Consider the following 71,937-nt stretch of genomic DNA (forward strand, 5'->3'; position numbering starts at 1 on the left):
CATTGCCATAGACAGCACTACCATCCTCCCTGTCTCACAAGCCCATAACCTTGACATTATCCTTGACTTATCTCTCTCATTCAACCCACATATTCAATCTGCCACCAAATCCTGTCATTTCTACCTTTGCAACATTGCTAAAATAGGCCCTTTACTCTCCAGCCAAACTGCTACTATGCTGATCTAAGCACTTACCCTATCCCACATTAACTATTGCATCTGCCTCCTTGCTGATCTTGCCTCCTCTCTCCCCACTCCAGTCCACACTTAATTCTGATGTCTGGATCATTTTTCTAAAAAAAAAAAAAAACATTCCGGCCACATCTCCCCAATTCTCAAGAACTTCCAGTGGCTGCCCATCCATCTCCACATTAAACAGAAACTCCTTACCTTTGGCTTTAAACCACTCAGCTAACCCTCTCCTACCTTATCTCACTGATCTACTTCAGCCCAGCCTGCATAATTCACTCCTCTAGTGCCAGCTTGTTGATTGTGCCCAATCTCATCTACTTTGCCACTGACCCCTTTCCTATGTCCTCCCTCTGGGCCTGGAATTCCCTCCCCCTCCATATATGCCAGACCACTCTCCCCACCTTCATAGCCTTATTAAGATCACATCAATCAATCACTGGTATGTATTGAGTGCTTTCCATGTGCAGAACACTATACTATTCACTTGGGAGAGTACAATATTACAGAATTAGCAGACCCATCTCCTCCTTCAAGAGGCCTTTCCCAATTAAGCCCTCCTTTCCCTGACTCTCTCTCCCTTCTGCATTACCTGTGCATTGGAACGGTACTCTTTGGGCACTTGATATTCACCCTACCTTCAGCCCCACAGCACTTATATACACATCTGTAACATTCATTTACAATTAATGTCTGTCTTCCCCTCTGGACTGTAAGCTCATTGTGGGCAGAGAACATGTCTACCAACTCTGGTGCATTGTTCTCTCAGAAATGCTTAGTACTGTGCTCTGCATGCAGTAAACACTCAATAAAGACCATTGATTGATTCCTATTGAGTTCACTAGATTGTGTGTGTATATATATATATCATAAATATGCATATACATAGCTCATGAATATACTTACACACACACACACATGCATATATATATATATATATATACATACCCCAAGTCAAAGTTGTGACTCTCTTACCAGCCTCCAACCACCCTACCCCCAAATCCCAATACACTTGTGGTTTTCCAAAAAGCATTTAGGTTCCTTTTTGGATAAATTAATGGATCAGGTTTAGGCGATTTGTACCTCTTCTGTGTGTGGGCTTTAGAATTCTGTGAAGTCCCCAGTATGGGAAACAAAAAAATGGCCTGGTTCAGGTGCAGATAGCTATAAAGTACAACATTAGTCTTTCCTTTCTAGAGCATTTTGTTGATTCTTAATAGGCGCTACTATAAGAATTGGCCTGCAAAATTGTCATTAGTCCAACCTAAATTTATCAATACTAATCCTCACCACACCTGGCTTTGGCTCTCTCCTTTAGCATCCCAATTCACTGAGCTAACAGAATGAAAACATCAGCCGGCAGTAAATCCCCAAATTATCAGATTTAATTTCATTTAAGACCACTGACAGATTTTTATGCTACCTGGTCTGATTTCATTTGATGCTTGCTTTCTTGACTTATTTTCTGAAATCACATCTTCCAAGTTACTGCTTCAGCATTTCAGTCCCAACTATGCACTTTCATCATTCATTCAATCATATTTATTAAGCAGTTACTGTGTGCAGAGCACTGTAGTAAGTGCTTGGAAAGTAAAATACAGCAATAAAGAGAGGCAATCCCTGCCCACAACAGGCTTACAGTCTAGAGGGGGGAAGACAAACATCAAAACAAGCATCTACTTATATACTCACAACCATCCCTAGCACTTTTGTATATATCTTTTTGCCCTATTATTTAAGCTCTAGCCCATGTTCCTATCCCCTTTTCCAGCTTCCTCTTACCTGCAATTTAATTTAGTGTATGTCTCTGCTGCTATATTTTAAGCTCTTGGAGACAGAGGAGATGAACTAAAATCATTAAGAAATCTACTGTAGTGTAAAAATATGTTCAAAGAAAATTGGGAATGATAAAAGAGCAGAGAATGATTTTCTTTAAGAACTAGGACTTATGTTTAGCAAAATGGGTTTTTGTCATTGGAAAGTTTTCTAGACCATTTTCAGACAGCAAATTTATCAAATCACTGGAGTTGACATTTGAATTGGAAAATAAACTACTTCATGGTATGGCCCTTAGAAATAACACAGTCCACTGAAGAATTCAGGAACATGTTTGTTTCATATATAACAAAATTGTTTAGTATCTTGATGTAAGAAAAATTGGACAAATTCTGGATTTGTTTGATATTTTGCAAGCAGTCCGGGTGCAATTTTGTGCAAAATCAGTAAGTCTCACTTCTTTAAAATGAATGTTTGAATTTCAGAAATTTGCAGTAAAATCACTTTTTCAATGTTTCACTAAAGAATGTAGGTGCTAAAGATTCCATAATAAAGAGAAAGGAATAAGTGCAGAGAATATTTTTGACCATGGAGTCCAATGGAATACCTTATATTCTTTATTTTGCTCCCAAGGCATGCTTGTTTTATAAACTATGGACAATGTGTAATTAATAGAGGAAAGGAATCAATACAGTTAGTAGCAAAAAGTGTTTCATAAAATCTATATTTGGATCTTTAGGTGACACCCTCTATTGGAATCCAATGATTAAGTTTTGATTCAAGGGTTCAACATTTGCATGAACTTTATATTATAACTGCTGAGGTTCCAAACTATCATGATTTGGCAGAACAGTTATATACAAATTTCCCTCAGCATCGCATTCTATTTGTAAAAAGCCGTTTTACCGCGGTTTAGTTCAATGAATTGTCAGCTCCCAAACAGCACTTTGCCAGTTACTTTGCTAAACTATGTAATACACGTGGCAAGATTGCAGGAGTCAGATCTTTTTTAAAACATGGCATATTTTGTATAATTGCCTTTTCAAGAAATCAACCAAAAAAATCTGAGAGCAATGCGAGTTAGGCTATCATTGTTTCTGTTGATAGCAGGCACTGAAGTGGCATTCATCTGCTACAAGGGAATGCCTCAGAAACCACAAAAACAATGTTGTAATGAGAGAAATAAGTGAAGGGTTTTGGTATTGTTCATGCAAACTCAAAGCAATATGAAGCTGTTCTTCTTGCCATATCAATTCAATTAGTTTCTAACAACTATGTGTAAAGTGTCAGCTAGCACATTTCATTTTAAAAAGATTAAATACCACAGCCAACACACAGATAAGCATTTTGAGGCTCCAAATCGACTAACACTGGAAGAAAGGACTATAAAACAGACTCCTTTTAACAATTTATTGTAAATTCTAGATAAAATGTTATCAATCAATCAGCGATATTTGTTGAATACTTTGCTGTGTGCAAAGCACTAAAGTGTGCAGGAGAATACAATAGAATTAGTAAACAGGATCCCTGCCCTCATGGAGCTACAATATAGTAGGGGAGACAGATGTTAAAGGTAGAGGTGAGGGAAGCAACTGAGTATAAATATATGTATATATGAATTGTGTGGGTGGGGTGAGTACCTAAGTGCCTAAGGAACATGGACTCAAGTTCATAGGTGAAGCAGTAGAGAGGGAACAAATGAAGAGCAGCTGAGAGATTAGTCAGAGAAGCCTTCCCAGAGAAGACGTGATTTCAGAAGGTCTTCGAAGATGAGGAGAGCTGTGGCTTACTGGATATGAAGGGAGAGGGAGTTCCAGGCAATATCAATCAATCGCATTTATTGAGTGCTTACTGTGTGCAGAGCATTGTACTAAGTGCTTGGGAAGTACAAGCTGGCAACATATAGAGATGGTCCCTACCCAACAGTGGGCTCACAGTCTAGAAGATGGAGGCTGTGAGTCGATGATGAGAGAGGTGAGACTGAGACCTCGACTGTAAGCTTGTTGTGGGCAGGGATTCTCTCTCTTTATTGCTGTATTGTACTTTCGAAGCACTTAGTACAGTGCCCTGCACACAGTAAGTGCTCAATAAATACACTTGAATGAATGAATGAAGAACAAGGCAAAGTGGCCATTCCTCTCCTTGGCATCTGTCCTTCTTTTGACTTGTTCTTTCAACCTAACTTTAGCTCTCTCTCTCTCTCTCTCTCTCTCTCTCTCTCTCTCTCTCTCTCTCTCTCTCTCTCTCTCTCCCTCCCTCCCTCCCTCCCCCTGCCCTGACCTACCCTGCCACCCAGTATCATTTGTTAATAAAATTACCACTTTTCCCACCCTGTCCCAACAGTTCCAGTCCAACCCTCACATTCCAGCCACCCAAAGCTAGAGGGTGGTTGGGCCATCTATGTCCCTGCTCTGCTGTTCCAATCCCCACTGCCCTGCAACTTTGAGGGGCTGGGGAAAACTGGAGTGGGACCAGTTAATTCAAGGAGGGACAAGAAAAGAACCTGTTAAAAGAAGGTGGGTTTGGAATATAAGGTGGTAGTAGGATGGAAGAGCAGGTCTCCCCAAAGTCCTGGCGACACAAGTTTAAGCAGGGACTGGATTTTGAAAACAAATCAGTGGTTTTCTTGTTGGCAGCTGGCAGTGACAGGGAGATTTCCAGTGCCCATTGGCAGCGAAAGCTGTAGCAAGTACATCCTTCTGTCATAGTACTGAAAGAGGAAAAGATCAAACAGCAAGCTGGTGAAAAAAACTTGGGAGATGTTTTGTTTGGCTAATGACTGAGGGGCACGGTGAGATATTGTTAAGTTAGATTGCAGTTAGAGGAAAATCTTGTGTTACTGGACAGACTTATGAATGGAAATAAAATCTCATAGCTCATAAGGGATAGTTTCAGCAGGAGAAGAAGGATGACATTCATCAGGCCTGTTACAGGCCTGTTACTGGCCAGAGATTATCAGGTGATATCAAAGCAGATGAACTTTACCTTAAAAGAAACCAAGACCATGTTTTTTGATTTAAATCAGTTTTATCACACTGATAAAATGTGACTTTACAAGACCCTAGCTTCAGAATTTGATTTTTTTTTAAATCACTGAATTTGACAAGTAAACAGAGGCCCTCTAATAGCGATGCAATGGGCTCAAATTGTTGAACACTTGATAGTCATCCCACATTCAGTGCCACAGAACTTATGTAAATATCCTTAATTTATTTTAATATCTATCTCCTCCTCTAGACTGTGCACTCCTTTGGGGCAGGGAATGTGTCTATCCAGTGCTTAGTACAGTGCTCTGCACACAGTTAGCACGTAATAAATGCCACTGATTGATGTGGTAGTCCTCACACATAGTTTTTTCACATACTTTCAACAAGCTGCCAGCTGCCATTTGGAATAAACTTTACTCCTCCAGGAAGACTTTCCAGACTACGTTCTCCTCCCCCCACCTATTTTCCTTCAATACTGCCTCTCCCATGCACTTAGTCCCACCCGCTAAGCATTCAGGTACCTCCCTGCCCCCTGACCCATCCCCACACTCATAGCACTTAAGTACAGATGTTTAAACTTGGTTATTTTCCTTACCTGTAATTTTATTTAATGTTTGTCTCCTGCATTATATTGCAAACTCTTTGAGGTCAGGGATTGTGCCTTCCCACCGACCTCTGGGTGAAGATGTGACCTTAATAATGCTTTGAAGGTGGGGAGAGTGGTAGTCTGGTTTACGTGGAGGGGGAGGGAGTTCCAGGCTAGCGGAAAGATGTGGAAAAGGGGTTGGTGGTGAGATAGATGCGATCAAGGCCCAGTGAGCAAGCTAGCACTAGAGGAGCAACAACCTGACCTCCTTACTTCCTGTCTCTCCTCACTCCAATCCATACTTCACTCTGCTGCCCAAATCATTTTTTTTTTAAAGTTTGGTCCTGTCTCCCTCCTCATCAGAAACCTCCAGTGGCTGTCCATCCACCTCTGCATCAGATAGACACTCCTTACCATTGGCTTTAAAGCACTTAATCAGCTTTCTCCCTCCTAGTTTACATTCAGCCCGCACGCTTTGATCCTCCAATGCCAACCTAATCACTGTACCCTGATCTTATCTATTTCACCACTGACTCCTTGCCCACATTCTCCCTCTGGCCTGGAATTCCTTCCCTCTTCATATAAAACAGACCACTGTTCTCCCCACTTTCCAAGTGGTACTAAAATCTCATATCCAAGAGACCTTCCCTGAGTAAGCCCTCATTTCCCCTACTCTCTCTTTCACATCACCTATGCACTTGGATTTGCAGTTCATAACCACTTGATATTCACCCTACTTTAGTCCCACAGTACTTATGTACATCTCCTATACTCTATTTCCTCTATCTGTAATATACTTTAATGTCTGTCTCCCCATCTAGACTGTAAGTTTCTCATGGGCAAGAATTTTGTCTACCAACTCTCTTGTACTCTCTCAAACAGTTAGTGCAGTGATCTGCATGCTCAGGAAACATCATTGATTGATTGACTAAACCAGTGTTCTCTGAAGTGTGATTGGAGAAGACCAGAGGTGTAAGCATTTAAGAAGAGGTACACAGTGATAACTCAGCCTCAGAGGTGTTCAAATGACACTTGCCTCTCTGCTGTATCTCTCCACCAATCTCCCTGAACAACTGTGCAAAAAATCTCTAATCCCAGTACCCTTCTATCACTTTTCAACACAGTTTTGACTCCAAGAGGGGTCTCTGTCAATAACCCCTATGCAGGAAGTTTGCTTTCTCTTTAGCTGACAAGGGTGAGTTTGTTTGCTTGAGTGACATTTAGTGCCCTCCTTATATAATACTACAGTTTATAATATGATCATGTTTTTGAATCCCAAGTCACATCACTTAGTGGGGTTTCATGATCTATTTATTGCTTTTATAAATTGTGCAAGTTTTTTTTTTTATCCTCGTCTGCAAATGTTTTTTCTTTTGTTTGTTTTCATGGAAGAAAATGGTGCCAAAATTGATTTTGTTAGTGGAAAGACTGTTTTCCAAAGGTCTAGATTATGGGCTAGGAGAATGATTGACCAAGAGTGAGAAGAATAAAGACATTATTATTATTATTATTGTTATGGTATTTGTTAAGCACTTACTATGTGCCAAGCACTGTTCTAAGCGCTGGGGTAGATATAAAGTAATCAGATTGTCCCACGTGGTGCTCCCAGTCTTAATCCCCATTTTACAGATGAGGTAACTGAGGCACAGAGAAGTTAAATGACTTGCCAAAAGTCACACAGCTGACAAGTGGCAGAGCCAGGATTAGAACCCATGACCTCTGACTCCCAAGCCCGTGCTCTTTTCACTAAGCCATGCTGCTTCTCAATTTATCAGCACAAGAGGTGGGGGAAAGCCCAGGCAACCTGCTAACCACCCATCTAGATCAAGGTTTATACTGTTCCTCTTATCACATGCACTTCTGAACATAATTAAATTCCAAGTTTTCAAGGGGATTATCAATTGTATCGCTCTAAATTCTGAAGTACATTTAATGCTTTTTGTAAGCAAATTCTTTACCATGACAAAAAGAAACAGGAAAACTCAAATACTAACCAAATGGAGTACTTAATTCATTAATGTAGTAAAATCACATCAAGTGCCAGTATTGGTTTTACTTAATAAAATCTGATTGGGTAATAAAAACTGATTAGATAATTGGGAAAATTATGTTTAATAGAATTCAAGCTCTCTTGCTTAAGGTCAAATGAACAAATCAATATTCATCTAAGAAGGACAACTTTATTGCTTTAATAACGTTTTGTTATAATTGCAATTATGTCATTGCTGCATCCTAAAATCTTTTTTGAAATTTCTCAAGACTTATCCATCGAGTGGTAACTACATTTTAAGCTTTATTTGAACTTAAGTGGGACAAGTATTGGGAGCAAGTCATGTGCATCTTTCATATTCAGTCTAAATCAATCTAATTTCTTAAAAATGGTATTTGTTAAGCACTTACTATGAGCCAGGCACTGTACTAAGCACTGGGGAAAACACAAGCTAATCAGGTTGGACACAGTCCACATCCCACATGGGGCTCACAGTATTAATTTCCATTTTACAGATGAGATAACTGAGGCACAGAGAGTTGAAGTGACTTGCCCAAGGTCACACTACAGACAAATGGGCAGAGCAGGATTAGAACCCAGGTTCTTCTGACTCCCAGGCCCATGCTCTACCTATTAGACCACACTGCCTCTCTCCTATTGATGTATCATTAACTATACAGAAACATTTAACCAAATGGGAATGAAAGCTAATAACTTTGCTTCCAGAATGAACACACACCTGAAACTAAATGAACTAGTTGCAGACATAGCTGTAGATTTAGATATAGTTTTCTCATTATGTATTATTGTTTTCTTTTTTGCCTCCTTGTCTCTCTTTCTTTAACCAGCACTATAATCAATAATTCCTCAGCACAGGTTCTTGGTTCTGAAATCACTGAACCAAAGCTCTTCCTTCATTCCGGATAGGAGACTCCATCTGTCCCCACAGCAGGTGCTTTGTTACTTTGAAGGATGGGGCTATATAAGGCCTACACTGTTTTGGATGCAGAGGGGCTGAGGTAACAGGAGACCCAGTATTTCATTAGCCAGTTTCCCAAGGTTGTTCAGGGCAGACAGATCCTAGATGACTAAGTACAGCATTTCAGCAGTGCCCTGGAAGAATGATGGCATCGAGCAATAGGTCATTTTAACTAATATTTCCATTTCTTATTTTATGAATAGACTTGATTTTTCTCTTCTCGGAGTTCTATCTTTCTTCATAAGCGTTTTCAGCCACCTAAGAATCAGTAAAGCTGTGCAACCTTTGATCGCTCCAGGTGTTTTTAAGTGACCCCTTCTTTAACCCTCTCAAGCTGGCTCTCAACTATCTTAGAGAGCGGGAGTTCTGCTTTCATTAAGCTGGCTAGAAAATAAGTCAAGGGGCTCCACCCTTCACGAAACAGCAAATACTTAAAGTCTGGGGGGGGAAAGATGAAGTGTGTTTCTCCTTTTATTGATGGTTTGATAAGCTCGTTGTGGGCAGAGAACATGTCTGCCATCTCTGTTGTACTCTCCCAAACGCTTAGTACAGTGTTATGGACATAGTAAGGGCTCAATAAATGCCATTGATGATGATCTCACAGTGGGAAAGGGAGCAGAACTCCAGTGGGTCTCCCAGCGAATATTACAGCTCCAGGGGCATTATAGATTGAGATTACTTGTTTTTTTTAATTAATAAGATGGCTAGGAAAAGAAGGGTAGGGTGCTAATAAACCACACCATCACCTCTCTAGAAATATTTTATATTTTATACCAGGCAATCAGATTTTCAGCTAGTCTATCCCCTGTCTACTCCTGGTATGTCCCCACATTCCTTGATGCCCAATATCTCTATTTGTAAATGCCCAGCTAATAATAAGAACCCCAACGGAGCATGACACATCATCATCATGGCTTAATATATGACTCTCTGCTGTGGAGGGAAGTGTCGGCAGAGGAGGAGGTATATGGTGTGGCTGAACCACTTCCCTTCTCTGAATGCCCAAATCCACTTCTAATGAAGGCTGAGCTGGGCAAGTTGGCTGTCAATCCGCCTGCCATCTAGAATGAACAACTAGCCATTCCTGTGAGGCTGATGATTCAATTTTCACATCATCCAGGTCTTATATTTAGCTTCTTTTTTCCTCCTTCAATGAATAAATGATACACACCGGAATTGTTTCCCACAAAATCGGCACTTAATTGGCTTCCCTGTGTGTTTCGAAAGATATTGACTCAGTATCCTTTGGGTTGGATCTCCTCCCACAGGCCACGCACATGACTAGCCATTTAACTGTATGTTTCCAGGAGTGCCAATTCAAGTCTGATGGGTCGCTTGTCTTGTTTTATGCCTTCAAGTCGTCTCTGATCCTTAGCGACACCGTGGACATATCTCTCCCAGAACGCCCCACCTCCATCTGCAATCGTTCTGGTAGTGGATCCATAGAGTTTTCTTGGTAAAAATACGGAAGTGGTTTACCACTTCCTCCTTCCGCGCAGTAAACTTGAGTCTCCACCCTCGACTCTCTCCCATGCCACTGCTGCCCGGCATAGGTGAGTTTTGACTTGTAACAGATTGCCTTCTACTCGCTAGCCACTGGCCAAGCTACGAATGGAATGGGTGTGCCTCTGCTTGACTCTCCCTCCTGTAATCGAGACTGGTAGAGTACTGGAAACTCTCCAGGTGCGACCCTGAGGGGGGGATGGGTCGCTAAATGCCCTCAAAGTTTGCACATATTCAGTCTCACTCTGTGTGTTTCCTGGAAAAACCATACAGGTTTGATGGGTCGCTAAACGCCTTCCCACAAACTTTGAACACCAATGGCCTCTCCCCTATGTGTGTCCTCTTGTGCTGTTTCAAGTGAGATAACTGTTTGAACCTCTTCCCGATGACCTAAATTTAGGCCAGGCAGGCGCCAGTCTTAAGCATGGCTACCAATCAATCTGCGCATCAGGCAGAAACTCCTCACCCTGGGCTTCAAGGCTCTCCATCACCTCGCCCCCTCCTAGCTCACCTCCCTTCTCTCCTTCTACAGCCCAGTCCACACCCTCCGCTCCTCCACCGCTGATCTCCTCACCGTACCTCGCTCTCGCCTGTCCCGCCATCGACCCCCGGGCCACGTCATCCCCCGGGCCTGGAATGCCCTCCCTCTGCCCATCTGCCAAGCTAGCTCTCTTCCTCCCTTCAAGGCCCTGCTGAGAGCTCACCTCCTCCAGGAGGCCTTCCCAGACTGAGCCCCTTCCTTCCTCTCCCCCTCGTCCCCCTTTCCATCCCCCCATCTTACCTCCTTCCCTTCCCCACAGCACCTGTATATATGTATATATGTTTGTACATATTTTTTTTACTCTATTTATTTATTTATTTTATTTGTACATATCTATTCTATTTATTTTATTTTGTTAGTATGTTTGGTTTTGTTCTCTGTCTCCCCCTTTTAGACTGTGAGCCCACTGTTGGGTAGGGACTGTCTCTATATGTTGCCAATTTGTACTTCCCAAGCGCTTAGTACAGTACTCTGCACATAGTAAGCGCTCAATAAATACGATTGATGATGATGATATATCATATCAAACGAACTGAGAAAGAATGATCTAGTACTAGCAGTACTAGTGGTAATAATAGTAGTATTAGTAGTAGTAATAGAAATAACAGTAGTACTTACTACACAATGCACTGTACTAGGACAATGGGTGAAATGAACCGAGAAGTTACCCAGCTGGAAAACTAAGCAGAGTACCTGTTCATTAAAACACATAGGGCGATAATTGACCTTAGGGAAAGAGCAGGGAGTCAGGGATCCTGGGTTCTAATCCCAGTTCCACCATTTGCCTGCTCTGTGATCTTGGGCAAGTAAGTCACTTAAATTCTCCAGGCCTCCTATGAAATGGGAATCCAGTACTTGTTCTCCCTCCTACTTAGACCATGAGCTCCATGTGGAACTGGGACTCTGCCTGACCTGATTATCTTTTACCTCTCCCAGCATTTGGTACAGTGCTTGGCACACCATAAGCACCACATTTCTTCTTCTTCTTCTTAGGCCTTCATTTATTTTCAGTACATTCCATTGGACATCAGGTTATCTGAGCTGAGACAACTGAAAATCCATATTAAGGTCCCATTTGGTAGTCCTTATAGAAAAGTTTTACAAATGAGACAAATTCATTATGTTTCCTCCATCTTCTGCTCCCACAGTTTAGATCTAAAATATAACTATGAATACCTTGCAACATTTTTACACATCATTCTGCTTTGCAAAACAGTACCCTTTAGAAACTTACAATATATATTAATACTAACATTAAACGACTTTTTAAATTAATACTTCTGCTAAATGTTCTTGTTTTTCTCTCATGCATGAAATTATCGCCTCTCATAATGCTTCTTTTACTTAGTAAACGTTAAAGGTTATGCTTTGAAGAATATTTTTTCCCACTTAGATGTTTGAACCTGCTCATTCTGCAGCGCTTATTTTTCTTTCATTTTAGTCGTGTAGTTCCATCGTATCAGTTTTCTATTCTTTGCAGGTCGACCGTAAATGTATCTGTGGGTGAGTGTTATTTATGGTGGTTATTAATCTATGGAATAAACTGCATCTAAATTTCTTTGGTAGATTCTCTTTATTAACCTTTTTCTCTGGTTCCCATAAGGCAAGAATAATAGTCAGGGTTATTTAGCTTAGTTCTTAATGTAGATGGTCACTTCCTTGTGTATTTGGTAGTTTTTGGTTGATATGCACCAGAAGCTCTTTTCCATAATGGCGGCACTCAAATTGCCTGTTGCCTGTGTATTTGGAGTCTATTGTCTCCTGCGTGTTTCGCGCGATGTTCATTCAGATGATCCTTTCGGCAGAATTTCTTCCCACAGTCCGTGCACAAAAATGGCTTCTCCCCACTATGGGTAAAAGCGTGCCTCCTCAAGTTGGATGGGTCACCAAAAGCTTTCCCACACAGTGAGCAAACGTATGGCCTCACCCCTGTGTGTATCCGGAAGTGCCTATTCAGGTTGGATGGGTCGCTAAACGCTCTCTTACAAACTTTGCACACCAATGTCTTCTCCCCGGTGTGTATCCTCTTGTGTTGCCTCACGTGAGTTAAATGCTTGAAAGTCTTGTGGCAGACATCGCAGCAGTGCCTCCGCGGAGAGGCGCTCCTTTCTGCACACCCCTCCTGGGCCTCGCTCAGACCCGACGCCTGCCTGACTTGCTCTTGCTCACTCTCCTTTCTCTCTTTCTCTGTTTCATCCGAGAGTCCTCCCTGGCGTGCGGGGGGCAATCTCCCCAAAGCTTTCTCTCCTCCCAAAGCCTTGGCCCTCTCTATCCGTTCACTTTTTCTGAGTCCTCCCTGCTTCACCCGGCTACGATCTGGATCCTGCCGTTCATCTTGGCGAGCCGCAGTGTCCTCGTGTGTCGGCGGGAAGTCACGGGCGGAGCTTCGCCTTTTTCTGGTAGTCCGGAGGGCAGCCGAGGGACGCCTGCTCCGGACACGCGGCTTGACTACGCTACCTCTCGATGATGGTGCGAAAGAACTTCCAGAAAAATGAGGCCTTGGCCCTGAGGGGAGAAAAACCGTCACCTTATCTGCCGCTCTCTCCCACCCATCAGAGTCCCATGACGTGGTCAAAGCAGTCACCGGTTTCCTGCTTTCTATACAGCCCCCCTTCCCTGAGTCTTCCCTGACCCCTTTATCCCTGCTGGCCGGTCCTGCCGCGCCCCACCAGGACAGTAGAATGAGCCCTTCTCTGTAAGTCCAAGACCCGCAGAGAAGATGTTCAGCGCGAGTCCAAGACCCGGACGCTGAGCCATAGTGATGGGGTGCAGGGGTTCCTGCCCCCAAGAGACCACGTCTCTGGCCCACAGCACTCATGGAAATGGGGGGAGGAAAGGGTTGGGGACCCCACCCACACACCTTGCTGCCCTGTCAGTCTCACCCAGCCCCTCCTCTCGTTCCCTTGGCCAGGGTGGAGGGAGCGAGATTGGGGGGTGTCGGCGAGATGCTTCTGCCAAGGAGGGTGCGGGTTCAGTTTTGCAGGACGATCAGACTCAACACTAAGCGTTAGCCGAGGCGATCCCGGCTGACAGGGCTGACATCCCGTCCCTCCTCCCATCATCATCGGAGTTCCAACCTGGGCCCCACGAACGTTCATCTCTACTCCCAGGCCTCCGGTGGTTACCTGGCTCCGGGTTCTGATTGTATGGGAGGAGTCCCAGATTACGGCCATATTCTTCCCCGTACCACACCAGCAACTCTTGACCAGGTGGAATCACACGGCGGGTACGATAGTAGATCTCTCCGCGGAACTGAATCGCCATTAAATTCTGCTCTTCGTCATTCCGAGCACAATTCACATACCTATCAATCAATGATACTTATTGAGCGCTTACTTTTGCAGAAAACTATTGAATGCATGGGAGAGAACAATGGAGTTGGTAGATGCGATCCCTGCCCACAAGGAGTTTATAATCTAGTGGGGTAGACGACGATATTATAAATTACATTTAGGGGAAGCACCAGAGTACGAGTACATTGTACATAAGCGATCTGGGAGTGGAGATGAGTAGAATATCCAGTTTCTAGAGTGTATGGATGAAAGCGCATAGGCGACGCTGAAAGGAAGGAGAATAGGGTGGGGAGTTGAGAAATTAGTCAGGGAAGGCTTCCTAGGGGAAATATGATGTTAGGAAGGTTTTGAAGAAGGGGAAAATGATAGTCTAACAAGAAATGCTTACTGAGGTAACCAGGACCAGAGGGAGTTGGCAGGGTAGAGGTAAGAAAAGAATTGTGGTAGTCGTTAAGCACTTACTTTGTGCCAAGCGCTAGGATGGATACAGTACAATCAGAACAGACGCAGTCCCTATCCCACATGGGCTCACAGTGCATGCAAGTCCACAGAATTAAGCTCAATGATGTTCTTCAGAGCCGAACTGATTTAAATTTTTGAAATGGAGAGACTGGGGAATAATCAACTTCCAGAAACCATCAAACATGCTAGAAATGCTATGCTAAGAGCAGGAAGAAAAGCGTAAATTCACTGGGGTAAGTGAATAAGTGTGAGTTTAGAGAAGGAGGTATATAAGCAAGTTCAATACGGACCATCACCTTAAAGTCCAGCTGGTATGTCATTGGCATTTCGAATAAAACCACATCATTATTGACGTATTTCATTGCCAGGAAGACCTCGGCCTCCTGATATTATTGGTCCCGGTAAACGGAGTCTTCGATTGAAAAGTTCTGTCAGAACCGTTTTTCCCCAAGATATTGAAATCTCCCAAGTACTTAGTACAGTGCTCTGCAAGCACTGAGCGCTCAATAAATTACACTGATTTATAAATGAATGATAGTTCATAAATGGTGGGTTCGTTCTCAAATCAAAGCTAGATGCCCTATTTCACTCGAAATAACAAATTACTCAATTATAGGTGAACAATATAGCTACGTTAATGCACTTGCAAATACCAGCCGTACTGACCAAAGTGTTTAAAATATGGCCCATAGTAAATGGGGGAGGGTGTGGAATAGCAGCAAGGAACCAAGAGCCTGGGGCCTTGAGGAGTGTGAGGACCAGTCCCTCAGAGAACCATGGTTAACCGCTTCGTTTTGCATCGTCTTCTTAGATCGTTCATTTGGTAATGATCGCTGCTTCTCATTGTTATTGTTCTGGCTGATTACCCTCATTTAGATTGTGATCTCCAAATGCAACAGACCTGGTCCAATGTGTTTACCTAGGAATGAGTTGAGCAAGCACTTGGCAGGGTGCTTCACAGATAGTAAACACTTAACCAGTAACGGTACTACGTTAGGAAGGGGTTGGGTAGGAGGAGAAAGAGCAGAGCCTAACGCCAAGCAGATCGCCTTGAGGGCGACCCAGGAATCAGTTGCCGTAAGCACTTCCATACGGGTCTGGAGTCCCAATCAGGGAACAGTTGAGTAGACACCCCAGACTGGGCTGAAGCAGTTTGCAGAGCTGTTCTGGGATGGGAAGGGGGCCCGATACGCTACTGTGTAGTAGCTGCTGTCTGCCAATATTTTGAAAATTCATTAAGGGCAGGGAACGTGCCTACTATTTCTGTTGTACTGTACTCTCCTAAACTCTCAGCACAGTGCTCTGCACATAGTAAGCGTTCAATAAATGCCACTGATTGATTGACTGGATTCGCAAGAGGGGGAGGGACGGAATGGGGGAGGGCGCATTAGAGCTGGACCACGACAGGCCCGGGAATGGTTGTGGGGGGGATTAAAAAGGAATAGAATAGTTCTCCCGTGATACCGACCTACTGCTAACATTAGCCCCATCAGCAAGACACCAGGAAAGGAAGACAAGGAAGAAGGAAGGGGCATTAGGGAAGACGAGGCGAGGGTGTCGGTACTGCAATCCCCCATTTTGTCTGCTCCCTACACCCTTTAAATTCTGCGTCGCCCTTGCACTTGGAATTGTACTCTTTTAAGACCTTGATTGCTCATCCCACCAGAAAAGCAGCATTTATGTATATATCCCTAATTCATCTGAATATCTGTCTCCCCCTTTGATAATAATAATAATAATTATGGTATTTGCTAAACGCTTACCACGTGCCAGGCATTGTACTAAGCGCTGAGATGGATATAAGCAAATCAGGTTGGACACAGTCTCTGTTCCACATAGGGCTCACAGTTTTCATCCCCACTTTACAGATGAGGTAACTGAGGCACCGAGAAGTGAAGTGGTTTGCCCAAGGCCACACAGAAGACAAGTGGTGGAGCCAGGATTAGAACCCCTGACTGTCTGACTCCCAGAACCATGCTCTAACCATTTACGCCATGCAGCATGGCTCAGTGGAAAGAGCACGGGCTTGGGAGACAGAGGTCATGGGTTTAAATCCCGGCTCCACCAATTGTCAGCTGTGTGACTTTGGGCAAGTAACTTGACTTCTCTGTGCCTCAGTTACCCAATCTGTAAAATGGGGATGAAGACTGTGAGCCCCACGTGGGACAACCTGATCACCTTGTATCCTCCCCAGCGCTTAGAACAGTGCTTTGCACATAGTAAGCGCTTAACAAATGCCATGATGATGATGATGATGATGATGATGATGATGATGATTATTATTATTATTATTATTATCTTCTAACTACTCCTTTGGGGAGGGAGTGTGTCTACCAACTCTGTTATATTGTGTTCTCTATAGCGCTTAGTACAGTGCTCTGCACATAGTAGTCGCTCAATAAATATCACTGATCGATTGCTGTTGGCTTTATTGAAACAATGAAGAAGAGTTGCTTAAATTAGGAACGAATTTCAGGGTACGGCTGAAAGGCTCGCAAAAATTTGTTCTGGGACTGAGGATAACGCATTTTTACTGACCTGTCTGCACCGATTAAACCTATTCTCACCTCATCCAGTTGGAAAAAGATGTGTTCTTCCCATCCACGTACTCATAGTTTTTGCCTCTGACGATCTGCAGTTTAGGAGGCAGAGGGAGACACGAGGGCATGGCCCCTTTACCCTTCTGGTATAACAGCCCAGCACTGCCGGCCAAAACAGGAAGAACCTGCTGACAGCATCTTCCCGTAGGAGTCCTCCCGTGGCACGTAATGGCACACATAGTTGGTGCTCATGGATGCATGTGTGCCATCACGGGGACAGCATCTCGTTCCATCCGCGTCCCCCCTTTGGGGACCCAGGAAGCACATCCTGAACTAAACGGTTCCAAACGCCTGGGGCCACCTCCCAATCCCTTCCCTCTCCCGCTCCCCGTTCTCAACCCACAACTCTCTCAACAACCATTGGAAGGGACCCAGGTTCAGGACTCAGATCCCCGTGAATGGAAAACGAGCCCAAGGGAAGATAAATTTTCATTCTTTGCCTCTGCCCGGTTCCGGGGGGACGTGGGGTGGGGGGAAGCCCGTGGGTCTTCCAGCCCCTCTGTACCCTCATCTGTGACTTGGAACCCCCGTAACAAGGAGTAGTACCCTCGGGGGTACAGGCAGGGTCTCCCATGGTGAAGGACACACATCTCTGGAAAATCAACGGGATACCAGCTCATCGCCTCTTGCGCGGGACTGAGGGAAATCAAGGGGTCAGAGTTGATGGACTGATGAGGGCAAGGGGAGATGTCCCCGTGCTACTGCCATACATACATTTAAATACCCAGTACTCTTCCCCAAACACCCTCTGTTTTTACTCCAATCAAGGACAGCTACTTGCACACTCATAACCCAGCTGCTGCTGGGAGCAGAGCCCTGAGTTAGGGCTGCCCGGAGGCAGATTTACGGGGTTAAGATCGTTGTAAAACGCGGAGCGTGTAGAACTCACCATCCAAGCGTATCCGCTGTAGGACTCCTTCTCACTGTATGTCTTTGTTCCCATGTATGGCCCGAAGTGCAGCCCCCGAGACAAGGTTGTGGCTTGATTCCACACGCCAAGCCCGGCATTGGGGATGCCGGACGTCTTGATCTGCAGCCCGGGGGGTAAGGTGACCAAAGAACGATTTATTTGATACCTTTCGGCCGCAGAGTCTTTGATAAATATGGGGGGGGCCGTGCACTGAACATTTTTCCAGGAAATGTAACTGGCACTCCTCACAGACTGTGGAGAAAGCAGAGCTCTGACTCAGGATAAATTGGTTTTGGTAGGTGACGATGGGGAGAGGGAGATTTCCAGGCTTTAAGGGCAGGGAAGTAGGGCGTTTGCTAGAGAGTTAAGGAAGGACAGTTTCTTGAGACCGTTTGCTGGCCTGGGCAGAGGGTGAATGAAGAGACTGGGAAAGTTGTTGGGGAGTGTTTCGGGCCGAGGAGGGGGAAAGTGCTCAGCAGGACAGTCACTCACACAAATAGTCGTCTTCCTCGGGTTCATAGTCCTCAGTATATATTTTCCTTTCCTGCTTCCTCAGGTTGAAATCACGGACCTTGGGCTGCTCTCTACCTCGCTCTGGGATGGAAGACTCCTCGTTAGACTCTGCCAGGTCAGATCAGATAATCCAAAACTCCAGGGGCCCCCAAACGCAGCTCAAACAGCTTGATGAAAGTAGGTTAGGACCGTGATGTCCCCAGCCTTTTTGCTGTGGGTACTTCCAGTCGGGTCTTAAATTCACCTCCCTAGCCTAAGGGCCTCCTCTTTCCAGGTCAGGGATCTACAAACCACACTCCCGTTCTCGACTTTCCCAGCCCTCTTGAATCCCAAGCAGTTTTGTCTCTCGGCAGGACAGAACTCTCCTCATCTAACCCATCCTGAGCCAAGCTCAGCTTGAAGAGCTTCAGCCTAAATTCATTTTCCCTAAAGCACAACCCTACCACCGGCCATTAGAACCAGGCACAAAATCTGGAAAGTGAAGAAAAGGATGCCTTTCTCCATTCCCTCCTCCCCTCCAACCCCCCACCCCGGCGCCCCGTCAGATTTCCCCCAGTTCAGAAAATCAGGGATAGAAATTCTTCAGGACAGACCATTTTCCCTTGATGTTTCTGTATTTGATCGACTCCTTGTGATCCTCATCTGCAGAACCTCTGGCAAATCCTTTCGCCTTTTCTGGTGGGATTCCATACTTGAAGTCATCCGAGCCTCCGTCGTATTCTGAATGGCAAGCTTGTCATCACCATTGTTGTCAGCAACGACAAAACATCACAATAGTAGATCCCAAGAATCGAGGGGAATGGTTGGGGAAGAAGGGGACAAACCCATTGCACCTGTGGGGGGGGGGGGGTCCATGAAATCTAGGGAGGGGCCGGACAGGAAGGAAGGGGCACATTCATTTCATTCAATTTAGAATTGCAGCCAAAGTCACTCCGCCCCCTGACAGGGGATGAGACTTGGCCAGGTAAAGAGAACCCTCTATTTCAATCTAAACAACGGAGTGGTGCTGAAGTGTCAGGCCTCGGGTCGTTACAACCTTCCTTCTTCTCCTCTGCACCAGTTCCCACTTAATCCTGTGCCTCTCCTGGCCTCATTCAGCCGACACCAAACCAGGGGACTTTGGGTGGGGAATGTGGGGAGTGGGAGGCCTTTCACAGAGACCATGAGGAGGGGCGTGGCAAAAACCCTTATTCCTGCCTCTTTACCTGGAAAACCAGAAAGCATCTCTAACGGCAACTGCACCCGTTGCATCCAGGCCAAGTTCCCGAGGCTCTGACCCCCTAATGCCATGCCCTCAGGACCTAGATATGTATGGCTCCATCTTCCCTGGATCTGAGGTCCTGAAGGACCAGACTCTTTGCTCAGACCCTGATTTAGCTTACCTCCCGGGGGCCCTTCACCTGGAGCATCTTCTTAGTCATTCCAACTCTGGTCCTGCTCGAAATTTCCTCTAGTCTCCTACCCCTTCGGCTGTCCATGGATTCAGGCACCTGCTCGTCAGACATTTTCGGATTCCCGGAGCCTTAGCTGAGATAGGCGAGAGGGAGAAAGTCCAGTTTGGGATTCCAACTCAATAAAAGTGAACAGAGGGACTCACCCAGGGCACCAGTTCAGGAGAAGGAGGAAGGAGAGGAGGAGAAGGCCGTTCTCTCTCTGATTTGGAAAATACTTTAGAGAAATAGCATGGTGGTGTCCCCCCCCCCCCCCCGAGATAACGGCTAAATGGCGACCATCCCGGGGTCCGGGGAGAGAGGGGTGTGTTAGGGCCTCCCGCAGTTCGGGGGAACCTTGGTCAGGGGGACGGGGCGAAAGCCCGGGATCCGCCTCTCCTGAGGTAAAGGATCTTCGTGGCGGCCCGGCGCGAGCGGGTACTAGAGGGGCAGATCCAGGCCGCCCTGAGGGCCCGAGGGCCCGTGCGTTCAACGCGGGGCGAGGCCGGGCCCCACCGCGGCCGGCGCCCGGGTGGGCTTTCTGGAGAAGAACCTCTCTGGTCGGTCCTCTGTGTGAGAGATTTAGAGCAAAGATCAACGGTTCAAAGCAGTTTTCCTACCACTTGAGGCGCTGCCTCTAAACGCCTCGAATCCGGAACAGCCAATCCCGCGGCGACGAGGATCTGGACCACCAAACCGCACGCGGAATTCAGGGACGCGGGAAAGAGGTGTTTGTGACGTACAATGTGTAAGAGAGAACCGAAGGAGGGGAAGCAGCAGGGAAGGATTCCAAGGTGTACTTTTTTCTACAAAGTGTTAATGTATTAACAGTAATTAATTGATGAAGCTTAATCCTTCGAGGTGATCTTATTATTCAGTGGCACTTTATAGAATCACCAGACCTGTTCTCTGCAAACTTTATATTATCAAATCGCCGGACTTTTCCATAGGCTGTGTGCGGGGGAGACAGAGGGGGCGGGGGAGGGGGTTTTGAGGTGACAGTCACCCCTGCACCCGTCCAAATGGCTTCGGGAGGGGAGGTGGGTGGGTCATGAGCTGGTGGGACTAGTGCTTATTCTACACTTTAGATTTCAGACCTAGTAGGGGGTCTGTTGCCATCTCTCTGTCCAGGTGGGCTGCACCGCTTTCATGTAAAAGCATGAGTTATATCCCTTCTGATGAGCAGTGACGCATTACCCAATTTTGTGTGTCCCATGCAGTTCTGTTTTGTGTAACCTAATCTTCTCCCCTTATACTCATGCTCTCAGTCTCTCTCACTCATATGGCTTCTACTTTCTTCTCCATGCAGATGATTCTAAAGTTTACCTCTCCTCTGACCTTCAAAGCCCCCATCCCCTCTTGCCACCTGCATGTCCTTTGGGCACCTCAAACTTAACAAAACTAAAATTAGACTACTCATCTTCCCTCCTAAATCTACCTCAAATCTATCTCTCTTGCTCTGACTTCTCGTCTGGCTTACAATGCCCCCATCTCCTCTCACCTTCAGTACACCCCTACTTGCATGTCCTATTGGCACCTCAAAAATTATGGGCACACGTCTAAAATTAAGCTATTCGTCTTCCCTCCTAAAACGACTCCATTTCCCAGCTTCTTGCCTCAGGTAATAACACTACCATCCTCCCTCTACTGAAACCTGCAACCTTGACTACATCCTTGACTCTTCCCCTGTCCCATTTGATCTACCACCCAGTACTGGAAGATCGTCCTACACAACAACTCTCGCATCCACCCCTTCCTCTCCATTCAAACAGTTACCATTCATGTACAAGCTCTGGTCATATCGCAGCTGAACTACTCTATTATCAGCCTGCTCACTGGTCTCCCTGCCTCCAGCCTCTGCCCTCTCCAGTCTATACTGCATGCTCCTACACGTATTATCTTTCAGAAGCTTCTCTCAATTTCTCTGCTTCTCAACCACTCTATTTCCCCCCTGTGTCATTCCACATCAGCTAAAAATCAATCATTCGATCTGTGACATCGATTGGCTGCTTATTGTAGGCAGAGTACTGAATTAAGCACTTGAGAAGGTACAACAGAGGAGACACAATCCAATGCCCTCAAGCATTTTACAATCTACTCCTCCCAATCAGCTTCAAGGCTCTCTACCAATCTATCCCACCTGCATATCAATCCTCTTCACTTACTACCCCCATTTTGTCCACCCACCCTCTTAGATCCTCTCAAGCCAACCTTCCAACTGTACCTAGCTCTCGACACTCTCACCTCTGTTCACTCACTCATGCTATTTCTCCAGCTTGGAAAGCCCTTATTCCCCACATCTGACAGCCTGCAGCCCTCCCCATAGTCAAATCCTTCCTAAAATCTCATCTCCAACAAGCCTCCTTCATTAATTTCCAGCTTCCCAAGTCATATAAACTAATAAGCTACCTTTCATACTTATGTCCTTATTTCTCATGCTCAGCCCTCAGGTATATGCATTTATTCAATTATTTGTTTCAATTACTCTATAAATAATTTTATTCCTGTCTCTCATATTGGAGAGAAGGCCCCTAGTGGGCAGGAAATTTCATTTCTTTGTTTCGTATTTACCAAACACCTTGTACAGTGCATTACACCCAGTGGGTGCTCCCCCAAATGCTCCTCCTACTGCAACTTCTAGATCAAGAAGAGAAAATGCCATCGATTCATGCAGTCGTATTTATTGAGCACTTACTGTGTGCAGAGCACTGAACTAAGCACTTGGAAAAGTACAACACAACAATAAACAGTGACATTCCCTGCCTAAAATGAGCGGGGGAGACAGACATCAATTCAAATAAATAAAATTACAGATATGTACATAAAAGTGCTGTGGGGCTGAGAGGGGGGAAGAGTAAAGGGAAAAGTCAGGGTAACACAGAAGGGAGTGGGAGAAGAAAAATGGGGCTTAGTCTGGGAAGGGCTCTTGGAGGAGCTGTGCCGTCAATAAGGCTTTGAAGTGGGGGGAGAGCATTCCAGGCCAGAGGCAGAACATGGGCTGGGGGTCGTTAGCAAGACAGGCGAGACCGAGGCACAGTGAGGAGGTTAGCACAAGAGGAGCAAAGTGTATGAGCAGGGTTGTAGCAGGAGAGAAGTGAGGTGACATAGGAGGGGGTGAGGTGATGGAGTGCCTTAAAGCCAATGGTGGGGCGTTTTTGTTTAATACAGAGGTGGATGGGAAATCGCTGGAGTTTTTTTGAGGAGGTGGGGTGACATATTCTGAACGTTTTTGTAGAAAAATGAGCCGGGCAGTAGAGTGAAGTATGGACTGGAGTGGGCAGAAACAGAAGGCCAAGAGGTCAGCAAGGAGGCTGATGGGTAATCCAGGTGGGATGCATTGTCTCACAGCAAAATGGGAGAGAATCTTCTGTGGCATGAATACGATTTCTCTTCAAAACCCGAGGTCTGTGTAGAGCTAGTTAAACAGATTTATGTTTACAGTGGTTTCCCTTTGGGCTTCTAGGGATTGAGGTCAATGAAAGGAGGAATGAATGGCAGGAAAGGAAGCAGGAAGATGTGTATGTGTGTGTATGGTTATGTGTGTTCTGTGAGAGACAGTGAAAGAGAGAGGAGGGGAGAGAGAAACCCAGAAGAGAAATAAATAGATGATAAAATATTTTCACTACAGGCTTAAGAGGCTGGACTTCAGGGAATATCAGATGCAGTATTTTCTGTTTTGGTGGGCAAAAGAATTTCCTGGAAAATGCACCCACCAATTTCCAATCTGGTAGAGGGGGAGAGGATCTGATACCTTTATTTTTGTCATGGAATATTTTTTCAGTAAAATTGATTTAAAAGCCAAAGGAATATGCAAGTCCTTCCCAAATAAAATCTAACTCCCACCAATTAAGTGGTATCAATATACCTTACCCAAAGCACTCACCAGCCTACTCTCTGTACCTTGAGCTCATCTATCCTGTCACTGACCCCTTGCCCACATCCTCTCGGGCTTGGAACTCCATCCTCCTTCATATCTGACAGACAACTCTCCCCAGTTACAAAACGTTCTTAAAATCATTTTTTCACCCAAGAGGCCTTCCCTGATTGAGCCTTCATTTCCCTGGACTGCCTTCCCCTATGCATCTACTATGGCTATGTGTTCCTAAAACACTGTGATATGCAACCCTGCCCCATAGTCATCATCATCATCAATGATATTATTAAGTGCTTACAATGTGAAGACCACTGTACTAAGCCCTTGGGAGAGTATAGTGCAGCAGAGTTGATAGATATATTCCCTGCCCACAATGAGTTTAGAGACTTGAAGCAGAGACAGACATTAATATAAATTAATGATGTATAATAAATAATTTATGGATATGTACATAAGTGTTGTGGAGTTGAAGGTGGGGCAAATATCAAAAGGCCAAAGGTCGCAGGTCCAAGTGTGTAGATGATGCAGAAAGGAGAGGGAACTGAAGAAAAGAGGGCTTAATTGGGGAAGGCCTCTTGGAGGAGATACGACCTTAATAAGGTTTTGAGTTGGGCAGAGTGGTGGTATGGAGTGGGAGGGAGTTCCAGGCTAGAGGGAGGACTTGGGAATGGGGTCATTGGTGAGGTAGATGAGATTGAGACACAGTGAGTAAACTGGTGCTAAAGGAGCCAAGTGTGCAGGCTGGGCCGTAGTAGGAGATCAGTGAGGTGAGGTAGGAGGGGGCGATCTGATGAAGTGCTTTAAAGCCAATGGTAAGTAGCATCTGTTTGAGGTGGATGGACAACAATTGGAGGTTCTTGAGGAGTGGGGAGACATGGACTGACCTCTGTTTAGAAAAATGATCTGGGCAGCAAAGTGAAGTGTGGTCTGGAGTGGGGAGAGGCAGGAGGTTGGGAGTTCAGCAAGGGAGGCAGATGCAGTGGTCAAGGTGAGATAGGATAAGTGCTTGGATTAGCGTAATAATAGTTTGGATGGAGAGGAAAAGGCCTATTTTAACACCATTGTGAAGGTAAAACCGGCAAGATTTGGTGACAGACTGAATATGTGGGTTAAATGAGCAAAATGAGTTGAGCACATATGTACATATCCTCAAATTCTACTAGTCCTCTAATCTGTAATTTATTTTAATATCTGTCTCCCCCTATAGAATGCAACCTCCTTATGGGCAGGGATCGTGTCTACCAACTCTATTGTGTTGTACTTTTCCAAGTGCTTAGTACAGGACTATGCACCCAGTAAGCACTCAGTAAATAGCATTGATTTATTAAGAATGTTCATACGAACCTCTTACTTGGAAAGGTTAAGAACAAGGATGTTTTAGCTCCCTGTGGACCTATATGCCTAAAATAAAATTTACTTGTTGGGTTCACAATAATCCAAAAAGCAGATATGGAGTTCTGAATATAACTTTGCATTCTAAACGAATCCTTGGCTTTGTTATAAAAAGGTTTTACAGTAAGATCTTCCAAAGAGCAGAAGATCTTCCTTAAAGGAAAACCCTTTAGAGACAGATATTTTGCAGATCCTTCTTTTCTTTTCTTCCATCAAATATGTAAGGGCTATTCTCTGAATTTTGAAAGTTTAAGCTGTCCAAATTCACACTGTGATCATTTAAGAGGTTGGGAAGGTATGGGTTTGGGGGAGTGCTTATATGTGCAAACATTAAACAAATCTTTAGGCACATGATTAGGGACTAACCAAGGTAGTACAAGATGGACTCAACTAGCAGTTATTTAAGCAGCATGGCCTAGACTAATGATAAGAGACTGACCCTCTAATTAAGATCTGGGTTCAAGTCCAGACTCTGCCCCCAACCTGCTGGGTAACTCTGGGCAACTCACCCAATCTCTGCATTCATTTTCCTCATTGAGAAGATGCAGTCAGTGCTCTTTCATTTCTCCCTTGTGGACTTGTGGAGCAAATTCTGGTTTTTATCATTCAGTATAATGCCAAGGAGAGGAAGTGATGAGGACAAAAGGCAATGATGATTTTGAAAAGGCTTGAGAAGAATATAATAATTCTAGACAAATTCAAATTCTTGTTATAATTATTATTGTAAAGTATGAACAGAGGGATAAGCCTTTATTGAACCTGCCATAAGAGTTTCACAGCCCTGCACAATCAAATTTCTTAAAAGTTCCAGGGAAGAATCAACTGATGCCATGGATTTGGAAGGAATAGTTTACTTTTGTTTCAGCCACCGATTTATGTCCAATAACAATTTTCAGGCCATAACAGGACTTCATTCATAGTGATCTGAAATCGTTTTTCAAATGACTTTATTATGGAATGAGACCTGCTGGTGGTCCAGTGGAAAGAGAATTCATCTGGGAATCGGGAGACTTGGGTTCTAGTCCCAGTTCATCCTGCTCAGGCTATGCCATCAGTGGTGAGGGTTTCTGACCAAAGAAGCACCTAAGGTGTTCCAGGAGATGAGCCGGGCCAGCAGCAAATGTTGTGGGGAAGTTTTCTGACAAAAATAAAAAAACTTTCCTAAAATTACATCTCCTTCAAGGGGCCTTCCCAGATTAAACCCTTTATTTCCTCTATCTGTGTGCATTTGTGTGCACAAATATCTACTTCATTTATTTATTTTTGAATTCTCTGGCTGTAAATGTATTTATGTTTGTCTCCCCCATCAGAGAGGGAGCTCCTAGTGGGCTGGGTATGTATCTGTGATGGTACGCTGACTAGCCCTACATTCAGAGGAAGGGAAGAGGAGACTCACTCCTATGGGACTTTTTTGAGGGAAGTTAAGTGGAATAATGATAATATTGAATAATATTGAATAATGATCATTTTTTAGGCACTTGCTATCGGCCAAGCCCTGTACCAAGCTCTGCTGTAGATACAACATAATCAGGTTGGTTATTGTCCCATTCTTTCATGGGACTTAACAGTCTAAGTAGGAATGAGAACACGTTGGGGCCGATGGGCCTGGGAGAGGGGACGTTTGTTTAGACGTGCCAGGTAGTTTCCAGTGCCGGGATTGTGAGCCTCTTGGCTGCTTCTTGGCACATGTCCAAACTATTCATTCATTCATTCAATCAATCAATCGTATTTATTGAGTGCTTAACTGTGTGCAGAACACTGTACTAAGAGCTTGGGAAGTAAACATTAGCAACATATAGAGACAGTCCCTACCCAACAACGGGCTCACAGTCTAGAAGGGAACTATCAACTTTTCATTCATTCATCCATTCGATCGTATTTACTGAGCGCTTACCGTGTACAGAACACTCAACCTTGCTCTCCCTCCTGTCTGTGCCCCCGCCCCCCACGACTGCAGGCTGGAGTTGTCAGGGGAGGGGGAAACTGGCCCATCTGGAGAGCGGGCATGAGGGAACCTAAGAAAAAGAGGAGTGGGTCTTTTTGAGCAGACAGACCCTTCATAAGGATTGAAATCCAGAGGCAAAAGTAAAAACCAGATAGGACGCTGCAAACATCAAACATGGAAGTATTTATTTATATTAATGTCTGTCTCCTCCTCTAGATTGTAAACTCATTGTGGGTAGGGAACGTGTCTGTTATGTTGTTATACTGTACTCTCTCCCAAACGCTTAGTACAGTGCTGTGCACACAGTGAGCACTCAATAAACACAATTGACTGTCTAACAACAAAAGGCAGCCATTTTGTGAGTAGGATGTGACTGGGGGGTGTGATTCGGCAGTGTGATGGGAGGGGTAGGCGTGGTGTCCGTGACGTCAGTGGTCAGGTGTTCCACCCTCAATTTGCGTGGTAGGTTCTGGCAGCTGTGCTCTGTACCTGCAGAGTGGTGTCAGGTTGGTTTAAGTAGCCCCGACTGCAAAAGGAAGGATAGGTATTCATTCATTCAATCGTATTTATTGAAAACTTACTGTGTGCAGAGCACTGTACTAAGCGCTTGGGAAGTACAAGTTGGCAACATATAGAGATGGTCCCTACCCAACAGCGGGCTCACAATCTAGAATGGGGAGACAGACAACAAAACAAAACATATTAACAAAATAAAATAAATAGAATAAATATGTACAAGTAAAATAAATAGAGTAATAAATATGTACAAACATATATATATATATATATATATATATACAGGTATGACAATGACAATCTTGAGGTACTTAAGCAATTATTGCACACCGCATCCCCAGATTTCACATATTCTGGGGTGTGAAGAACCCAAAATACACCTGTATACTAAATTTAGGCCATGCAGTCTCAGTTTTTTAGTATGTACATATATTGTGAGAAACAAACTGAGAAAGGATCATCTAGTATTAGCAGTAGGTGTAGTGACAGTAGTGATAGTGGTGGTTAAACCATAAATTTTGTATTAAAGGAAAAAAACACCTAACCAGCATTGCTGTTCAGTGAAGCATGGAGAGAGACAACTTTCCTAGTGGAAAGAGCAGGGATTCAGGAGACCTGGGTTTTAATCCCAGCTCCACCACTTGCCTGCGTTGTGACATTGGGAGGGTCATTGAATTAATCTCAGTTTTCTCATCTGCAAAATGGGAATTCAATTCCTGTTCTCCTTTCTACTTAGATTGTGAGCCCAATGTGGGACTGGGACTATGCCTGACCTAATTGCCTCTTCCCTGCCCCAGCATTTAGTATAGTACTTGGCACATCATAGGTGCTTAATAAATACCACATATCTTATTATTAGGCCTTAATTTTCAGAACATCCTATTGAACATCAGTTTATCTGAGCTGAGACATCTTATTAAGTTCACATTTGGTATTCCTTTGGAAAAAGTTTTACAAATGGAACAAATTAATTACAGCTTCCTCATCTTCCACTCCCACAGTTTAGACCTAAAATATAAATACATTGCAATACTTTAAAAAATATCATTCTGTTCTGCAGTTTCCTTTAGAGACATACAATAAATTTTAATACAAACATTAAACATATACATTTAAATCAATATACTTTTACTGAAGTCTTGTTTTTCTGTTATGCATAAAATCATAATCTCACTTACTGAACGTTAAAAATTTTGAAAAACATTTTTCCCACAACTGAAGCTGCTCTTTCTGTTGTAATTATTCTTTCATTTTAGCTGTAGTAGTTACATTTTGTCAGTATTTTCTTTGCTGGTTGATTGCAAGTGTTACTGTAGGTGAGTATTATTTATGGTGATTATTTATGTATTCAATATAAACTGTCTCTAAGCTTCTTTGGTTGTTCCTCTTCATTGTCCTTCTACCCTGTGTTTCCCCTATGACAAGTATAAGTGACAGAATTCTTTGCCTTAGCAAGTAAGTGGCCCCTTCCCTACATATTTGGTAGTTCTGGTTGATTAACAAATGAAGTGTTTTCCACAGTAGTGACACTCATATGGCCTGTGTTTGGAACAACGTTATAGCTTGTGTGTTTTGAGCAATGTTCATTCATGTTATCACTTCGGTTGAAGCCCCTCTCGCAGACCGGGATCACATATGGCTTCTCCCCCGTGACTCTCTTGGCGTGCCTTTTCAAGTTGGATAGGTCGTTAAAAGCCCTCTTACAAATTTCGCACACTAATGGCTTCTCCCTGGTGTTGCCTCAAGTGAGTTAACCGCTTGAAAGTCTTGCGGCAGACATCGCAGCAGTGCCTCCGCAGAAAGGCGCTCCTTTCTGCACGCCACGCCTGGGCCTCTTTCGGACCCGACGCCTCCCTAACTTGCTCATGTCCACTCTCCTTTCTCTCTATTTCTGTTTCATCTGAGAATCCTCCCTGGAGCGGGGGGGGGGGGGGGAACACCCCCAAAGCTTTCTCCCCTGCCATAACCTTGGCCCTCTCTATCTGTTCATCCTTTCTGAGTCCTCCCTCTTCACCCGGCCACGGTCTGGATCCTGCCGTTCATCTTGAAGAGCGGCAGTGTCCTCGTGTCTCGGCGGGAAGTCACGGGCGGAGCGTCGCCTTTTTCTGGTAGTCCGGAGGGCAGCCGAGGGGCGCTTGCTCCGGACACGCGGCTTGACTATGCTACCTCTCGATGACGGCGCGAACGAGCCTCCAGAAAAATGAGGCCTTGGCCCTGAGAGGAGAGAAACCGTCACCTTTTCTGCCGCCCTCTCCCACCCATCAGAGTCCCATGACGTGGTCAAAGCAGACACCGGTTTCCTGCTTTCTATACAGCCCCCCTTCCCTGGGTCTTCCCTGACCCCTTTAGCCCTGCTGGCCGGTCCCGCCACGCCCCACGGGGACAGTAGAATGACCCTTTCTCTGCGAGTCCAAGACCCGCAGAGAAGATGCTCAGCGCGAGTCCAAGACCCGGATGCTGAGCCATTGTGATTGGGTGCAGGGGTTCCTGCCCCCAAGAGACCACGTCTCTGGCCCACAGCACTCATGGAAATGGGGGGAGAAAAGGTCTCGGGACCTCACCCACACACCTTGCTGCCCTGTCAGTCTCACTCAGCTCCACGCCGACCCTCGGCCCAGCCCCTCCTCTCGTTCCCTTGGCCAGGGTGGGCGAGAAGCGTCCGCCAAGGAGGGTGCGGGTTCAGTTTTGCAGGACGATCAGACTCAACACTAAGCGTTAGCCAAGGCGATCCCGGCTGACCGGGCTGACATCCCGTCCCTCCTCCCAGCCCTGGGAGCTCCAACCTGGGCCCCACGGACGCTCATCTCTATTCCTGGACCTTCGGTGGTTACCTGGTTCTGGGGTCTCATTCCTCCAGAAGACGCCCAGGTTACGGGCATACTTTTCGCCATACCACACCAGTAACTCTTGGCCAGGTGGAATCACACGGGTGGTGCGATAGTAAATCTCACTGTGGTACTGAATCGCCACCAAGTTCTGCTCGTACTTTGTGCGGGGACAGTTCACGTATCTGGAGGGAGTGGGAGAGGGAGAGAGGGAGAGAGAGAGAGAGTGAGAGAGAGAGACAGACGCGAATGTAGGGCACAGGCTCCTCAGGCAGACCTGAATAGACCCCGGTTCATTCAAGAGGCCTGCCTCGCAGTCCTACATCACATTCCTGGGCCCACGGCTGAGGGTCAAGACGCTTACTGGAACAGGGGAGAGAGGACTCTTCTCCCAATTTGCATCCTATAAATTCCTTATCGGGCTTGGCGTGGAGAGACCTGGGATGTGGAGACAGGACCTGGAGGACTGTAGGGCAGGGCCTGAGGCCAGTGAGTCAGGGGAAGGAAATAGTCCACAGTTTGATCCCGTGGCCCATCCCTCCGTCGTGAGAAGGACGGGGAAGGACAGCTCCTCAAGGAGCTGACAGTGTGATGGAGGAAACAATCTCCCAATTCTGTTACATTGTACTCTCCCAAGCGCTCAGTACTGCGTTCTGCATACAGTAAGCGCTCAATAAATACCACCGATTGATTGATTGAGACAACACACACACACACACATACACACACACACATTCTACTGGGGCCAGGAGGGACAGAGGGAGAGCAGATGGAGACAGAGTCCTCACCCTCAAGGGCCCGATCGATTGAGACAGGACACACGCATGGCATAGTGGCAAGAGCATAGACTTAGGAGTCAGAGGACGTGGGTTCTATTCCCGCTCTGCCACTTGTCTGCTGTGTGGCCTTGGGCAAGCCACTTCACTTCTCTGTGCCTCAGTTACCTCATATATAAAGTGGGGATGAAGATTGTGAGTCCCATGTGGGACAACCTGATTGCCTTGTATCTACCCCAGCGCTTAGAACAGTGCTTGGTACATAGTAAGCGCTTAACAAATACTATTATTGTTACCAATTTGTACTTCCCAAGCGCTTAGTACAGTGCTCTGCACGTAGTAAGCGCTCAATAAATACGATTGATGATGATTATTATTATTGTTATATGCACTCAGGGCATTATCGCCTCCAGCTAGGAGTGGGCAATTGAGTTAGGGTAAAAGGAGGATAATGAAGATAGGGAAAGGTAGGGTCAGAGACAGAGAAACTGAGGTGACAGGGAAGGGTAGGGTCGGAGACAAAGGAACTGAGGTGTGTATGGAGGGGTGGCTATGGGGGCCACTTATTACACCCGACTAGAGGTGAGCGTGTGAAAACTGCAGTCAAAGTCTGTATGAAAAGATAGCTCACAGAATGCTTAGAGACTTCATTTGCAATGCAGGGGTTATGCTTAATGTCCTTCTTGCTGGGGACAGTGGAAATTAAAGCAGCTTGCTTTAATGTCAATGGAATGCTGACAAGTGTGTCTTTAAGGACCAGCCTCATTGCCATCCGAAGGGGAGCGGTAACTTCCTCGGTATCAGAAATGGGATCCAAGCCCCCAGAATTGGAACTGGAGTAAGTGGGATTCCTATTCTTGGGAATGTCGAATTGCTCCCGAGCACTTCATCATCTCCCGAGAGGCCTTGATAAACTTGGTAAATCCAAAAGAGATAAGGTTAAATAGGGTGGTTTTACAAGTACTAATTGGGGGTGGCAGGGGGAAGGGGGTGATAGAAAGTGATTTGTGGAAAGAAGTGGTTGACCTCCACATCGACAGCCTCTGTCTGTGCCTATGTCCCAGAAGTAGGTCATAGAAATAGAAGGTGGAGGTTAGTCGAGAGCCTGGCTGGGTGGTCCCTGCAGGATTGGGTCGGGGGGATTCTGTGATTCTAAAGGAAAGGCCAAAAGAGACAGTGAGAGGCAGTAGTTTAGGTAATACATGTTCTCCAGTGAGCTACAGTTCTTCAGGGGCTACAGGTCCGTAGAAAGGCAACGTGGCCTAGTGGAAAGAGCATGGGCCTGGGAGTTCGAGGACCTGGATTCTAATCCTAGCTCTGCCATTTGCCTGCTGTGTAACCCCGGACAAGTCACTTAACGTCTCTGTGCCTTCTCTGGTGCAGAGTGGAAAGGCAGCAAGGAGCCGGGTGCCTGGGGCCTTAAGGAATGTGAGGACCACTCCCTCCATGAACCTTATTTAGCTTCTTTGTTATGGCAACGGAAGAACCGTCAGCAAGGTTACGGATTATAGCAGAAGACAGGAAGTTCTGGAAAAAATATATCCACAGAGTCTCTATGAATCGGAAACGAATCTACGGCATTGTATAATATACATTGTCCTTTTTGTTGATCTGGTAATGATTGCTGCTTCTCATTGTTATTGTTCTGGCTGATTACTCTCATTTAGATTGTGATCTCCAAGTGGGACAGATCTGGTCCAAAGTGTTTACCTTGTAATGAGCTGAGCCCTTGTCAGGGTGCTTCACAGCTAGTAAACACTTAATCAGTAACGGTACTGCGTTAGGAAGGGGTGGGGTGGGAGGAGAAAGAGCAGAGCCTAACTCCAAGCCGATCGCCTTGGGAGCGACCCAGGAATCAGTTACCGTAAGCAGTTCCATTCTGGGTCTGGGGTCCCGACTAAGGGGCACTGTAGACGGCACCGCCATCCTTCCTGTCTCATAAGCAGCCTCACGAGCCGGTAACCTAGTCTTTATCCTTGACTCCTCTCTCTCATTCAACCCACATATTCAATTCATCATTAAATCCTGTCGGTTCGACCTTCACAACCTCGCTCTAATCTGCCCTTTCTTCTCCATCCAAACTGCTACCACGTTAATCCAAGCATTTATCCTATCCCGCCTTGATTATTCATTCATTCATTCAATCGTATTTATTGAGTGCTTACTGTGTGCAGAGCACTGTACTAAGCGCTTGGGAAGTACAAGTTGGCAACATCTAGAGACGGTCCCTACCCAACAACGGGTACTGTATCAGCCACCTTGCTGACCTCCCCTCCCCCCAGCTATCTCTCGACACTCCAGTCCATACTTCATTCCGCTGCCCGCATCATTTTTCTACAAAAACATTCATGACATGTTTCCCCACTCCTCAAGAAACTCCAGTGGTTACCCATCCACCTCCGCATCAAACAGAAAACTCCTCACTATTGGTTTGAAAGCACCCAATCACCTTGCCCCCTCCCATTTCACCCTCCTACTCTCCTGCAACAACCCAGCCTGCACACTTTGCTCCTCCAGTGCTAACCTTCTCACTGTACCTTGATCTCGTCTATCTGGCCTTCGACTTCTAGTCCACGTCCTGCCTCTGGCCCGGAACGCCCTCCCTCCTATCCGTGGGTCAAAGCCTTATTCATTCATTCATTCAATCGTATTTATTGAGTGCTTACTTTGTGCAGAGCACTGTACTAAGCGCTTGGAAAGTACAGTTCAACAATAAAGAGAGACAATCTCTGCCCACAACGGGCTTATTGAAGGTACATCTCCTCCAAGAGGCCTTCCCTAACAAAGCCCTCTTTTACTTTTCCTCGACTCTCTTCTGTGTTGCCCTGACTTGCTCCCTCTATTCATCCCCCGTCCCAGTCCCACAGAGCTTATGTACACACAGCGCCTATGCTCTGCATACGGTAAGCACTCAATAAATACGATTGACTGGCTGACAGTTGAGTAGAGACCCCAGGCTGTCTGCAGGGCTGCTCTGGGATAGGAGGAGGCCCCGATATATGCCACTGTGGAGTAGCCACTGTGGCCTGTCAATACCTCTTCCTCCTTCAACTCCTGGGCCCTAGCCCTCTGGAGCCCCCTTTCTCTCCCCCGCCTCAGATCTCCCCAAAGGGAGTCCTAATTCCATTTTCCCCTTTGTAGCTTCTCCTCCCCATTCGCTGCCCTCACCAGCCAACTCAGGGCCTTAGGGTGGGGTGGAGGTGCGCCGGGTGGGGCACCCTGGGACTGGCCCAGGACAGGCCCTGTAATGGGGAGGGGATTAAAAAGGGGCTGAATACCTCCCCTGCGGTGCTTACTGCTGCTGTTATCCCCACAAATTCGGCAGCAGGGAAGAGGAGGGGGCGGCAGCATGACCTCGTGGAAAGAGCACGGATCTGCGAGTCAGAAGACCTGGGTTCTAATCCCAGACCTGACAAATGCTTGCTGCATGACCTTGGGCAAATCACTTAACTTCTCTGCACTTCAGTGCTTCTGCTCTCCTTCCTACTTAGACTGTGAGCTTCGTGCGGGAGAAGAACTGTATCCAACAGTGTCTAACTTGTATCAACCCCAGCGCTTAGAACAGAGTTTGACGCATAGTTAGTGCTTAACAAATACTATATATATGTAATATATACAAATACTACATATTTGTGTATATATGTAGTATTTTTTCAGCGCTTTTCATTCATTCATTCAATCGTATTTATTGAGTGCTTACTGTGTGCAGAGCACTGTACTAAGCGCTTGGGAAGTACAAGTTGGTGACATATAGAGATGGTCCCTACCCAACAACGGGCTCACAGTCTAGAAGGGGGAGACAGACAACAAAACAAAACATGTGGACAGGTGTCAAGTCATCAGACTAAATAGAATTACAGCTAAATGCACATCATTAACAAAATAAATAGAATAGTAAATACGTACAAGTAAAATAAATAGAGCAATAAATCTGTACAAACATATACAGATGCTGTGGGGAGGGGAAGGAGGTAGGGCGGGGGGATGGGGAGGAGGAGAGGGAAAAGGGGGCTCAGTCTGGGAAGGCCTTTGGAGGAGGTGAGCTCTCAGTTGGGTCTTGAAGGGAAGAAGAGAGCTAGCTTGGAGAATGTGCAGAGGGAGGGCATTCTAGGCCAGGGGTATGATGTGGGCCAGGGGTCGACGGCGGGATAGGCGAGAACGAAGCACAGTGAGATTAGCGGCAGAGGAGTGGAGGGTGCGGGCTGGGCTGTAGAAGGAGAGAAGGGAGTTGAGGTAGGAGGGGGCGAAGTGTTGGAGAGCCTTGAAGCCGAGAGTGAGGAGTTTTTGCTTGATGCGTAGGTTGACAGGCAGCCACTGGAGATTTTTGAGGAGGGGAGTAACATGCCCAGAGCGTTTCTGCACAAAGATGATCCGGGCAGCAGCGTGAAATATAGATTGAAGTGGGGAGAGACAGGAGGATGGGAGACCAGAGAGGAGGCTGATGCAGTAATCCAGGCGGGATAAAATGAGAGATTGAATCAGCAAGGTAGCGGTTTAGATGGAGAGGAAAGGGCGGATCTTGGTGATGTTGCGGAGGTGAGACCGGCAGGTTTTGGTGACGGATTGGATGTGAGGGGTGAACGAGAGAGCGGAGTCGAGAATGACACCAAGGGTGCGGGCTTGTGAGACGGGTAGCATGGTAGTGCCATCTACAGTGACGGGAAAGTCAGGGAGAGAACAGGGTTTGGGAGGGAAGATAAGGAGTTCAGTCTGGGACATATTGAGCTTTAGATGGTGGGCAGACATCCAGATGGAGATGTCCTGAAGGCAGGAGGAGACACGAGCCTGAAGGGAGGGGGAGAGAGCAGGGGCAGAGATGTAGATTTGGGTGTCACCAGCGTAGAGATGATAGTTGAATCTGTGGGAACAAATGAGTTCACCAAGGGATTGAGTGTAGATAGAAAACAGAAGGGGACCAAGAACTGACCCTTGAGAAACTCCTACAGTAAGGGGATGGGAGAGGGAGGAGGAGCCCGCAAAGGAAACTGAGAATGAACGGCCGGAAAGATAAGAGGAGAACCAGGAGAGGACGGAGTCTGTGAAGCCAAGGTTGGATAGCGTGTTGAGGAGAAGGGGGTGGTCCACATTGTCGAAGGCAGCTGAGAGGTCGAGGAGGATTATGATAGAGTAGGATAGAGTAGCGCTTATATATATAGGAGATGGCATTGGGGACTGAGAGGCAGGGGTGCCCGTACCACAAGCTCCATACTGGCTGCTCCCTACTCCCTCTCCATTCTACATCCCCTTGGCCCTTGGACTTGTACACCATCAGCAAAACCGCACTTGTGTACATATCCCCGATTTATTTTAATGTCTGTCTCCCCCCTTTAGACTTTGTGGGTAGGAAACATTTCAAACAAATTTGTTGCAGAAACAAGAGCGTGGCCTAGCTGAAAGAGCCCAGGCCTATGAGTCAAAGGCCCTGGGTTCTAATCCCAGCTCCTCTGCTTCTGCTATGGGACCTTGGACAAGTAACACCTTTTGGGTGTCTCAGTTCTCTTATCTGCAAAATGGAGATTCAATACATGTTCTCTCTTTTCCTTAGACTGCGAGCCCCATGTGGCTCGAAATTATCTTGTATCTACCCCAGCGTTTAGTACAGTACTTGGCACATAGTAAACGCTTAATTATTATTATATTGTACTCTCCCAAGCACCTAGTACAGTGCTCCGCACACAGTAGTCGCTCAATAAATGCGATTGAAGAAGAGTTGCTAAAATTAGGAACGAATTTCACGGTACAGCTGAAGGGCTCCCAAAAGACTGTGCTGGGACTGAGGGTAACATATTTTACTGACCTGTCTCCACCAAGCAAAACTAAATGCAATTGAATGAATGAATTCTCACCTCATCCAGTTGGAAAAAGATGTGTTCTTCCCATCCAGGTACTCATAGTTTCTGCCTCTGAGAATCTGCAGTTTAGGTAGCAGAGAGAGACAAGAGGGCATGGCCCCATTACCCTCCTGGTGTAGCAGCCCAGAACTGCCAGCCAATACAGGAAGAAGAACCTGCTGACAGCAACCTCCCGTGGCACACAGAGTTGGTGCTCATGGATGCATGCTGTGCCATCACGGGAACAACATCTCGCCCCAACCCCTTCCCCACTTTGGGGACTCAGAAACAGCATCCTGAACTAAATGGCTCCAAACGTCTGGGACCACCTTCCCCTCCCCCTTCCACCGCCCGCCCCTTCTCCCCGTTCCCAGCCTACACTTCCCTCAACACCCATTGGAAGGGAGCCAGATTCAGGTCTCAAAATCCCATATGAGAGTGGTTGGAGGATGAGCCCAGGGGAAGGGGAATTCTCATTCTTCCCTGCTTCTTCTTGGTTCCCGCAGGGAGGGGGGGCTTCATATTCCAGCCCCTCTGGGCCCTCATCTGTGTCTTGGAACCCCCATAAGAAGGAGTAATACCCTGAGGGGTACACGCAGGTTCGCCCAAAGTGAAGAAGGACACAAATCTCTGGAAAAGCACATAGTAAGCACTTAACAAATACCATAAAGAAAGAGCAGAGTGTTACCAGTTTCTCTCCTCTTGCGTGGGATTGAGGGAAGTCAAGGGGTTGGAACTGATGGGAGATGGTAATAATAATAATAATAATGATAATAATAATAATAATAATAGTATTTGTTAAGCGCTTACTACGTGCAAAGCACTGTTCTAAGCGCTGGGGAAGTTACAAGGTGATCAGGTTGTCCCACGGGGGGCTCATAGTCTTAATCCCTATTTTACAGATGAGGTAACTGAGGCACAGAGAAGTTAAGTGACTTGCCCAAAGTCACACAGCTGACAGTTGGTGGACCCGGGATTTGAACCCATGACCTCTGACTCCAAAGCCCGTGCTCTTTTGTCTTCGTGTCACTGTGCCCCCCCCCCCCCCAGACACAGGCACATGCACAGACACATGTTTAAATACCCAGTGCTCCTCCCCAGTCACTTCTGTTTCTACTACAATCAAGGACAGTTCCTTGCACGAATCAGGCCTCAAGGGCGGCACTTATAGCCCACCTGCTGCTGGGAGCAGAGCCCTGAATTAGGGCTGCCCGGAGGCTGGGGCCTGTGTGGTAAAGACTTACAGGGTTAAGGTCGTTGTAAGACACAAGATGTGTGGGACTCACCGCCCAAGAATATCCACTGAGTGAGTCTTTGACTTTTTTTTTCCTTATCCCCACGAAAGGTCCGAAATACAATCCTTGAGGCAGGCTTGTGGCCTGATTCCACACGCCGAGCCCGGCGTTGGGGATGCTTGACATTTTGATCTGCAGCCCTGGGGGTAGGGTGGCCTCAGAACGGTTTCGTTGACATCTTTTGGCTTCACAATCCTGAACAAATACAGGGGGGCCGTGCACTGAGCATTTTTCCAGGAAGAAGGTCTGGCACTCCTCACAGACTGTGGAGAAAGCATGGCTCTGGCTCAGGGTAAATTGTTTTTGATAGGTGGGGATGCGGAGAGGGAGGGTTTCGGGTTTTAAGGACAGGGAGGGTGGGTGTTTGCTTAGAGGGCTGAGGAAAGATAGTTTCTTGGTGCAGGGGAAAGACTGTTCGCTGGGCTGGGCAGCGGGTGAATGAAGAGATTGGGAAAGTTGTTGGGGAGTTTTGGGGGCTGGGGAAGGGGAAGCTACTCTGTAGGACAATCACTCACACAAATAGTCGTCATCCTCGTACTCAGGTTCCTCCGTGTACATTTTCCTTTTCTTCTTCCTCAGGTTGAAATCACGGACCTGGGGTTTCTCTTCACTACACCCTGTGATGGAAGACCCCTCGTTAGACTCTGCCAAGTCAGATCAGATAACCCAAAACTCCAGGGGCCCCCAAGCACAGCCCAGACAGCTTGATGAGAGTGGGTCAGGTCTGTGATGTACCCAGCCTCTTTGCAGTGGGTTCATCCAATCGCATCTCAGATTCACCTCCTTGACCGAGGGGCCTCTTCTGTCCAGGTCAAGGATCTACAGATCATACAAATCAATCGTCTCCGACTCCCCTAGCCTTCTTGATTTTGTCTCTCGGCAGGACAGAACTCTATTCATCTATCCCATCCTGACGAAGCTCAGTCTAAATTCACTCTCTCCCAAAGCACAAACCCCACCACCAGCCATTAGAACCAGGCGGTTCTAAGGTGTGGGAGAAAGGAGGGAGCGGACCTTTCTTAACTCCCCCTGTCGGATTTCCCCCGTTCAGAAAATCAGGGATACCCATTATTCAGGACAAACCCTCACTCCTCGATTTTTGTTCATTTGATCCATTCTGTGTTGCCCCCTTCTGCAGGTCTTCTGGCAAATCTTGTCGTTCTTGATTTTCTGGGTTCATACTTGAATTCATCCGAGCTTCTGCCGTATTCTGAATGGCACGATTGTCATCATCGTGGTAATCAACAATAACAAAAGTCACAAAAGTAGATCCCAAGAAAGAAGGAGAATGGTGGGGATAGAAGAGGGCACCTGTGGGGAGAGTCCATGAAACCTGGGGAGAGGCCGCGCAGGAAGGAAGTGGGTAGGGCTACTTCCCAGGTAATTGGAGCAAATGTCACTCTGCCCCACTGACAAGAGCTGAGACCTGGCCATTTACAAGGAACCATCTATCTCTAAACGACGGAGGGGTGTGGAGGTGTCAGGCGCCGGGTTGTTACAACCTCCTTTCTTCTCCTCTGCACCAGTTCCCCCTCAGCCCTGTGCCTCTACTGGCCTCAATCAGACGACACCAAACCAGGGGACGTTGGGCGGGAGAGGTGGGGAGTGGGAGGCCTTTCACAGAAGCCATGAGGAGGGGCGAAGCAAGACCCTTATTCCCACCTCTTTACCTGGAAAACCAAAAAGCATCTGTAACGGTAACTGGACCCATTGCCTCCAGGCCAAGTTCCCGAGGCTCTGACCCCCTAATGCCATGCCCACCAGACCCAGACATGTATGGCTTCATCTTCCCTGGATCTGAGGCCCTGAAGAACCCCTAACTGCTCAGACCCCTCACTGGCTCACCCCTCCGTGGGCCCTTCACCTGGGGAATTTTCTTTGTCTTTTCAACTCTAGTCCTGCTCGAAAGTTCCTTTAGTTTCCTACCCCTTCGGCTGTCCATGGGTGCAGGCACCTGCTCGCCGGACATTTCCGGATTCTCGGAGCCTGAGCTGAGATGGGCGAGAGGGGGAAAGTCCAGTTTGGGATTCCAATTCAATCAAAGTGAACCAAAAGACTCACCCAGGGAACCGAGTTCAGGAGACAGAGGAGGCCGTTCTCCCTCTGAGTTGGAAAATACCTCAGAGAAATAGCCTTGAGGGTGGGTCCCCCGAGATAAAGGCTAAGTGGCGACCATCCCGGGGTCCGGGGAGAGAGGGGTGTGTTAGGGCCTCCCGCAGTTCGGGGGAACCTTGGACAGGGGGACGGGGTGGAAGCCAAGTATCCACCTCTCCTGAGGTAAAAGATCTTCCTGGCGGCCTGGCATGAGGGGGTACTAGAGGGGCAGATCCAGGCCGCCCTGAAGGCCCGAGGGCCCGTGCATTCAACGCGGGGCGAGGCCGGGCCCCACAGCGGCCTGAGCCCGGGTGGGCTCTCTGGAGAAGAACCTCTCTGGTCGGTCCTCTGTGTGAGGAGATCAACGATACAAAGCAGTTTTCCTGAGATTTAGGGCGCTGGCTCTAATCTAGAACAGCCAATCCTGGAGCGTTGGATACAGGGCCGACCAATCGGCGCCTGGAACTCGGGGCCGCGGGAAAGAGGCGTTAATGTCTTGGGGAGGTGGTGGTGGGCGGGGGGAAGACAACAACGAAGAGCAGAGATTGGAGAAGGAAGTCAGCAGAAGGGGGCGCGATTGGCTTTCGTGGGAGAGGAAGCCGCTTTGATCTCGTGCCTGATGTTTCTCTGGAATATAAGATCTGGAGTCCTGGGATGGCCCTGGGCCTCCTTTAGTCTCCAGAAGGAAAAATGGAATTATCTGTGTGTCTATCGCTCTCCTTCTCCTCTCCCCTCCCCTCCCCTCTTGTTGCTGTCTCTCTTTCACGAGCTCTCTTTCACTGTCTCATCTAGGATTCCCTAGTGTCTCGGTCTCTTCTCTTCTTCTTCATCCCTCCGTTTATCTCTGTGTGTCTCTGTGTTTCTCTCACTCTGTCCCGTCTTTGTCTCTACCCCCGCCCCCTCTCTCTCTGGTGGACATGGTGGCACATTAGGGAGTCATTAGAGAAATGGCCAGGAGGGTGGTAAATCGCAAAGGGAAGGAGCATTTCCTGAATTTGTCCCGCCCCTCTCCTCAAGTGTTGGGTGGGGGTAGGGGTGGAGAGAGTATGGGTTGGTGGGACGAGTGGTTACTCCCCATTCAGATTTCAGACCCAGCAGGGCTCTACTGCCACCTCGCTGACCAGGTGGGCTGTAACTCTCTCATGCAAAAGCATGAGTTATATCCCTTCTGATAAGCAGTCGCATCACCCAATTTTGTGTGTCCCACACAGCTCTGTTTTGTGTCCCCTAATCTTCTCCCCTTATATTCATTCTCTCAGGCTCTCTCACTCATATGGCTTCTACTTTCTTCTCCGTGCAGATGATTCTAACATCTACCTCTCCTCTGACCTTCAAAACCCCCCATCGCCTCTTGTCACCTGCATGCCCTTTGGGCACTTCAAATTTAACACTTTAACAAATTTAACACTTTGAGCACTTCTAATTTAGAAAATTAGACTACACATCTTCCCTCCTAAATCTACCTCAAATCTACCTCTCGTGCTCTGACTTCTCATCTGACTTACAATACCCCCATCTCCTCTTGCCTTCAGTACACCTCTACTTGCATGTCTTATAGGCACCTCAAAAATTATGGGCACACGTCTAAAATTAAGCTATTCATCTTCCCTCCTAAATCTACTCCATCTCCCAGCTTCTTGCCTCAGGTAATAACACTACCATCCTCCCTCTACTGAAACCTACAGCCTTGACTACATCCTTGACTCTTCACCGTCCTTCCCCTGTCCCATCTGATCTACTGCCCAATCCTGGAAGATCGTCCTACACAACAACTCTCGGATCCACACCTTCCTCTTCATTCAAACAGGTACCACTCATGCTCCTACATGGATTATCTTCCCAAAACATCTCTCCATTTCTCTGCTTCTCAAACCACTCTATTGGCCCCCTGTGTCACTCCACATCAGCCAAAAATCAATCACTCGATCTGTGATATTGATTGGCTGCTTACTGTAGGTACAGCACTGAATTAAGCACTTGGAAAAGTACAATAGAGGTGACACAATCCACTGCCCTCAAGCATTTTACAATCTACCCCTCCCAATCATCTTAAAGGCTCTCTACAAGCTCATCCATCTGCATATCAGTCCTCTTCACTTTCTACCCCTACACTGTCCACCCACCCTCTTCGATCCTCTCAAGCCAACCTTCCAAGTGTACCAAACTCTCGACACTCCTACCTCTGTTCACTCGCTTATGCCATTTCTCCCAGACTGAGGCCTTCCCAGACTGAGCTCCCTCCTTCCTCTCCCCCCTCCCCATCCCCCCACCTTACCTCCTTCCCCTCCCCACAGCACCTGTATATGTGTATACGTGTTTGTATATGTATTACTCTATTTATTTTACTTGTACATATTTATTCAATTTATTTTATTTTGTTAATATGTTTTGTTTTGTTGTCTGTCTTCCCCTTCTAGACTGTGAGCCCGCTGTTGGGTAGGGACCGTCTCTATATGTTGCCAACTTGTACTCCCTAGCGCTTAGTACAGTGCTCTACACATAGTAAGCGCTCAATAAATATGATTGAATGAATTTCTCTGGCTTGGAAAGCCCTTATTCTTCACATCTGACAGCCCATAGCCCTCCCCATATTCAAATCCCTCCTAAAAGCTCATCTCCAACAAGTCTCCTCCATTAATTTTCAGCACCCCAAGTCATATGAACTAATAAGCTACCTCTATCAATCAAACGTATTTATTGAGCGCTTACTGTGTGCAGAGCACTGTACTAAGCGCTTAATGTCCTTATTTCTTATCCTTAGCACTTAGATATATACATTTATTCAGTTATTCATTTTGATAACACCATAAATATTTTTATTTCTGTCTCTCACATTTGAGTGAAGGCCCCTAGTGGGCAAGAAATGCCATTTCTTTGTTTTGTATTTGCCAAACACCTTGTTCAGTGCTCCTACTACTAAAACTTCTAGATGGATCTAGATCTATGTTTACAGTGATTGCCCTTCAGGCTTGTAGGGATTAAGGCCAATGATCCTGGCGTTTGCAAAGCAGGGGAAAAGGAGTGAATGGCAGGAAAGGAAGCAGGGTGTGTGTGTGTGTGTCTGTGTGTCTGTGTGTCTGTCTGTCTGTCTGTGAGAAAGACTCAGAAGACAAATAAAATATTTCAGTCACAGGCTGAAGAGGTCTTCAGGAAATATCAGATGCAGTATTTTCTGTTTGGGTGGGCATAATCATTTCCTGGAAAATGTACCCACCACTTTCCAATCTGGTAGATGGGGAGAGGATCTGATACCTTTATTTTTGTCATGGAATATTTTTTTAAGTAAAGTTGATTTGAAAGCCAAAGGAATATGCAAGTGCTTCCCAAATAAAATCTAACTCCCATCAATTAAGTGGTATCAATATACCTTGCCCAAAGCACTCACCAGCCTACTCTCTGTACCTTGAGCTCATCTATCCTGCATCTGACTCCTTTCTCACATCCTCTCTTGGGCCTGGAACTCCCTCCCCATTCACATCAGAAGGATGATCACTCTATCCACCATCAAAACCCTTCTAAAAACACTTCATTCATTCATTCATTCTATTGTATTTATTGAGCACTTACTGTGTGCAGAACACTGTACTAAGCACTTGGAAAATACAATTTGGCAACAAATAGAGACAATCCCTACCCAACAACGGGCTCACAGTCTAGATGGGGGAGACAGACAACAAAACAACACATGTAGACAGGCATCAATAGCATCAAAATAGATTAATAGAATTATAGATATCTACACATTACTAAAATAGAGTAATAAGTATGTACAAATATATATAAGTGCTGTGGGGTGGGTAAGGGGGTAGAGGGAGGGAGTAGGGGTGATGGGGAGGAGAGGAGGAGCAGAGGAAAAGGGGGTTCAGTCTGGGAAGGCCTCCTGGAGGAGCTGAGCTCTCTAGTAGGGCTTTGAAAGGGGGAAGAGAGCTAGTTTGGTGGATGTGAGGAAGGAGGGCATTTCAGGCCAGAGGTAGACATGGGCCAGGGGTCGACAGCGGGACAGTCAAGAACGAGGCACCGTGAGGTGGTTAGCGGCAGAGGAGTAGAGTGTGTGGGCTGGGCTGTAGAAGAAGAGGAGGGAGGTGAAGTAAGAGGTGAGGTATCAAGCAAAAACTCCTCACCCTTGGCTTCAAGGCTCTCCATCACCTCGCCCCCTCCTACCTCACCTCCCTTCTCTCCTTCTACAGCCCAGCCCGCACCCTCCACTCCTCTGCCGCTAATCTCCTCACCGTGCTTCATTCTCGCCTGTCCTGACGTCGACCCAGGGCCCACATCATCCCCCTGGCCTGGAATGCCCTCCCTTTGCACATCTGCCAAGCTCTCTCTCTTTCTCCCTTCAAGGCCCTACTGAGAGCTCACCTCCTCCAGGAGACCTTCCCAGACTGAGCCCCCTCCTTCCTCTCCCCCTCATCCCCCCATCCCCCCTGCCTTACCTCCTTCCCCTCCCCACAGCACCCGTATATATATTTGTATGTATTTATTACTCTATTTTATTTGTACATATTTATTCTATTTATTTTATTTTGTTAATATGTTTTGTTTTGTTCTCTGTCTCCCCCTTCTAGGCTGTGAGCCCACTGTTGGGTAGGGACCATCTCTATATGTTGCCAACTTGTACTTCCCAAGTGCTTAGTACAGTGCTCTGCACACAGTAAGCGCTCAGTGAATATGATTAAATGAATGAATGAATGAGGGGGCAAGGTGATGTGATGGAGAGCTTTGAAGCCAATAGTGAGGAGTTGTGCAAGAGGCCTTCTCCAATTGAACCCTCATTTCCCTTAGTTACCTTTCCCTCTGCGTCAACTGTAGGCCTGACTGTGTGCTCCATCAGCACTTTCATACTCAACCCAGCACCCAGCACTTATGTACATATCTTCCTACTTTACTGTTACCCAATCCAATTTATTTTAATGGATGTTTCCTTTCATTCATTCATTCATTCAATCGTATTTATTGAGTACGTACTGTGTGCAGAGCACTGTACTAAGCGCTTGGGAAGTACAAGTTGGTGACATAGAGAGATGGTCCCTACCCAACAATGGGCTCACAGTCTAGAAGGGGGAGACAAACAAAACAAAACATGTGGACAGGTGTCATCAGAATAAATAGAATTAAAGCTAAATGCACATCATTAACAAAATAAATAGAATAGTAAATATGTACAAGTAAAATAGAGTAATAAATCTGTACAAACATATATGCAGGTGCTGTGGGGAGGGGAAGGAGCTAGGGAGGGGGGGATGGGGAGGAGGAGGGAAAAAGGGGACTCAGTCTGGGAAAGCCTCTTGGAGGAGGTGAGCTCTCAGTAAGGTTTTGAAGGGAGGAAGAGAGCTAGCTTGGTGGATGTGTGGAGGGAGGGTATTCCAGGCCAGGGGAAGGACGTGGGCTGGGGGTCGACAGTGGGACAGGCGAGAACGAGGTACAGTGAGGAGGTTAGTGGCAGTAAAGCGGAGGGTGTGGGCTGGGCTGGAGAAGGAGAAGGGAGGTGAGGTAGGAGGGGGCGAGGTGATGGAGAGCCTTGAAGCCGAGAGTGAGGAGTTTTTGCTTGATGCGTAGGTTGACAGGCAGCCATTGGAGATTTTTGAGGAGGGGAGTAACATGCCCAGAGCGTTTCTGCACAAAGATGATCCAGGCAGGCAGGGATCGTGCCTACCAACTCAATTATAGTGTACTTGTACAAGGGATTAGTATAGGGCTATGTACCCAGTAAGCACTCAACGAATACCATTGATCGATTGATAGATTTATTGATGAGAAATGTTTATACGAACCCGATACTTTTTTTATGATATTTGTCAAGTGCTTACTATGTGTCAAAAATTGTCCTAAATGCTGGGGTAGATACAGTTTAATTAGGTTGGTCACAGTCCCTGTCCTGCATGGGGTTCACAGTCTAAATAGGAGGGAGAACAGGAGAACTAAGGGACAGAGAAGTTAAGTGACTTGCCCAAGGTCACATAGCAAGCATTTGGCAGAGCTGAGGTTAGAACTCAGATCCTCTGACTCCCAGGTCCACGCTCTTTCCATTAGGTCATATTGTTTCCCACTTTAAAAAGGCTAAGAACATAGAACTTTTAGCTCTTTATGGACTTATATGTTTAAAATGAAAGTTATCTGTGGGATTCACAATAGTCCAGAAATCAAACATGGATTTGTGAATATTTCTTTACAAGTCTAAACAATCTTCTAGACTGTGAGCCCACTGTTGGGTAGGGACTGTCTCTATATGTTGCCAACTTGTACTTCCCAAGCGCTTAGTACAGTACTCTGCACACAGTAAGCACTCAATAAATATGATTGATTGATTGATTGATTGATTATAAAATTGTTCACAGTAAGGTCTTTAAAAGAACAGAAGACCTTCCTTAAAGGAAACCCCTTTAGATGCTTTGAACATTTACAAATCCTTTCCTTCGATCATGAAATGTAAGGGATGTTCTCTGAATTTTGAAAGTTTAAGCTATCCAAATTCATACTGTGATCAATTAAGAGGTTGGGAAGGCAGAATGGAGGGTGTACTTCTGTATGCAAGCACCATAGGCACATGGTCAGTGGCTAGCCAAGGCAGTACAAGATGGAGTCAACCAGTGGTTATTTAAGCAGCATGGCCTAGCCTAATGACAAGAGACTGACCCACGAATTGAGATCTGGGTTCAAGTCCAGGCTCTGCCCCCGACCTGCTGGGTAACATTGGTGAAGTCACCTAATCTCTGGATTCATTTACCTCATTGAGAAGATGCAGTTAATGCTCTTTCATTTCTCCCTTGTGGACTCTAGGAGCAAATTCTGGTTTTTATCTTTTAATATAATGCCATGGAGATGAGTGTTGAGGACAAAAGACAATTGTTATAAAACAATTGGACAAAAGTTATTGTTATAATTATACAGTGCTCTGCACACAGTAAACACTCAATAAATACGATTGAATGAATGAATTTATTGAACCAGACATAGGAGTTTCTCACAGCCCTGCATAATCAAATTTCTTAGATGTTTCTGGGCAGAATCAACTGATGCTATGGATTTGGGAGTAATAGTTAATGCTATTGTTTCAGCCACCGATTTATGTCCGGTAACAATTTTCAGGCAGTGTGGCTCAGTGGAAAGAGCACGGGCTTTGGAGTTAGAGGTCACGGGTTCAAATCCTGGCTCCGCCAATTGTCAGCTGTGTGACTTTGGGCAAGTCACAACTTCTCTGTGCCTCAGTTACCTCATCTGTAAAATGAGATGAAGACTGTGAGCCCCTCGTGGGACAACCTGATCACCTTTGTAACCTCCCCAGTGCTTAGAACAGTGCTTTGCACATAGTAAGTGCTTAATAAATGCCATCATTATTATTATCCAGAGTTACCTGAAATCGTGTTTAAAAGTGACTTTATTATGGAATGAGACCTGCTGGTGGTCCAATGGAAAGAGTACTGGTCTGGGAATAAGGACACCTGGGTTCTAGTCCCAGTTTGGCCTGCTGGGGCTATGCCATCAGTGGTGAGGGTGTTCTGGGAGGTGGGCCAGTCCAGCAGAAAATGTCATGGTGAAATTTTCTGATGAAAATAAAAATCCTTCCTAAAATCACATTTCCTCCAATAAGCCTTTTACCTTTATTTCCTCTACCTGGATCTGTTTGTTGGGTGTGTGTGTGTGTGTGTGTGTGTGTGTGTGTGTGTGTGTGTGTGTGTGTGTGTGTGTGTGTGTGTGTGCGCGCGCGCGCCTGGGTGTGTGCACATGCATATATATCCACTTCATTTATTTATTTTTGAGTGCTCTAGTGGTAAATATATTTATGTGTGTCTCCTCCATTAGAGTAGAAGCTCCTTATAGACCGGGAATGTGTGTGTGATGGTATGGCAGTTATGCTAACTGGCCCCATATTAAGAAGAAGGGAAGAGGAGACTCACCCCTATGGGCCCCTTCTCTGAGAGGAGGTTGTCAATTATTCATTCATTCATTCATTCATTCAATCGTATTTATTGAGCGCTTACTGTGCACAGAGCACTGTACTAAGCGCTTGGGAAGTACAAGTTGGCAACATATAGAGACGGTCCCTACCCAACAACGGTCTCACAGTCTAGAAGGGGGAGACAGACAACAAAACAAAACATGTGGACAGGGATTATGTAACAATTATAATACTAAGGATGATAATAATAATGATGATATTTGTTAGACACTTGCTATATGTCAAGGCCTGTACCAAGCATTGTTGTAATAATAATAATAATAATAATGGCATTTGTTAAGCACAAAGCACTGTTCTAAGCGCTGGGGGGGATGCAAGGTGATCAGGTTGTCCCACGTGGGGCTCACAGTCTTAATCCCCATTTTACAGATGAGGTAACTGAGGTGTAGAGAAGTTAAGTGACTTGCCCAAGGTCACACAGCAGACAAGTGGAGGAGCTGGGATTCGAACCCACGACCTCTGACTCCAAAGCCCGAGCTCTTTCCACTGAGCCACACTGCTTCTCTGGTAGGTACAAGATAATCAGGTTGGACATCATCCCTATCTCTCATGGGGCTTAACACTCTTAAGTAGGAAGGAGAACTGGTATTGAATATCCATTTTACAGATGATGAAACTGAGGTACCAAGCAGGTCACATAGCAGGCAAGTGGCAGAGCTGGGATTAGAACCAGGTCCTCTGATTCCCAGACCAGTGCTCTTTCCACTATGCCACACTGAATCTATGAAAAGGAAGCAGTGAGGGGTGTGTGTGTGTGTGTGTGTGTGTGTGTGTGTGTGTGTGTCTGTCTGTCTGTCTGTCTGTCTGTCTGTCTGTGAGAGAGAGAGTCTCAGAAGACAAATGAAAATAATATCAAATATTTCAACCACAAGTTGAAGAGGCTGGACTTCAGGGAATATCAGATGCATTGTTTTCTGTTTCTAATTTCCTGGAAACCGTCCCACCAATTTCCAATCTAGTAGATGGTGAGAGGATCTGATACTTTTATTTTTTTTATCATGGAATATCTTTTTAATAAAGTTGATTAAAAAGCCAAATGAATAAGCAAGTCCTTCCCATTTAAAGTCAAACGTCCACAAATTAAGTGATACCATGCCCACAGCACTCACCATCCTACTCTCTGTACCTTGAGCTCATCTATCCTGTATCTGACTCCTCGCCCACATCCTCTCTTTGGCCTGAAACTCCTTCCCCCTTCACATCTGATAGATCACTCTCCCCACCTTCAAAACCCTCTTAAAAGCACTTCTCTTGCAAGAGGCCTTCTCCAATTGATCCCTCATTTCCATTATTCACCTTCCCCTCTGCCTTGACTATTCATTTGACTGTGTGCTTCTTAAGGACTTTGATAATCACCCTGGCCCCCAGCAGTTATGTACATATCCTCATAAATTACTATTACCCCAATGCAATTTATTTTAATGGCTGTCTCTTCCTGTAGACTGCATTTTCCTTGTGAGCAGGGATCCTGTTTACCAACTCTATTGTGTTTTTCCAAGCACTTAGTAGAGGGCTATGCACCCATTAAGCACTCACCAAATACCACTGATTGATTGATTTAAGAATGTCCATATGAACGGGATGCTTGAAAAGGCTAAGAACATGTACATTTTAGGTCTTAGTGGACCTACAGACCTGAAATGAAAGTTACTTGTGAGGTTCATAATAATCCAGAAATCAAACATGGATTTGAGAATATCCCTTTATAGTATAAACAAATCCTTGGCTTTGTTATAAACAGGCTTTACAGTAAGGTCTTCAAAAGAGCAGAAAACCTTCCTTGCAGGAAAACCCTTTAGAAACCATGAACATTTATAATTCCTTCCTTTTCTTTTCTTCCCCATTCCACAGATCCCTCTATAAAGGATCACTCAAGGTAATTTTAAAAGGCCGTAGATATGTCGCCCACAAGTTGGCCCTTCCCTAGAAAGGAAGTGTGCACTGCTGACTTCTGTCCAGTTATTATCTATCTTTTTCAGTAAGTGTTTGATCCACAAGTTGGCCCTTCCCTAGAAAGGAAGTGTGCACTGCTGACTTCTGTCCAGTTATTATCTATCTTTTTCAATAAGTGTTTGATCCAGTTAATTTAACAACACTGCTGGGGAGCAGTCAAAGAGTTGTCTGTCTTCTTTTCTTTTAAAGAAACTATCTTCCTTTTTCTCCCATTACATTTTCCATGAAATGCAGCTCATATGGTGAGAAGCAAAGTCCTGAAGTTACATTTACAGGGGGAATATAAAACAGAGCAGAAGTAAACTTCTGATTGGAGCAGCATGGCCTAGTGGAATCAGCATGGGCCAAGCAATCAGAGGACCTAGGTTCTTATCCTTGCTCCACTTGCCTGCTCTGTGAACTTGGGCAAAGCATTTTACTTCTTTGAGCCTTAGTTCTTTCATCTGTGAAATGGGATTCAATACCTGATCTCCCTCCTACTTAAAATGTGAACACCATGGTTTTTTATGGTATTTGTTAAGCGCTTACTATGTGCCAGGTGCTGTTCTAAACCATGTGGGACAGGGACTGTGTCGACCTGATTAACCTGTGTCTACCCCAGTGTTGAGACCAGTGCTCAGCACATGGTAAGCCCTTTGCAAATATTTTAATTGTTATTTTCTTCATTTTCTAAACAGCATATTAGAAAGAGAGAACATTTTAGCAGCCCGTGGGGAATCAAGAGGCTTAATAGACTTGAAAGTAGTAGGCATTTGCAAGCCCTTTGAGAGATAACCTAGTTGTATGAAAAAATATGTAGGGTTTTATTTAAGGCCTTCTCTGTCCTGGGTAAGAGTAGTTAATCTATAAATCAATCAATCAATCATATGTATTGAGTGCTTACTGTGTGCAGAGCACTGTACTAAGCGCTTGGGAAGTACAAGTTGGCAACATATAGAGACGGTCCCTACCCAACAGTGGGCTCACAGTCTAGAAGGGTGAGACAGAGAACAAAACAAAACATATTAACAAAATAAAATAAATAGGATATGTACAAGTAAAACAGAGTAATAAATATGTACAAATATATACATATATAAAGGTGCTGTAGGGAAGGGAAGGAGGTAAGGCGAGGGGGATGGAGAGGGGGAGGAGGGGGAGAGGAAGCAGGGGGCTCAGTCTGGGAAGGCCTCCTGGAGGAGGTGAGCTCTCAGTAGGGCCTTGAAGGGAGGAAGAGAGCTATAAAAGTTATTGCACATCTCTTGTCCCACCCTCCACCTCTCCAAAGGAATCTGCCCGCTGATTTCCAGGTGCAAGGCTCTCAACTAGCAGGCCATATGCTAAAGGGGAACAATTTAGCTCAGCAGGCCTAAAGAGAGGCGGCTGTAGCTTGTCTTGTGATTGGTCCACCAAGAACATATAATATATAGGGCTTTGGGCTCACAGTCTGGGAGAACACATACATAAAATTCAGTATAAAAAAACCACTTAACAAAACAATAGCAAACAGAAGGGCAATAATGAAAGGGCATAGTACTAACAATAGTAATGATAATATTCAATGGGGTATTTGTTAAGCATTTAGTATGTGCCAAGCACTGTACTCAGCGGTACTAGGGTTGACACTAAATATAGTCCATGTCCCGTGTGGGACTCAGAGTCTTAGAGGGAGGGAGAACAGAGGGTGAATCCCCATTTTACAGAAGAGGAGACTGAGGTCCAAAGAAGTAAAGTGACTTGTCCAAGGTCCCTCAGCAGGCCAACGTCTTCAGGCTCTTCACCTCTCCTGGCAGAGCTGTCCTTGGGCTAAGCTGTGTGGCTGTGCCAAATATTCAGAAGTCAAAGGACCGAGATTGCTTTGGTCTTTCATGGCCCTCTTCTCCAGAGAGAGGGGTGGCTCTGAGTCACGCATGATAGCAAGTGATGTGCAGGGCAAGGCAGTAGGGGGTGGGTGCCCCCAGGCTGCAGAGCATCCAAGAACACCCTGACCACAGTGGCACAAAACTTATCAAGGGGAACTCTAGCAAATCCCCCTAACCTTGGCACTCAAACACCAAGCCAAAATAGCTGAAACTGCCCAAAAGGAGAGGAAGAAAGGGATCGCAGGAACCTTGGATTCCCAAGAATTTTCTTCAAGAGCAAGAGTGTGTGGACTCCTTCGAACCATATAAAAAATCATGGGGAAATTCTCCTCTACTGGGCTAGACTGAGGCTGCTCTTGGGCCATTCAAACTGCTGACTCAGTGCAAGGGACACTATTTCCAAAGTGTTAATGATGCTACTTGCGGTGGCAAGAATGCTTAAAGCGAGCAGTTTTCTTCATCTCTGTGGCCTTCTATGCAGTGATCAAAACTAGAATTTGCTCCTCAAATCCATGAGGGAGCAAAGAAGGGACATTATTAACTGCAGTGCTTTCTCCTTTCTCTGCCTATCATATTGTGCTCTTAACAAAGTCTGGTGAGCCAGCTGTTTTCCAGGCTTCCCCAAACCCAGACTTCCTTTTCCTTCCATTAAAGGATGATAAGCTAAGCAGCTCGCCCCAGTTCATACAGTGAGTTGGGAGACAAAACTTTCAGGCCCCAAGTCACTAGGATTTTGCTTTAGGCACTAAAGAGTCTGGTATACTAAGAGAGGGTTAAATTTGGAGTTTAGCCCTAAGATAATTCCCTCTCTCTGCAGCCACAAGCCTATCTCAAATAGTTGCTTCAATGTTATCGAAGACACAATTTACTGTCACTGTTCTCAGTCCCAGCACTTTGATTTTCATTTAGAATCTATGGCCATAGACCCTTTCTGTTTTAAGAACAAGCCAACACAAAATGTCGCCCTTTTTACGCACCTTCCATCATGGTATTTAGGGGCCATTCTTTGAATTTTGAATGTTTAATCTGTCCAAATTCACACTGTGATCGATCGAGGGGTTGAGAAAGTGGAGAGGGGTGGGTGCTTGTTTATGCAAACATCAAACAAATGTTGAGGCTCATGATGGATGACTAGCAATCGTAGTACAAGATGAATTCAACTAGAACTTATTTAAGCAGTATGGTCTAGCCTAAAAGATAAGAGACTGACCCGGGAATTGAGATTTGGGTTCACATCCAGGCTTTGCCCCCGACCTACTGGGTAACTTTAGGCAAGTCACCTAATTTCTGGATTCATCTACCTCACTTAATGTTCTTTCATTTCTCCCTCATGGACTCTAGGAGGAAATTCTGTTTTTTATCATTTCATATAAGGCCATGGAGACGAAGGAAACTCCCAGGGCAGTGATGACAAAAGGCAATAATCAATCAATCAATGGTATTCATTGAGTGCTTACTGTGCTCAGAGCACTGTACTAAGCACTTTGGAGAGTACAGTACATCAGAGTTGGTAAACACTTTCTCTACACACAAGGAGCTCACAGTCTAGAGGGGGAGACAGACATTAAAATAAATTTTGGATCTGTATGTAAGTATTGTAGAGCTAAGGGTGGTAAATATCAAGTGCTTAAAAAGGTACAAATTCAAGCACATAGGTGACACAGAAAGGAGAGTCGTGGAAATGAGGACTTGGGGAAGGCCTCTTGGAAGACATCAATCAATTGTATTTATTGAGTGCTTACTCTGTGCAGGGCACTGTACTAAGTGTTTGGGAGGGTACAACACAACAATATAACTGACACATTCCCTGCCCACAGTGAGCTTGCAGTCTTGAGGGGCAGAAAGACTTTAATATAAATAAATGAATTATGGATGTGTACATAAGTGTGTGGGGGGCTGGGGGAAGGGGGGTGGGTGGTGAATAAAGGGAGAAAGTCAGGGTGATGCAAAAGGGAATAGAAAAAGAGGAAATGAAGGCTTAATCAGGGAAGGCCTCTTGAAGGAGATGTACCTTCAATAAGGCTTTGAAAATGGGTAGAGTAATTGACTGTCAGATATGGAAAGGGAGGGCATTCCAGGCCTGAGGCAGAATGTGGGAGAGAGATCGGTGGCGGGATAGACTAGATTGAGGCACAGTGACTAGGATGGCATTAGATAAGTGAAGTGTGCAGGCTAGGTTGTAGTAGGAGAGTAGTGACGTGAGGTAGGAAGGGGCAAGGTGATTTAGTGCTTTAAAGCCAATGGCGTGGAGTTTCTATTTGATGTGGAGATGGATGGGCAGCCACTGGAGGTTCTTGAATAGTGGGGAAACATGGACTGAATGTTTTCATAGAAAAATGATCTGGACAGCATAGTTAAGTGTGCACTGGAGTGAGAAGAGACAGGAGGGAGGGAGGTCAGCAAGGAGGCTGATAGAGTTATCAAGGCAGGCTATAATAAATGCTTGGATTAGCATGGGACCAGCTTGGATGGAGAAGTTAAGGATGGATTTTAGTGGTGTTGCGAAGTTGAACCAACAGAATTTAGTGATAGATTGAATATGTGTGTTGAATGAGAGAGAAGAGTCAAGGAAAACGCCGAGGTTACTGGCTTGTGAGACAGGAAAGATGGTGGTTCTGTCTACAGTGATGGGAAAGCCAAGGGGTAGACAGGGTTTGGGTGGGAAAATAAGAAGTTCTGTTTTGGACATGTTAAATTTGAGGTGACGGCAGGACATCCAAGTAGAGACCAAGACAGGAGGAAATGTGAGACGGCAGGGAGGGAGAGAGATCAGGGCTGGAGACGTAGATTGGGAGTCATCTGAATTGAGGTGGCAGCTGAAGCCATGGGAGGAAATGAGTTCTCCAAGGGAGTGGGTGTCGAAGGGGACCCAGAAATGAATCTTGAGAGACTCCCACATTTAAGGAGAGGGAGACAGAGGAGGAGCCCACAAAAAAGACTGAGAATGAGTGGCCAGAGAGAGAGGAGGAGAACCAGGAGAGGACAGGATCAATGAAGTCAAGTTGGATAATGTTTTCAGGAGGAGGGGGTGGTCAACAGTGCTGACGATAGCTGAGATGTCAAGAAGGATTAGGATGGAGTAGAGGCCGTTGGATTTGACAAGAAGGAGGTCGCTTGTGACCTTTGAGAGAGCTGTTCTGTGGAGTGAAGGGAATGGAAGCCAGATTGGAAGGGGTCAAGGAGAGAATTGGTGGAGAGTTATATAGGATACAGACAACTCGTTCAAGGAGTTTGGTGAGGAATGGTAGGAGGGAGATGGCACATTAACTGGAGGGATCTGTGGGATCAAGGGAGGGTTTTTTTAGGATAGAGGAGACATGAGCATGTTTGAAAGCAGAGAGGAAGAGACCATTGGAAAGTGAAAAGTTGAAGAGGGTGATCGGGGGGAAGAAGAGGGGGGCAAATGTTTTGATAAGGTGTGAAGCGATGGGGTCAAATGCACAGATGGATGGGGCAGATTTTGAGAGAAGGCAGGAGCTCTTCTCTTGAGATATTATTGGGAAGGATGGGAGAGTTCAAGAAGGGGCATGAGGAGGGTGGCACTGGAGAGGAACAGGGGAGATTTTAGGGAAATCATTAATTCATTCATTCAGTCATATTTATTGAGCATTTACTTTGTGCAAAACACTGTACTATGCACTTGAGTTCATGCCTGACAGTTTCAATTTTTTCAAAAAGTAGGAAGCCAGGGCATTAAGGGCAAGAGATGGGGGAGGTGGGGGAACAGGGGTTTTAAGGAGGGAGTTAAATGTCTGGAACAACTGGCAAGGGCAATGGGCATGGGTGTCAATAAGAATGGAGAAATAATTTTGGCGGGCAGAGGGGAATGGACAAGCCGGCCTGATATCTAGATTTACCCCAGCAGGACTCCGACGCTCGTGCACAGGAGTGAAGGAAACAGACTGCGGAGGTGATCCAGGGCTCCAGGTTAATGGTACAAGATCGACGAAGGGATAGGGGAAAAAGTGTGTTGAGTTTAGTAGAGAGGGTAGTGATTTTAATGAGACTTTGAAGGTGGGGAGAGTGGTGGCCTTAGTTGTTGTTTTTTTTATGGTATTTGCAAAATGCTTACTATGTGCCAGGCACAGTTGTAAGCTCTGGGGTAGATACAAGATAATCAGGATGGACACAGTCCCTGACTTACAAGGGGCTCCCAGTCTTTATCCCCATTTTACAGATGAGGTAACTGAGGCACAGAGAAGTGAAGTGACTTGCCCAAGGTCACACAGTAGACGAGTGGCAGAGATGGGATTAGAACCCAGGTTCTGACTCCCAGACCTGTGCTCTATTCACTGCTTCTCTGTCATATATGAAGAAGGAGGGAGTTCCAGGTCAGAGGGAGGATGAGGGTGAGGGAACAGCGGCAAAATATATGAGATGGAGGTACAATGAGTAGGTTGGTGTTAGAGGAGCAAAGTGTGTGGGCTGGGTAAATCAACAAAGCAAAATGGGAGGGGGCAAGCTGATTGCATGCTTTAAAGCTGACTGAAGTAGTTTCTGTTTGATGCGGAGGTGGATGGGGAAACTCCTGGAGGTTCTTGGAGGAGTGAGGAGATGTGGACTAAATGTTTTTTTTAGAAAAATTATTTGGGCAGCAGAGTGAAGTAATCAATCAATCAATCAATTAGTGGTACTGAGCGCTTACTGTGTGCAGAGCACTGCATTAAGCATTTGGGTGAGTACAATGCAACAGAGTTGGTAGACATCTTCCCTGCATACAAGAAGCTTACAGACTACAAGAGGAGACAAAGATTAATATAAATAAATGAATTATGGATTGTACATAAATTCTCTGGGGCTAAGGGTGGGGAAAGGGTACAGATCCAAATGTACAGCTGATGCCGAAAGGAGAGGGAGTAGAGGAAACAAGGGCTTAATCAGGGAAGAATTAAGGATGTGAAAGTGCTTTGGAAGAATAAAATACTTCTAGACAAATTCAAATTGTTGCTATAACTCTTATGAAGTCTGAACAGCAGGCTAAGTCTTCACTGAGTATGACACTGGAGTTTCACAGCCCTGCAGAATCAACTGATGTTATGGATTTGGGGGGGAATAGTTAATTATTTGGTTTCAGCCATAGATTTATGTCTAGTAACAATTTTCAGGCAGTGATGGGACTTCATCCACAATTATCTGAAATCATGTTTAAAAGTGACTTTATTATAGGATAAGATCTGCTGGCAGTCCAGTGGAAAGAGCATTCATCTGGGAATTGGGAGACCTGGGTTCTAGTCCCAGGTGGGCCTGCTGGAGCTATACTATGAATGGTGAGGGCTTCTGACCAAAGAAGCACAGATAGTGTTCTGGGAGATGGGCCAGTCCAACAGGAATCCTGCAAAAGAGCTGGCTGATACAGGCAGCGAAGGCCACAGTGGCTACCAAGACATCCACCTGATGGCACTTTGGCACAGAATCAACACAATGCTATAGCCACATTACCTAGTGCCAGAGCATGGGCCTGGAAGTCAGAAGGACCTGGCTTCTAATCTTGGCTCCTCCACTTTTTGCTGTGTGACCTTGGGCAATTTACTTAACTTCTCTGGGCTTCAGTTATCTCATCTACAAAATGGGGATTAAGACTTTGAGCCCCATGGCCTGTGGCCGACCGAATTATCTTATACCTACCCCAGCAGTTAGTACAGTGCCTGTTGCATAGTAAGTGCTTAACAAATACCATAAAAACAAGCTCTTCCCATGCATTTCAGAAATATGTTCTACTCCTACCTGCCCTCTGCACTCTGTAGGCCCAGGGGAGCACAGTGAATGAGCCTGGGCCTTGAGACCCCTGACTGGCAGGGGTGAGAGAGTGTGGGTGATGCCGTGCAAACCACCATATTTGTTAAATTCATGCTATCAATCAATCATATTTTTTGAGTACTTACTATACGAAGAGGACTGTATGTTTAACCACTGAAGAGATTCACCAGTTACAGTTTCATCCTCTGCCATTAAAGCCTCATCCTCTGGAACGTAAGCAGGTTGTGGGTTGGGAATGTGTCTGCCAACTCTGTTATATTGTACTCTCCCAAGCACTTAGTACAGTGCTCTGCTCACAGTCAGCATTCGATAAATGAGTGACTGATTACTTTGCTCCAAGAGGATCAGAGCCATAGTGGAGCTTTGGAGATGACTTTGGAAGAGGAGTAGTTTTATGGTTTTATACACCTTGGAAGTAGAAGTATTCACAAATGGCATTTGTTCATACACAACAATAATGATGGGGTGGGTCTGGTGAGGACCACCATTTATGGTATTCAGACCAAAACCTGGGAAATATTTGGAAGAAGAAATCCAGATGCTAAGTGTCCAATTGCATTATTCAGGGGAAATGAAAACCTCTATGTTTCTTTGGATGAACTTGGTGTCAACTGTTCACTTTCTCTAAATGTGTGTATGTTTTTACAAAGTGCTTAGACTGTCTTCTCTAAACTGATAGCATTGTGGTGCCCTTGTAGCTAAGATTCAACTAGAGGACTCCTCTAGGACTGGGAATTGTTCTTGGGATCAGCTAGTCTCAACCTTAATGCCTGTCTTTTGTTTTGTTGTATGTCTCCCCCCTTCTAGACTGTGAGCCCGTTGTTGGGCAGGAATTGTCTCTGTTGCCGAATTGTACTTTCCAAGTGCTTAGCACAGTGCTCTGCACACAGTAAGCGCTCAATAAATACGATTGAATGAATGAATGAAGTACTTGAGAGAGTACAATACAACAGAATTAGCAGACACGTTCTCAGCACTGGGATAGATACCAGATAATCCAGTCAGACACAATCTCTGTCCAACATGGGGTTCACAGTTTAAATAGGAGGGAGAACAGGTACTGAATCCACAATTTACAGATGAGGAAACTTTCTCTGATGTTAATCAATCAATCAATCATATTTATTGAGTGCTTACTGTGTGCAGAGCACTGTACTAAGCGCTTGGGAAGTACAAGTTGGCAACATATATAGACGGTCCCTACCCAACAGTGGGCTCACAGTTTAGAAGGGGGAGACAGAGAACAAAACCAAACATATTAACAAAATAAAATAAATAGAATAGATATGTACAAGTAAAATAAATAGAGTAATAAATATGTACAAACATATATACATATATACAGGTGCTGTGGGGAAGGGAAGGAGGTAAGGCAGGGGGGATGGAAAGGGGGAGGAGGGGGAGACGAAGGAGGAGGCTCAGTCTAGGAAGGCCTCCTGGAGGAGGTGAGCTCTCAGTAGGGCCTTGAAGGGAGGAAAAGAGCTAGCTTGGCGGATGTGGGGAGGGAGGGCATTCCAGGCCAGGGGGATGACGTGGGCAGGGGGTCGACGGCGGGACAGGTGAGAACGAGGCACGGTGAGGAGATTAGCGGCAGAGGAGTGGAGGGTGCGGGCTGGGTTGTAGAAGGAGAGAAGGGAGGTGAGGTAGGAGGGAGGTGAGGTAGGAGGGGGCGAGGTGATGGAGAGCCTTGAAGCCGAGGGTGAGAAGTTTCTGCCTGATGCATAGGTTGATTGGTAGCCACTGGAGATTTTTGAGGAGGGGCACGATCTTTCTGTGTAGATAACACAGAAGGGATTGTCAGTCACTCCATGTCATCCCTAGCACTTAGTACAATACTATGCACACAGTAATCACTCGAAAATATGATTGATTGATTATCAACCACAATCACACACCAATAAAGTCCCATTGTCAATAACATCATGTTTGAGCTCAACCACTGTACTATTGCCATTTGTAAATAATTAATTACTCTCCTCTGACTGACAAGCATGAGAACGTGCAAATGGTGCTGATGTTAAGTGACTTGCCCACGGTCACACAGCAGCCAAGTGACGGAGCTGGGACTAAACCCCAGGTCTCCTGATATTCAGGCCTACGTTTTTTTTAATGGTATTTATTAAGCACTTACTATGTGCCGATCATTGCTCTAAGCACTGGGATAGGTACAACGTTATCAGGTTGCCCCACGTGGGGCTCACAGTCTTAATCCCCATTTTACAGATGAGGTAACTGAGGCCCAGAGAAGTTAAGTGACTTGCCCAAAGTCACACAGCTGACAAGTGGCAGAGCTGGGATTAGAACCCATGGCCTCTGACTCCCAAGCCTGTGCTCTTTCCACTAAACCACGCATTAGGCTACACCGTTTCTCTAGGTCACTGTAATCAGTTCCTTCATATGGCTTTTCAATGCTACAGTCTCAGACTAAGGCTCATCCATCATTCCCGATAGGAGGAATCATTATCATCATTCCTTTGATTAAGGAATTCTTTTTGAGCTAGAAGCCCTTTGGGAAAGGATCAGCAAAGGCTAAATTATTTAGTGCGTGTTAAGGAAGATTGACTGAGAACACCACAGGAGGAAAGAAATTGTCTCCGGGCCCTGCATCTATCTCATGTCTAGAACCTACAGCTATAAATGAGAAAGACATTTGCATGACCTTCCTGAAAATAGTTAGGTAAAATGAATTTCTCCACCCTCTTGTTACCCCACTCAACATGGAGTTAAACTTGGTGGTGTATATAAACAACTTGTACAAGGCCAGATGCATTAAGATGAAAGTACCAGCTGTATTTCACCTCTTGCTCATTAAGCCTTAGCATCTATTCATAAATCCTCATTGTGTGTTTACTGCTGCTAGGATTCAACTTTTTTAAATTAGGAGTAATGAAAGAATTTGGTCTCTCTGGACCAGGAAGACAACATGGAATAGCCCCCGAGGACATGTTCTTTTTCATCACCTAAAACACTCTAAAATTCTAGTCCGGGAGACAGCATAAGTTGCAATGAACCCTGACATTCGTGTTCAAGCCCAGGCACAGCCTTAGAAGCCTTCAGTAAATTGTCACCCGTTTCCTGTTGCTATGAATCACATTTTCAAATGCTGAAGTAGAAAATAAGAAAAGCACTCCTTGGCGCTTGAATATTAGAATTACTCACACCAAATCCAGATTTATTATAACTGACCAGCCTGATTAGCAGTCAGCTTGACTAGGATTTGTTAAAGGGACCTACTATGATAGAAAATGAGAAGCAGCATGGCTCAGTGGAAAGAGCATGCGCTTCAGAGTTAGAGGTCATGGGTTCAAATCCCAGCTCCCCCAATTGCCAGCTGTGTGACTTTGGGCAAGTCACTTAACTTCTCTGTGCCTCAGTTACCTCATCTGGAAAATGGGAATTAAGACTGTGACCCCCCGTGGGACAACCTGATCACCTTGTAACCTCCCCAGTGCTTAGAACAGTGCTTTGCACATAGTAAGCACTTAATAAATGCTATCATTATTATTATTATTAAAATTGAGTCATTTTCACGATAATAATAATAATCAATCAATCAATGGCATTTTTTGAGTGCTTACTATGTGCAGAGCACTGTACTAAGCACTTGGGAGAGTACAAGATAACAGAATTAGCACAAAGAAAACAAAGGCATAATAAACAATTAAATGCTGGGTAGATAATAGATCATGTCCCACATGGGGCTTGCAGTCTAAGTACAAAGGAAAACAGATATTGAATCCCCGTTCTGCAGATGAGGGAACTGAGGCACAGAGAAGTTTAATGATTTGCCCAAGTTCACACAGCAGGTATGTGGCTATATTGCTTCTTTTGCATGCCTAGAAAAGCATCCAATCATGTGACTTTTTTATCTTAGGCATTATTGCCTGCCTATGTTTATTACTAACATTCACTGAGTGGCCGTGTTGTGTGTAGCACTTTTATTAGGAGTTTGGGATAATACAAAGAAGTTATAAACTGAAGAGAGTCATTGTCCACAAATAATTTACAGTAGGGCCTGCCTGTCTGATATAATCAGAATGCTCTCTTTCACTAGGTAGTGACTGTGGCATTTGTTAAGCACTTACTATGTGTCAAGTGTTGGGGTAGATAGAATATAATGAGGTTGGACACAGTCCCTGTCCCACACAGGCCTCACAGTCTAAGGGGATGGAAGGATAGGTATTTCACCCCCATTTTACAAATGAGGAAATTCAGTGAGTTGCCCATGGTCACATAGCAGGCAAGTGGCAAAGCCAGGATGAGAACCAAGGTACCTTCTCTTTCCACTAGACCATGCTGCTTCTCTAAATGGTCACTTCCATAGGTGGCCCACCTAACCTTCAAGAATAATGGATATGGTTCACTTTTTCTCCATTAATGGTCACAAATTCTGCAATGAATGAATGAATGAATGAATGAAGGTATTTGTTAAGCACTTACTATGTGTCAAGCACTGTTCTAAGCACTGGACAGCCTGAAAAAATCTGTAATCAATCTCCGGAAGTATTTAAGTGCACATATTTGGGAGTCAGAAGGACAAGGTTCTCATCTTGGCTCCACTACTTGCTTGCTATATGACCTTGGGCAAGTCACTTCACTTCTCTGTGCCCCAGTTTCCTCATCTGCAAAATGGGGATTGGATACCTGTTTTCCCTTCTACTTAGACTGCGAGCCCTGTGATTACCTAGTAACTACCCCAGAGCTTAGTATAGTGCTTGGCACATACACAGAAAGCACTTAACAAATATTATTATTATTACTGTTGGTGTTATGTACCGAACTTATATTCTCTATTAGTAGCTCCTATCTGTAATTTATTTTAGTGTCTGTCTCCTGAACTAAATTATAAGCTCCTCGAAGGCCGGGATCATGGCCCATAACTCTATTGTACTTTCCCGAAAGCTCAGTACAGTGCTGGGCTCTGCACAAGGTAGGTGCTTAATAAATGCTATGGATTAATTGCTGGAACTTGCCTCACTTCCCTTCTGTCCCTAACCTTCCCTTTGAGCCAAACTGTTAAGCCCCTTCTCCCTCGGTTAGTTAGCACCACACCTGCTCCTGGAATTTTCACCCCATATAGATAGGGGATTCACAAAGCAAGTGGATCCTGATGCCGAGGACTCCTGAGCAAGCAGTGCTCACAGATCCCCCACCCCCAACCTCTTGGCCAGTCAGAGAGAAACATGGAATCTAAGCTCCCCAATCTCCACCTTGTACCCTCCTACCCTAAGGTCTCCAGGTGTCTTTCATCCCTTGCCCTCCACAGCCTCCACTCCCTTCCTGGGAACCAGATGATCCCTCCCACCCTCCCTTGTCCCCAACAATTCCCTTCCTTCCAGTTCCTCTCCTCATCTCCCCTCAGGACTTCCTCCTCTCTCCTGCCCTCCTTATTTCCCAGTGTTGTTCTCACTCTTGGGACCCTAGCTCCCATGAGTAGGGGGCCCAAAGCAGGCAGCTCCAGTCACCCCAAGTGCCAGAGTGAGGAGCACTCTTGAGTGGCTCTGGGCCCTGAATCAACTCCCTCCCACAGCCTGGGGATGTTGGAAGGGATGGGGATGAAGGGAGAGAAATGGGCCACCCTGTGGCTCCCTGGTGCTTAAATAAATCAATAAACTCAACCAAAATGTCAATCTTTTCCCAAAGAATCCTTCATTTTGGAGAGGGTAGCAGAAGGAGAGTGATGGGAGGTGGTGGTGGTGAAGAGGAGGTTCACCAGAAAAAAATCAACCTAAAGATGGCAGCTGTGCATGACTGCCAATAGAGGGGGCGGGGTGGGGCCAGATGTGGAGACTCTGTACATATGCAGCAACCAACTTGACAAGATCTGCTGTGAGCGGTCTCTTAGAAAGTCCCAAGCGAAAGCCATTTTGGTGGGGTCAGGAGGTATGCTGCTGCCACGGCCCTCCACGTGGCTCAGTGGAAAGAGCCTGGGCTTTGGAGTCAGAGGTCACGGGTTCAAACCCCGGCTCCACCAATTGTCAGCTGTGTGACTCTGGGCAAGTCACTTCACTTCTCTGGGCCTCAGTTCCCTCATCTGTAAAATGGGGATTAAAAACTGTGAGCCCCCGTGGGACAAGCTGATCTCCTTGTAACCTCCCCAGCGCTTAGAACAGTGCTTTGCACATAGTAAGCGCTTAATAAATGCCATTAAAAAAAACCATTGGCAACTATGAGGCAACTGCTTACCTCCACTACTGTCTAAAGCTGGCCCTTACTTACAGTCAAGTGATGAAGATGAGCATCCAAATAACTAACAACTGAGCAGCAATGGTAACATAAAGACGGAAATGGTTTTCTGCCTCTGCTCCTTCTTCCTTCTGCTCCACAGCTCCAACCTTGTAATCAGATCCAATCTAGAAGCTTCTACTATTACCCAGATAGCAGCTGCCATGGCTCCATCTTCCAGGGACCATCCTCTAAATCCAGCAGGCTTGATAAGGCCTCTCACTCTCATGGCATTAAAGCTGTGGGCAGCTGGGTTTCCTTTCTCCCCCCCACCTTATCCTCCTAGCCAGTGGACATAGGGTTTAGCTTAGGATGAAAGAGGAGGAAGAGGAGAGAAGAGGAGGGGTCCCCAGGAAAAGGACATGGTAAAGGTCACCCTTTTCCCTTTCTTATTCTCTTTGCCCATGTGTTTGTTAAGTGTCCCCTCGAGGGTATGAAAGATGGTAACTTCAGAAATAGCGGGCTAACTTATAGGTAGGACTTGCTTTTTGGGTTCATGCTGTCTTGTTCTCAATGGAGGACTGCCAGATGACTACAAAATTTCAGAAGGCAGATTCTTCCAATACAACATCTCAGGGATCTGCCTCTTCCTCTCCACCCAACCTGCTACCACCCTGGTTCAATACCAGGTCTAGCCATGGCTAGACTATCGCATCAGCCTCCTCGCTGGTTTCCCGACCCCCGGGTGCAAATTGGGAGAGCCTAGACCTCGGATAACATCTGCTGAGTCCTAAAGCCCTCCTTCTTTGGGACCCAGGGAGGACAGGTTGGGGCTTCCTGCCTAGTGGAGTTCACTAGTGGAGTTCTGAATCCCCTTGGCCCCGTGTCTCTCAAACAAGCTCTTCTCTGAACGGGAAGAGGATGAGAAGCAGCATGGCTCAGTGGCAAGAGCCCTGGATTTGGAGTCAGAGATCATGGGTTCAAATCCCAGCTCTGCCAATTGTCAGCTGTGTGACTTTGGGCAAGTCACTTAACTTCTCTGGGCCTCAGTTACCTCATCTGTAAAATGGGTATTAAGAACTGTGAGCCCCACATGGGAAAACCTGATCACCTTGTAACCTTCCCAGCGCTTAGAACAGTGCTTTACACATAGTAAGTGCTTAATAAATGCCATCATTATTATGATGATGATGATTTGGAGTCTAGGCAGCCATCCCCCCATCCCGGGGCTGGCTCCAGGAAGCTTGGGGGAGAAAGGGCTCCCGGATCACCCCATGCCAGAGCCTGTTCCCTCTTTTGATTCTTTGATACCCTGTCCCTGATCCGGTTTACTGTGTAGGTATTGGGGATTAACGGGATTGGAGGAGAGAATGAGGTTAGAGAGAGACAGGGTTCAGGAGTGGGAGAGGGTCAGGAAGACCTTAGTTTTCTAGTCCCTGAGGCCTCACTCTCCCACTTCTCCAGGTCCTCAAGAGTTCACTGCGGGGTCACGGGAAGAGTCTGCTCTGTCTCAGGGCTGGCTGGCATCTTCCAAATTCACTGGGGGAAAGCCTAACGGATCCCCCAAGGGGATGCCTAGGAAAAAAAATGTTGAGAGACTGCCCCTGCACACTCTACCTGCCTTCCTCCTCTCTTCAGAGATCACCCAGACCTCTTTCCAGGAGAAAGTTTCCCCTTCTGGCTGAGCTGGGATAGAGCTGGGCCAGGGCAGGGACTGGGCCAGTGCTCTGCCCCATGGGACCAGAGAGACTCCGGGCCAGTTGCCCCGGCCTCGGCTCCAACTCCCCAACCATGCTCTGACTACTGCTACCTTGCAGAATAGCCCGGCACACAGGAATCCTCTGCCGGGGGGCAGTCCGCTGCCATGCAGGTTCATGCTCATACTACTGACAGCTCATGGTTCCCCTTCCCTCATTGCCCCTTCATCCGGGAATCACTTAGGAGCAGGAACCATTTTCCAGGGATCCACATCTGCCAAGTCCTCATTCCCATCTCTCAGGAAAAGGCTCCTCCTTGGGGGTCAATCAGCGTTATTTGCTGAGCGTTTACTATGTGCAAAGCACTGCACTTAGTACAGTGCTAAGCGCTTAGTACAGTGCTCTGCACACAGTAATTGCTCTATAAATACGATTGATTGATTGATTGATTGCGCTAAACGCTTGAACCCCTAAGGCATGGTCTGCTCCTTCCTGTTTGGGGCCGGTGTGTGGGGGAGAGGGGGTGTTTATTAAGACTTGCCGGGTGATTTCCAGTGTGGGGATTGAGAGGCTCTTGGCTGCTTCTCCCCCCTGCAGATTCCTGGTACATGTCCAAACTACCAACCATTCATTCATCCATTCGATAATATTTATTGAGTGCTTACAGTGTGCAGAACACTCAGCCCTGTTCTCCCTCCTGTCTGTGCCCCCCGACAGCAGGTTGGAGTTTTCGGGGGAGGGGCAAACTGTCCCATCTGGAGAGGGGACCTGAGGGAACCTGAGAAAAAGAGGAGTGGCTCTTTTTGAGCAGACCCTTCATAAGGATCGAAATCCAGAGGCAAAAGTAAAAACCAGGTAGGATTCTGCAAACATCAAACATGGAAGTATTTATTTATATTAATGTCTGTCTCTTCCTCTAGATTGTAAACTCGTTGTGGGCAGGGAATGTGTCTGTTCTGTTGTTATATTGTACTCTCCCAAACGCTTAGTACAGGGCACACAGTAAGCTCTCAAATACTATTAACTGACCGACAACAGAGTACAGCCATTTTGTGTGTGGGATGTGGCTGGGGGGTGTGATTCAGCAGTGTGATGGGAGGGTGGGCATGACGTCAGTGGTCAGGTGTCTCGCCCTCAATTTGCGTGGATTGGGGTTGGGTAGGGTTTTATGGTAGGTTCCGGCAGGTGTGCTCTGTGCCTGCAGAGTAGTGTCAGGGTGGTGTCAGTAGCAGCGACTGATTTCCCGGCAGCGATTGCAAACTGGAGGACGGGTACGACAATCTTGAGGTACTTCAGCAATTATTGCACGCCGCGTCCCCAGATTCTACCCATTTTGGAGTGTGAGGAACCCAAGATACACCTGTATCCTAAATTTAGGCCATGCATTCTCAGGTCTTTAGTATGCACACATATTGTGAGAAACAAACTGAGAAAGAATCATCTAGTATTAGTAATAATAGTGGTAATGGTGGTTAAAACATACATTCATTCGTATTTATTGAGCGCTTACTGTGTGCAGAGCACTGTACTAAGCGCTTGGGAAGTACAAGTTGGCAACATATAGAGCCGGTCCCTACCCAACAACAGGCTCACAGTCTAATAGCTGCCGAAATCTCCACTGCCCTTTTTCTCTCCATCCAAACTGCTACCACGTTAACACAATCCTTGTGGCTTGCCCAGACCCACTCACTTTCTCAACCATGCCAGTCTTGTTCCTACGTGGTTGGGCACAGAGTGCAGTGAGCAAGTAGGCAGTTATGGGCACAGCCCATTTCAAAGTCCATGCATGGTAATTTAGAGCCAAAATGACCTCAGCATTGTGTTGATTCTGTGTTGTAGCCCCATGGCCCAGTCTTAAAGCTGCTGTGATCTTCACTGCCCATGTTGGCCCGATATTTTTTAGGATTGTACTGGGAAATGCTCTACAAATCCGGTATTAAAAGAAAAAGAAAACAGTAACCAGAGTTGCTGCTGTTCAGTGAAGCACGGAGAGAGACAATTGACCTTGTGAAAAGAACAGGGATTCTGGGGACCTGGTTTGTGACATCGGGCGGGTCACTGAATTTCTCTGTTTTCTCATCTGAAAAATGGGAATTCAATACCTGTTCTCCTTTCTACTTAGATTGTTAGCCCCATGTGGGACTGGGACTGTGCCTGACCTGATTAACTTTTACCTGCCTCAGCATTTAGTAAAGTGCTGGGCACATTGTAAGCGCTTAATAAATACCACATTTATTCTTCTTATTAGGCCTTTATTTATTTTCAATACATCCTATTGGACATCAGTTTATTTGAGCTGAGATATATTAAGTTCACGTTTGGTACTCCTTTGGGAAAAGTTTTACAAATGGAACAAATTCATTACGGTTTCCCCATCTTCCACTCCTACATACATTGCAGTACTTTAAAAACATTCTGTTATGCAAACAATAACCTTTAGAAACTTACAATATAATATTAACATCAAAACTTACATTTAAATCAATACACTTTTGCTGGATAGTATTTTTTTTTCTCTTATGCCTAAAATTCTAGCCTATCATAATGCTACTTTTACTTATTTAACGCTAAAAGTTGTGTTTTGAAGAATATTTCCCCGTAACTGTTTGAACCTGCTTTCTGCTGTACTTATCTATCTTTCCTTTTATATTTTTAGTCACTTTGTAAGTTTTTCTTATTTGGTTTCCCCATCTTCCACTCCTACATACATTGCAGTACTTTAAAAACATTCTGTTATGCAAACAATAACCTTTAGAAACTTACAATATAATATTAACATCAAAACTTACATTTAAATCAATACACTTTTGCTGGATAGTATTTTTTTTCTCTTATGCCTAAAATTCTAGCCTATCATAATGCTACTTTTACTTATTTAACGCTAAAAGTTGTGTTTTGAAGAATATTTCCCCGTAACTGTTTGAACCTGCTTTCTGCTGTACTTATCTATCTTTCCTTTTATATTTTTAGTCACTTTGTAAGTTTTTCTTCTTTGGTTGACTGTGTCTGTAAGTATTATTTATGGTGATAATCTACAAAATATATAAACCAACCGCATCTAAATTTCTTTGGTTAACTCTCATTGTTAGCCTTTTACTTTGTTTCCCATGAGACAAGGAATAAGTGGCTGAGCTCTTTGCCTTATTTCCTACAAATAAATGACCCCTTCCTTATGTATTTGGTAGTTATTGGTTGATACACACCGGAACTGTTTTCCACAGTGGTGGCATTCAAATCACCCCTTCCTTATGGTTGTGGAATGCTATTGTCCCTTGCGTGTATCGCGCGATGTTCATTCATATGATCTTTTCGGCAGAATCTCTTCCCACAGTCGATGCACACAAATGGCTTCTCCCCAGTGTGGGTAAAGGCGTGCCTCTTTAAATTGGATGGGTCGCCAAACGTTTTCTCACACAGTGTGCACACGTACGGCCTCACCCCTGTGTGTATCCGGGAGTGCCTATTCAGGTTGGATGGGTCGCTAAACGCCCTCTTACAAACTTTGCATGCTAATGGCTTCTCACCGGTGTGCTTCCTTTTGTGTTGCCTCAAGTGAGTTAACCGCTTGAAAGTCTTGCGGCAGACATCGCAGCAGTGCCTCCGCAGAGAGGCGCTCCCTTCTGCACGCCCCGCCTGGGCCTCCCTCGGACCCGACGCCTGCCTGACCTGCACATGCCCACTCTCCCTTCTCTGTCGGGTTTTACCCGAGAGTCCTCCCTGGCGTGGGCGAGACAATCTCCCTAAAGCTCTCTCCCGTCTCATAGCCTTGGCCCTTGCTAACCGCTTACTCTTTCTGAGCCCTCTCTGCTTCACCCGGCCACGATCTGGACCCTGCCGCTCGTCTTGGCGAGCCGCAGTGTCCGGGAGTCTTAGCCGCAGCTTATATGTGCAGTTTCGCCTTTTTCTGGTTCTCCGGCGGGCAGCAGGGCAACGCTTGACCCTTAAACGCCGCTTGAAAGCACCACGTCTCGATAACGACTTGGACGAGCCTCGAGAGGAATGAGGCTTTGGCCCTGAAGGGAGAGAAACCGTCACCTTCTCTGCCGCCCTCTCCCACCCATCAGAGTCCCATGACGTGGTCAAAGCAGACACCGGTTTCCTGCTTTCTATACAGCCCCACTTCCCTGAGTCTTCCCTAACCCCCTTAGCCCTGCTGGCCGGTCCCGCCACGCCCCACGGGGACAGTAGAATGAGCCTTTCTCTGCGAGTCCAAGACCCGCAGAGAAGATGCTCAGCGCGAGTCCAAGACCCGGATGCTGAGCCATAGTGATGGGGTGCAGGGGTTCCTGCCCCCAAGAGACCACGTCTCTGGCCCACATCACTCATGGAAATGGGGGGAGGAAAGGGCTGGAGACCCCACCCACACACTTTGCTGCCCTGTCAGTCTCACCCAGCCCCTCCTCTCGTTCCCTTGGCCAGGGTGGAGGGAGCGAGATTGGGGGGTGTGGGCGAGATGCGTCCGCCAAGGAGGGTGCGGGTTCAGTTTTGCAGGACGATCAGACTCAACACTGAGCGTTAGCCGAAGCGGACCGGGCTGACATCCAGTCCCTCCTCCCAGCCCTGGGTCCCACGGGTGCTCTTCTCTATTCCCACGCCTCCGCTCATTACCTGACTCTGGGGTCTTATTGTCCGGGAGGATGCCCAGCTCACGGCCATACTCTTCGCCGTACCACACCAGCAACTCTTGGCCAGGTGGAATCACACGACAGGTGCGGTAGTAGATCTCCCCTTGGTACTGAATCGCCACCAAGTTCTGCTCTCTCTGTGAGCGGGCACAATTCACGTATCTGTAGGGCAACAGAGAGAGAGAGAGGTGGATGGAGGGCATGGGTCCCTCAGATAGCCCTGAATAGGCCCCGGTTCATCCCAGAGGCCTGCCTCTCGGCCCCACATCACATCCCTGGGCCCACGTCTGAGGGTCAGGTCGCTGACCGGTACAGGGGAGAGAGGACTCGTCTCCCAATTTGCATCCTGTAAATTCCTTATCGGGCTTGGCGAGGAGTGACTTGGGGCGTGGAGACAGGACCTGGACAACTGTAGGGCAGGACCTGGGGCCAGAGAGTGAGGGGAAGGAAGCAGTCCACAGTTTGATCCTGAGGCCCATCCTCCTGTGGTGAGAAGGATAGAGGGAGGAGACAGAGACCCTGTGTGGGGGCAGGCAGAGGAGACATAATTGAGACAGGGCATACACACCTGCACTCGGTGGATCCGGTGGGGCAGGTGGGTTACAGGGGCCACAGGCTAAACCCAACTAGAGGCGAGAATGGGAAGACTGCACCCAGCGCTTAGTACAATGCCTGGCACATAGTAAGCGCTTAACAAACACCATCATCATCCATCAAAGTCTCTACAAAAACATAACTCACAGAATGAGATGCAACATCGCCAGGTGGATAAAGCACGGGCTTGGGAATTAGATGACCTGGATAGGCCCTATGTTAAGCCCTTATGACATGCCATGCATTGTACTACAGGCTGGAGTAGACACAAGATAATCAGGGAAGGAGAGCAGTTATCTTACAGATGAGGAAACTGAGGAACAGAGAAGTTAAGTGACTTGCCCAAAGTCCCACAGCAGACAAGTGGCTAAACAGGGATTAGAATCCAGGTTCTCCGGCTACCAGAACCATGCTCTTTCCACTAGGCCAAGCTGTTTCTCCGGGACATGTGCAAGTTATTATGGGCTGCCCGCAAACAGGAAACGCTTATTGAGGTGACCAGGACCAGGTATTGGTAGGGTAGAAGTTTTTAAAAAAGTATTTGTGGAATTTGATAAACACCTACCCTGTGCTAAGCCCTGGGGTAGATAGAGTGCAATCAGAACAGACACTGTCCCTGTCCCACACGGGCTCACAATATATGTAAATCTCTCAGAATAAAGCTCACTTATGTTCTTCAGAGCCGCACTGATTTGAATCTATTGAAGGTGATGGGCTGGGGTTAATTGAGTTCCAGAAACCATCGACATGGTAGAAAGACCATGCTAGAGCAGCAAAAAAAAAATGTGTAGGTTTACTGGGGTAGGTGAATAAATTTGGGTTTAGAGAAGGCAGTATAGAGTCAAGTTCAATAATAATACTAATAATAGTAATAATGGTATTTGTTAAAAGCTTACTCAAACACTGTTCTAAGTGCTGGAGCACTGTTCTAAGCACTGGGCACTGTTCTCAGTGCTGTTCTAAAACCTGACTCCCTTGCTCTTTCCATTAGGCCAAGTTGATTCAAGTTCATGTCCATCTGGTATAACACTGACAGTTTGA

At 46.1% G+C, this 71,937-nt stretch overlaps 3 protein-coding genes and 1 non-coding gene across 5 annotated transcripts in view; all 4 read right to left on the minus strand.

Moving 5' to 3' along the window:
- Positions 1-10,070: 10,070 nt before the first annotated feature.
- On the minus strand, positions 10,071-10,208 carry LOC119948466. The gene has a single exon (XR_005456859.1). It is a non-coding gene; the product is annotated as a small nucleolar RNA SNORA7 (small nucleolar RNA).
- A 1,910-nt stretch (positions 10,209-12,118) lies between these two features.
- Positions 12,119-20,415, minus strand: LOC119948108 (histone-lysine N-methyltransferase PRDM9-like). Its single transcript, XM_038769991.1, is given in 10 exon segments — positions 12,119-12,304; positions 12,307-13,056; positions 13,677-13,855; positions 16,874-16,938; positions 17,796-18,017; positions 18,019-18,068; positions 18,309-18,410; positions 18,923-19,049; positions 19,712-19,856; positions 20,380-20,415. Coding segments are annotated over 9 exon segments (1,740 nt in total). The 5' UTR covers positions 19,835-19,856; positions 20,380-20,415; the 3' UTR covers positions 12,119-12,182.
- Positions 20,416-28,957: 8,542 nt separating this feature from the next.
- LOC119947871 (histone-lysine N-methyltransferase PRDM9-like) lies at positions 28,958-40,182 on the minus strand. The gene is given in 9 exon segments (XM_038769524.1): positions 28,958-29,216; positions 29,218-29,491; positions 29,494-29,700; positions 30,318-30,496; positions 36,934-36,998; positions 38,205-38,476; positions 38,729-38,830; positions 39,297-39,423; positions 40,051-40,182. Coding segments are annotated over 9 exon segments (1,617 nt in total).
- Positions 40,183-68,467: 28,285 nt separating this feature from the next.
- The window catches only part of LOC119948113 (histone-lysine N-methyltransferase PRDM9-like), a 7,266-nt gene continuing 3,796 nt past the window's right edge, over positions 68,468-71,937 (minus strand). For both annotated transcript variants that reach the window (XM_038770001.1, XM_038770000.1), the window contains exons 7-8: positions 70,286-70,464; positions 68,468-69,690 (exon numbers count right to left, since the gene is read on the minus strand). In XM_038770001.1, coding sequence (XP_038625929.1) covers positions 68,924-69,690; positions 70,286-70,464 — 946 coding nt within the window. In that variant the 3' untranslated portion in view covers positions 68,468-68,923. The remainder of the gene's footprint in view (positions 69,691-70,285; positions 70,465-71,937) is intronic.

The sequence above is a fragment of the Tachyglossus aculeatus genome, chromosome X4 (genome assembly GCF_015852505.1).
Source record: "Tachyglossus aculeatus isolate mTacAcu1 chromosome X4, mTacAcu1.pri, whole genome shotgun sequence".
NCBI lineage: Eukaryota > Metazoa > Chordata > Mammalia > Monotremata > Tachyglossidae > Tachyglossus > Tachyglossus aculeatus.